Consider the following 72089-nt stretch of genomic DNA (forward strand, 5'->3'; position numbering starts at 1 on the left):
GCCCTGCTGCCTCCACCTCCGTCTCCTGCCCTCCTGACGCTTCTTGGGACCACGTCCCCAGAAATGACATCAGATCCTTGCTGCAGGGTCAGCTTCTTGGGGAACCCAAACTGAGACAGACACATTTAATCACCTGACTTCTAACAAAGCACCCGTCATGCGATCGTGTGCTTGTGCCTGAAATGCGGTGAAAACAAGCTGAACCATCACCTGACATGTTTCAGGTGTGAAATCCAGACTCTGATCCTCTAATGAGCCCCGCGATGCCCCAGGGCAAAGGGCTCGTCTACTTTCTTAAATGAGCTCAGCTCAGTGGCCGTTAGCAGGGCACCCCTGTCCTGAGTGAGGCTGGCCCACCTGCAAGCCCAAGGCCCCTGTTAATCAGACAAAGGATGTGCAAGCAAATAAAACATTTTAATTAAGGCTTCATTGGTAAGCCAGATGGGCCAACCATGATCTAATCCAAAGAACCTTGTATCCTCACCCTTGTAGCCTCTGTTCTAAAACATCCAAGCACGTGTCTACAGGGGCCTAGAGGCACCTCCTCCCAGTTAGCTCAGGCACTGGAGGATCCCTTCTCTCCCAGTTTCTTCTTGTTTGCCTTCGTCTTTTCAATCATGGTCTCCACAATGACAGCAGTCTCTTCGTACGTCTGGATGCTCTCGGTGGAAAACTTCTCTATGGATTCCATCACCTCCACCTTCTCATAGGCCAGCTTCCTGGGAGGGCTTCTCGCCAGCCGGCTGCCGCTCCGAGCCCCATGCCCCTCGGACCCACCCAGAATGACCTGAGGCCCTTGAGACCGGGGTGTAGACGGCCCCTCCGGACCAGGCGCCACCATGGGACAGGGCCCTCTGGCCCCCTCCTCCTTCTGGTCATCCTGTTTCCCCTGAAGCCCCTTCAGTTCTTTGGCATTTTTCTCATCCCCTTTGTCTGCAGGGTGCGGGGTGGGGGGGTGTCCATCTTCTTTCTCCTGCAGGGGCCCCTCTTCCTCCTTCAGACCTTCTCCTTTCCCCTCAGGGGGCTCCCCTTCCTTCTTCACACCATCTCCTTTCCCTTCAGGGGGCCCCCCTTCTTCCTTCACACCGTCTTCTTTCCCCTCAGGGGGCCCCCCTTCCTCCTTCACACCGTCTCCTTTCCCCTCAGGTGGCCCCCCTTCCTCCTTCACACTGTCTCCTTTCCCCTCAGGGGGCTCTCCTTTCCCCTCAGGGGGCCCCCCTTCCTCCTTCAGACCATCTTCTTTCTCCTGGGGGGGCCCCTGTCCCTCCTCCAGAGGGGGCTCAGGCTGCTGGGGAGAGGGTTCCACGCCACTGTCAGGAGGCACAGAGTCGTCCCCCTTAGACACCACCACGCCCCCTTTGGCTGGGACAGAGAAGACACAGAAGCCAGGATCCACGAAACTGCCATCTCCGGAGACCATCACGTACCGCCCTTTGGTGTACAGGTCGGCGGGGGGCTCGGGTTCTTTGGGGCCTTTCACCTTCTCCTTGATCATCTTGCCTAGTTTCTCAAAGGCTTTGCTTATCTTGCCTCCATCTGGGACATCCTCCGGAGCCCCTTCCTGGGTCGGGGGACTTGCTTCTTCATCTCCTGGTTCAAGCTTAGACTCGCCCTCTTCTTTGATTACCACCCGCCCCGGCTTCATGTCCTCTGGACCTCTCAGCAGTGTCTCTTCCAGAATTTCATCTGCTCTGTCTTTTGCTACCATCTCCTTTTTCCTCGGAAGGTTCTTGGGGAGGCCTTTGAGTCTTGGTTTCGCCGCAGTTATATCCTGCACAGCCCTGGTGAGATCTTTGAAAAAAGAAAAAAGGAGGTGGGTGCAATGAGTAAAGGCCAATGAAAGAGGAAGAAAAAGTATTTGTTGAAAAATACATGCCTAGCACTGAGGTGGGGTTTCCTGGTTGGCTGGTTGGCAACAGGTAGGATACATGGCCCACACTGAGGACCCAGCCCTGCCGGCCGCTGTGTGACTTTGGGACAAGTCACTTGGCCCCTCCAGGTTTGCAGAGCAGAGGGGAGGCCCCCACAGTTCCCTTCATACTGGGTACAACTTACTGAGATCCGTGTTTCTCCTGCAATAACATTCTGTGGGAGCAGGGCCTCTGCCCCACCCCAGCACCCTCACCTCGAGGTCACAGGGGACACTTGGATCCAGACCAGACCAGGAAATCCAGTCCAGGGAGTCACTGTCACCTCAGGCTTCCCCAAAGGAGCAACTCAGAGTCAACCCACCTTCCTCTGATGGGTTTGGAATAGCCTCCAGGCACACCCTTGTCCCCCTGCACCCCAAACCAGATAAACACCGCAACTCCTTGCTCACCACCCCCTTCCTCCTGTGGAACAAGAGGAAACGATGCCCTTAAACCCAGAATGGGAATCCCCTGGGCCAGAGGCCACATTCACTGCTTCAGACCAGCCAAGAGGAGAAACTTAAAGTTTCAGAAAACACAAAGTTTCACCCTGTCTCATCCAAAAGGCAGGCTTTTAGTTCCAGGTGGCACTGGTGGTAAAAAAAAAAAAAAAAAAAAAAAAACCCCGGCTGCTGTTGCAGGAGACATAAGAGACACAAGTTCGATCCCTGGGTCAGAAGGATTCCCCTGGAGGAGGGCAGGGCAACCCACTCCAATATTCTTGCCTGGAAAATCCCACGGACAGAGGAGGCTGGCAGGGTAGAGTCCATGGTGTCGCAAAAGAGTCAGACATGTCTGAAGTGACTTAGCACACACACGTACATCTGAAAGGCTTTCGAGATTTACTAACACAGTGATTTTTTAACTTTTTAACCCCAAAGTCTTCTCCAGCTACCCTCCTCCCTTTGTTAACCAGAGGACTTGGGTTCACAGAGCCAGGGCATCCCACAGAGGTGACCCTCAATGACAGAGCAGAGTGAGCAGGCATGGCGGTGCAGGTCATGAAGCCACGGGGGAGGGACACAAGGGGGACAGGTCAAAGCAGGTGGCCAGAAGCAGGTGCAGAATGGGGTGCTTGTAAAACCAGTTGCTGAATTTCAGAGCCTGCTGTTCAAAACTGTGAAGAATTTCCAGACTGCGACAGTAAAGCATCAAGCCCAGCACCCTGCACACAGCTACGGGCCCCTGGAGCCAGCCTGGGTGTCTGGGGACCCCTGCCCCTTCTCCCATCTCCACAAAGCCCTCTGAGCTTTCTGAGACCCTGGGATTTGACGGCACTGGAAGCCAGGCTTTCCTTCCTCCGGGCACCGTTCTGTTCGGTCCTGACTGGGGAGACTGAGCCATGAGTGGACATCTCACAAGTGCGGGAAACCGCCGCAAAGGACCAAGTGTTGAAGGCAGAAGCTCCACTGCCCACCAAGCTCTTCCTGCTCAGCTTTGAATGGAAGAGAAAACGAACAAAAGTTGAGCATCTACTCTGCTCCTGATGCTAGATTAAGCACCTTTGCTTAAAAGAGTTCATTTCACTGGGGGAGGGGGAGGGTGGATAGATACATTTCATTATCTACTTCTCGCCAAAGTAAATGTTAATTGCAATTTTCCTCCCCAGTTAAATGCCTCATGCTCATGGATGGTGGCCTCTCGTGTGGCCTGACTTTCTCCTTGTAAACTTTTAGACTCAGTTACTCGGCACCAGTGGGAGGACATCAGCAGAACGAGGAAGGACCCCACATAAAAGCACTGAATTTCCAGCTGGATCGGAAGGGAGCATGAATGTTACATTTGGAGACAAAGTCGCTTAATTTTTTCCATTTTCCTAGGACAGAAAAGTAGAACAAGCCAGAGTTGGGGACTCACCTTTCCCACCGTGCCGAGGGCTGAGGGAGACCCCATGGCTCGCAGTGTACAGGGTGATTGGAGTTTCAATGAAGGCAGAGCTCAGCCTGACAGGAAGAACCAGAAAGAGAGAGGTCACCATCGTTAAGTCATCAAGGCAAACAGAATGGGGTTGTGGGGTAAGAGGGAGGCTCTAGTGTCCAGCAAAAATGAACAAGGCTTCCTCTAGATCCAACAGCTCAAGAATCACAAATGTACTCACACATTGCATGATGATGGGAAAGTCATGTCATAAACTGTGAAACACACATAAAAAATGGTAAGGTATAAATGACTGATAATCTAAATATGCCACTTTTCTGTTGAACAGGAGTTCTCTGTGTTTTCGGGTTTTTTGTAAATAAGAGAGGGTTTCCCAGGTGACTCAGTGGTAAAGAATCCACCTGGCAATACAGGAGCCGCAAAAGACATAAGTTTGATCCCTGGATGGGAAAGATCCCCTGCAGGAGGCAATGGCTACCCACTCCAGTATTCCTGCCTGGAGAATTTCATGGACAGGGGAGCCTGGTGGGTTACAGACCTTAGGGTCTCAAAAGAGTCAGACACGATTGAGCATGCACACCACCCCTAAAATAAGAGAATGGCCAGCCCAGGATAAATTATTTAGGGCAACCAGCATATGATTCTCCAACTTGTTTTTTAAAGAATAGTTTCTATAACCAGAGATAGCAGGAAGATAAAAGCAATTGAGACAAAATGTAAACAGCTAGTGAATCTAAGAGGATTCAGAATTTCCTTGCTCTGTGCCTGCAACACTTCTATCAGTGTGAAATCATATCAAAATTAAGAGTTCTATATAAACACACAAAAGAGGTACCCAGTTACCTTTTGATGAAGTCCTGCCTCCAAAACAAAACTTTTCACAAAGACATTTAAATACCAGTTCAAGACATTTTGTATATGTGTGCATGAAGCATTCACTGTGACATAAATATAATTGAGTTCAGCACAATACATTGACCGGAACTAGAGAAAACAAAAGAAAATCTTCCTTTTCCTGCAACACATTAGAGCACTCATATGCCAAGACAGAGCCCCAGAGAGAGGACAGAAGTGTCCCTGGGGGAACGCCTGGGTGTTTCTCTTTTATCTCAATCTAAACCCCCCAAACACACTCACACTGCATGATGATGGGAAGGTCAATCATAAACTGTGAAACACACATAAAAAAATGGTAAGGTAGAAATTGCTGATAATCTAAATATGCCACTTCTTTGTTGAACAGGAGTTCTCTTTGTTTTGGGGGCTTTTTAAAATAAGAGAGGGCTTCCCAGGTGGCTCAGTGATAAAGAACCTGCCTGCCAATACAAGAGCCACAGGAGATGTAAGTCCAATCCCTGGGTTGGTGGAAAGATCCTCTGGAGAAGGCAGGGGCTACCCACTCCAGTATTTCTGCCTAGAGAATCCCATGGACAGAGGAGCCTGGTGGGCTAGGCTGAACTGAAGAATCTCCACTTAATAGAGAAGCAGAGTCCTTACACTGGGAGGCTGGCCTCAATCCATTCTCCACACATCTAGGGCTATAGGTACACAGGTGGATACAGTCATATATGTAGGCATGGGTACAGATAGGAATAATGGAGACACCATTGTAGATGTGTATGTACACAGAGACAATGCAGGTGCCAATGGTTTATACATGTATGTGAAGACGATGGAGGTGTAGACAGTTTATGCATGTACATAAAAATAATGGCGATGTAAACAGTTTATACATGTACATAAAGATGACAGAGACATGGACAGTTTATGCATGTACATAAAGACAATGGAGGTGTAGACAGTTTATGCTGCTGCTGCTGCTAAGTCGCTTCAGTCATGTTCGACTCTGTGCGACCCCACAGACAGCAGCCCACCAGGCTCCTCTGTCCCTGGGATTCTCCAGGCAAGAATACTGGAGTGGGTTGCCATTTCCTTCTCCAATGCATGAAAGTGAAAAGTGAAAGTGAAGTCGCTCAGTCGTGTCCGACTCTTAGCAACCCCATGGACTGGAGCCTACCAGGGTTAGGGTTAGGGTTAGGACGTGTACATAAAAACGATGGAGATGTCGATAGCTTATATATGTACATAAAAATGATAGACATGTATACAGTTTATACATGTACATAAAGATGATGGAGATGTAGACAGATGAAAACCATGGAGGTATAGGGTTAGTAGAAGGAAAGAAATCTTAAAAATTAGGGCATAAATAAATGTAAAAGAAACAAAAGAGACCATAACAAAAATCAACAAAGCCAAAAGCTGGTTCTTCAAGAAGATAAATAAACTTGACAAACCATTAGCCAGACTCATCAAGAAACCAAGGGAGAAGAATCAAATCAACAAAATTAGAAATGAAAATGGAGAGATCACAACAGACAACACAGAAATACAAAGGATCATAAGAGACTACTATCAGCAATTATATGCCAATAAAATGGACAACTTGGAAGACATGGACAAATTCTTAGAAAAGTACAACTTTCCAAAACTGAACCAGGAAGGAATAGAAAATCTTAACAGACCCATCACAAGCACGGAAATTGAAACTGTAATCAGAAATCTTCCAGCAAACAAAAGCCCAGAGCCAGATGGCTTCACAGCTGAATTCTACCAAAAATTTAGAGAAGAGCTAACACCTACTATCCTACTCAAACTCTTCCAGAAAATTGCAGAGGAAGGTAAACTTCCAAACTCATTCTATGAGGGCACCATCACCCTAATACCAAAACCATACAAAGATGCCACAGAAAAAGAAAACTACAGGCCAATATCACTGATGAACATAGATGCACAAATCTTTAACACAATTCTAGCAAACAGAATCCAACAACATATTAAAAAGATCATACATCATGACCAAGTGGGCTTTATCCCATGGATGCAAGGATTCTTCAACATCTGCAAATCAATCAAAGTAATACACCACATTAACAAATTGAAAAATAAAAGCCATATGATTATCTCAATAGATGCAGAGGAAGCCTTTCGACAAAATTCAACATCCATTTATGATAAAAACCCTCCAGAAAGCAAGAATAGAAGGAACATACCTCAACATAATAAAAGCTATATATGACAAACCCACAGCAAACATTATCCTCAATGGTGAAAAATTGAAAGCATTTCCTCTAAAGTCAGGAACAAGACAAGGGTGCCCACTCTCACCACTACTATTCAACATAGTTTTGGAAGTTTTGGCCACAGCAATCAGAGCAGAAAATGAAATAAAGGGAATCCACATTGGAAAAGAAGAAGTAAAACTCTCACTGTTTGCAGACGACTTGATCCTCTACATATAAAACCCTAAAGACTCCACCAGAAAATTACTAGAGCTAATCAATGAACATAGTAAAGTTGTAGGATATAAAATCAACACACAGAAATCCCTTGCATTCCTATATACTAAGAATGAGAAAACAGAGAAATTAAGGAAACAATTCCATTCACCATTGCAACGAAAAGAATAAAATACTTAGGAATAAATCTATCTAAAGAAACAAAAGACCTATATATAGAAAACTATAAAACACTGGTGAAAGAAATCAGAGGACACAAATAGATGGAGAAATATACTGTGTTCATGGATTGGAAGAATCAATATAGTGAAAATGAGTATACTACCCAAAGCAATCTATAGATTCAATGCAATCCCTATCAAGCTACCAATGGTATTTTTCACAGAACTAGAACAAATAATTTCACAATTTTTATGGAAATACAAAAAACATCGAATAGTCAAAGCAATCTTGAGAAAGAAGAATGGAACTGGAGGAATCAACCCACCTGACTTCAGGCTCTACTACGAAGCCACAGTCATCAAGACAGTATGGTACTGGCACAAAGACAGAAATATAGATCAATGGAACAAAATAGAAAGCCCAGAGATAAATCCATGCACCTATGGACACCTTATCTTTGAAAAGGGAGGCAAGAATATACAATGGAGAAAAGACAATGTCTTTAACAAGTGGTGCTGGGAAAACTGGTCAACCACTTGTAAAAGAATGAAACTAGAACAGTTTCTAACACCATACACAAAAATAAACTCAAAATGGATTAAAGATCCAAACATAAGCCCAGAAACTATAAAACTCCTAGAGAAGAACCTAGGCAAAACACTCTCCGACATATATCACAGCAGGATCCTCTATGACCCACCTCCCAGAATATTGGAAATAAAAGCAAAAATAAACAAACGGGACCTAATTAAAATTAAAAGCTTCTGCACAACAAAGGAAACTATAAGCAAGGTGAAAAGACAGCCTTCAGAATGGGAGAAAATAATAGCAAATGAAGCAACTGACAAACAACGAATCTCAAAAATATACAAGCAACTCCTACAGCTCAACTCCAGAAAAATAAAAGACCCAATCAAAAAATGGGCAAAGAACTAAACAGACATTTCTCCAAAGAAGACATACAGATGGCTAACAAACACATGGAAAGATGCTCAACATCACTCATTATCAGAGAAATGCAAATCAAAACCACAATGAGGTACCATTTCACGCCAGTCAGAATGGCTGCTTTCCAAAGTCTACAAGCAATCAATGCTGGAGAGGGTGTGGAGAAAAGGGAACTCTCTTACACCGTTGGTGGGAATGCAAACTAGTACAGCCACTATGGAGAACAGTGTGGAGATTCCTCAAAAAATTGGAAATAGAACTGCCATATGACCCAGCAATCCCACTGCTGGGCATACACACCAAGGAAACCAGAATTGAAAGACACACATGTACCCCAGTGTTCATCGCAGCACTGTTTATAATAGCCAGGACATGGAAGCAACCTAGATGTCCATCAGCAGACGAATGGATAAGAAAGCTGTGGGTACATATACACAATGGAATATTACTCAGCCATTAAAAAGAATACATTTGAATCAGTTCTAATGAAGTGAATGAAACTGGAGCCTATTATACAGAGTGAAATAAGCCAAAAAGAAAAACACCAATACAGTATACTAACGCATATATATGGAATTTAGAAAGATGGTAACAATAACCCTGTATGAGATACAGCAAAAGAGACACAGATGTATAGAACAGTCTTTCGGACTCTGTGGGAGAGGGCAAGGGTGGGATGATTTGGGAGAATGACACTGAAACATGTATATTATCATATGTGAAACAAATTGCCAGTCCAGGTTCGATGCATGATACAGGGTGCTCGGGGCTGGTGCACTGGGATGACCCAGAGGGATGGGATGGGGAGGGAGGTGGGAGGGTGGTTTAGGATGGGGAACACATGTACACCCATGGTGGATTCATGTTAATGTATGGCAAAATCAATACAATATTGTAAAGTAAAAAAAAAAAGAAAACCATGGAGGTATAGACAGTTTATACATGTAAGTAAAGACAATGGAGATGTAGACACTTTATGCATGTACATAAAGACGATAGAGATTTACATACTTATGTGGAGATGAGGTGCAGGCTTAGGTGATAAAGATGTAACTATAACCATAGATAATGTAGACACAGGTGTATGTAGATACAGATGTAAGTGATATAGACATGGATACAGATGATGTAGATGTGGGTGGAAGTAGAGATGCAGATGACATAGAGGTAAGTGCAGGTGTAAATGTAGGTGATGCAGGCATCAGCATAAATAACAGAAGTGCTGAAGATGACGCAGGCACAGAAAATGCAGATGTGGGGTAGACATACATGTAGATGATCCAGACAGATGTAGATGGCAGAGTAGGTGTCAGATGTCGATACAGATGATGTAGGAGTAGGTGATGTAGAGGCAGGAGTAGGTGTAGATGATACAGATGTAGGTTAGGTGATGTGGGTGTAGCTACAGATGACGTAGAGAACGCAGGCGTAGTGTAGATGTACACATACAGACGCTGTGGACACAGATGTGGACATAAGTATACCTGTAGGTGCAGACACGGTCACATAGATGAACACGGAGGAAACAGAGAGTAGCTGATGCAGGTGTAGATGTGAATGAGGCTGAGACAGAGACAGAGACACTTGCCAGCAGACTTCACATCCCAATCCATCGTGCAGAGGAGACCAGACAGCCTGTTGGTAGCCACAGTACTGGCGGGCTAGGTGCTCAGAGTCACCATGGCAGCAGCAGTAATAACACCAACCGCTCTGAGCACTGGTCCAATTCCAGGTACTGTGCAGGCATCTCGCCTGTAGCATCTCAATAACCATACCTGGTCATCCTTTCAGCTAAGACATTCCTGTCACCAGAAGCCTGTGGAGCTAAAAGGCACCTTGACATCCAAACACTCCCACAGTCATCTTCATCACCTCTCCCCTCCCCCCACCATCACTCATGCCAGAGCCCACATCTCTGTTGCAAACCCATTCATCCTCTGCCTCCCCCACTAGCATTCCAGCCCCATGAGGTCCTGGATTTGGGGGTCCCTTTCTGGTGGCTCAGACGGTAAATAATCTGCCTGCAATGGGTCGGGAAGATCCCCTGGAAAACAGAATGGCTACCCACTCCAGTATGCTTGCCTGGAGAATCCCATGGACAGAGGAACCTGGCAGGCTACAGTCCAGGGCGGGTCACAAAGAGTCGGACACGACTGAGCAACTAACACTCACTTTCCTGACACATTCCCTACAGCCTGGAACTTGCACATGGAAAAACGTGGAACAAGTAAGTGTTTCTGTGCCCATGGGCTCTGCCCACCCTGACCCCACCTGTTGCCTTCATTCTCGATGATGCGATGATACCGGTCCAACTCGTTCCTCAGGGTCTGCTGGACGACCACCAGCTGCCGGCAGTCATAGGATGATCTCTCCAGGCTCCTCTCTGCCTCTTCAATCTCCTTCCGCAGGGTGTCTATCTGCTCGTTGTAGAGCTGAATCTCATCATCATAACACTCGTGGGCGTCTCTGATGGCTTGTTCCAGGGCCGCAGTCTGCGGGCAGAGACAATAGTCACAAGAAAACCCAGCCACCCTCTCCCTGCAGACACAGACACAGCAGGGGAGAATCCGGACAGGGTACCCAGTTGTATTTGTTTTGTTGGTTTGTTTCTCTGTCCGCAGAGAATCTTAAAGCCACAGAAGGATGTGACAACTGAACCCCTTCCCCTGATGCTTGTATCAGCACCCCAGGAAATCAGCCTGTAGCGGAGCCCCCGACCCAAGGCAGTAGGAAGATGAGAAACTCAGAAAATAAAAACTGCCATCCCTGGACTAACATGTACAACTCTGAGTACATTCTTCGTACTTTACTGAGTTAGCATGAAAAAGTAGTAAAAAGAAGAACATGGACTAAATAGATAAGATGCTATAATAATAAAAAGGGGTGGATCTCCTTGATCTTATTCAATCACTACGGCACTTTAATTTTCTCCTGATTTCTGACCAGTAGAGTTACATATATGTTTTGATAGCTAAAATGTGTGTGTTTGTGTGCGCTGGCACTTATGTAAAATAACTTCAGAGAAACGCTATTTATATATTAAAGCAGGACAAGTCAAAATTAAGGTAGGAAAATGAAGAGAGGTTCCTCGTCTTCACTTTTAGAGCTATGACAACCCACAAGCAGCCACAAGCTTCTTACTTATTTATAAGCAAACTTATTTACAAGCTCAGTACAAGCTTGTTTTCCCACAGAGAAAAGATATAACAGGCGTAGCCAGTCCTCAAAAGCAAAATAAAACATGTAGACTGAAACCCACTTCATCTGCAAGAGCACTTGTCAAACTTCAACACACATATGAACCACCCCAAGGATACAGTTTTTCTCAGATTCTGACTCAGTAGCTCCAGTGGGACTGGAGGGGCCGGGTTTCTAAGTGGCTCCTCCACAATGCCCGTGGCTGTGGCTCTGGTCTCCGGGCCACATTCTTTGAGTCGTGGGGAACTAAGCAAAAGTCTGAATCTATCCTCATGTATGTGCATCACAGGATGCCTGACACATGCAGCTTAATGAACACACTGGACAACATGGAGGGTGATTGTTCCTGAGAGCCTGACCCTTCGCTATGTACAGATAAGGTCATGAGAAACAGAGATGGGCAGGAATTGTCCCAGCCTCGAGGAGGCTGAGGAGACAGGACACCTGAATGCAGGCAGGACCCAGGATCAGGCAACCTGTGAACAGGGTAAGGGGTGAGATTTCAGGCAAGTCTCTTACCAGTCTGGTCTGCTCACCAATGTCCTAGTTTCAACCTTGGTGCTTTGCTATTTGGATGTTGACTTTGGGGGAATTGAATGAAGAGTATGGGAAAACTCTGAGCTATTTTCACAGCATCAGAGAAGTCTAAAATTATTTCAAAATAAACAAAGAGAGTTTGGCCAGGTTTCTGTTCCTCATTTAAAACTGCCTCCATTCAGGAAACAATCTAGATGTCCATCAACAGATGAATGGATAAAGAAGCTGTGGTACATATATACAATGGAATATTACTCAGCCATAAAAAGGAACGCATTTGAGTCAGTTCTAATGAGGTGGATGAACCTACAGCCTATTATAGAGTGAAGTAAGTCAGAAACAGAAAACAAACATCATATACTAATGCACATATATGGAATCTAGAAAGATGGTTACTGATGAACCTCTTTGCAGGGCAGCAATGGAGATGCAGACGTAGAGAACAGACTTGTGGTCAAGGAGCAGGGAAGAAGAGGGAAAGAGTAGCATGGAAACATACACATTACCATATGTAAAGTAGATCACCAGTGGGAATTTGCTGCATGACTCGAAATAGCAACCCACTCCAGTACTCTTGCCTGGAAAACCCCATGGATGGAGGAGCCTGGTAGGCTATAGTTCATGGGGTCCCTAAGAGTCAGACACGACTAAGCGACTTCACTTCACTTCAGACCTCAAACCAGCACTCTGTGACAACCTAGAGGGATGGGATGGGGTAGGAGGTGGGAGGGAGGTTCAAGAGGGAGGGGACATATGTGTACCTATGGCTGATTCATGCTGATATTTGGCAGAAACCAACACAATACTGTAAAGTAATTATCCTTCAATTAAAAATAAATAAATTTTAAAAAATAAACAAAATTGTCTCCATTCAAACAGTCTCCTAGGACATCAAACACCAAGGCACAGCCTCTGACTCCTGGTGTGGCCACACCCTCTTAACCATAGCAGCGTCTACACGCTCCAGGAAAGGCTTCCATGAAGGGATTCAAAGGACCCCTCCAGACCTGAATCTCAGAGACAAGAAGCCATCCAGGAGTGGGTGAATCCCCATGTAAGACTCTCCGTTTCCATGGAGCGGTCCTGAGAACAAAGCCTGCAGGTCACAAACCGGTGTGGCTGGGCTCCATTCACCCCAGAGTCAGCTGGGCAGTAGGGAAACATGAGAGCTGGACACACTTTCATCAAAGCTCACCCTTCTACCACATGAATAGGAAAGAGATGTGACCGCAGCACCCATGTGTTAAAGCTCAATAATTGAAACCTCCTCCATCAGAAGGAGGGGTGCTCAGAAAGAAACAGTAAAAGCCCGCCTTTCGGCAGCTCAAAGGGGGCTAACGAGATGTCTCTGAGGGGACTGACTTCCATGTGGGCTTCAGACACCGTCTAGCACCAGACTGATCGTAGGAGAAAGAGACCCTCCTTCCTGGAGCCACAGTCCAGGTTGGCCACAGGGTCAAGCACAGGGTGTCATAGAACCCACGGAGAGGCCCAGGGTGCTGGGGAGGTGGGGGGAGGGGGGGAGGGGGCGGGGCATCACGGAAGGCTTCCAGGAGGAGGTAAGTCCAGTCCTGGGCACTGCAGAAGCAAAGGGACTTGCAGAAAGAGGCGTGAGAAGCAGAGAGGCGGGCGCCAGGTCTGCAGGGGTGGTCAGGAGAGGAGAGGGGAAGAGAGCTGCCCACTGACAGCCCCGGGTCACTTCGAGAACAGTAGTCAAGCTGATACAGGGGGCAGAGGCAGGTGGCAGGCGTGGGCCTCAAAGCAGCCTGAACTTCACTGTGAGCTAGGTAACTGGGCATTTCTGCCTGGACCATTTGGATCGACCAGCTGATATTCATCTCCCCACTTGGCTGCAGGCAGGAGCCCAGCCAAGCTCTGCTTGGTGTTCCCGGACCTCACATGGGGCTCGCCAGAAACATCTGAATAAAAGACAAGTGTTCTAGCTCAGTTGTGGGGCTTGGCTTTGCACACACAGTCCTCAGGGATCCTGAGCTACGCCTCATGTGAGCCCCGTCTGGAGGGGTGACCTCCTGCCTCAGTCCTCTTAGGCCCCTGGACTCCTTTGGGTTCAAGGTCATTTCAAAAAGGAAAAAGAAATCATATCCTTCCAAGATTACATGCCATCTTACCAAAACCTGCCACCAGATGGTGCTAAGGTACTTTCACAAAAAATGACGTCTGGGCAACACACTCGTAAAACTCTGCATTTTTTCACTTCCTGTCACAAAAACTCAACTGATGCAACTTAGAGAATTTAGAGAGCCTGTCCTTTCTCGGGCACCTGGAATAAGTACCATCTCATACATCACGTTCAGGGATCTCATGCGTGGTCCACGTTCAGGGATCTCATGCGTGGTCCACGTTCAATCTCAAAAGCAGGGGCCCCCAGCTCCAATCGTGGGTGCTGTTGCGGGCAACCTGCAGACCAGTGTTCTCAAAGCTGGCAGAGCCACCTGGGGGGCTTGTTGAAGGAGATGCTGGCACCTCGCCAGTGTCCCTGATTCCACAGGTCTGGGGCGAGCCTGTGAATGCCCTAACCATAGGCAGAGCCAAGGAGTGCTGCCCCACAACATCCCCACCACATCCCCAGTCCTAGCCCTGGCCCCACTGAGGGGCTACGATGACTGGTCTCCCTGGGAACGTACAGCTTAGCTACTCCATCCGAAAGTCATGGCAACATTTTAAAATTAGCAAAAAGCCAGCTGTAAATATCTCGTGAATCAGGCTGCGGAAGGCCCAGGCCAGGAACATGAGTGGCCCAGATGTAGAACATCCTGACCCAGCATGGGATTCGCACCCCCGCCTCCCCCCGCCTCCCCCCCACAAATTAGTGACCTCCAAGTGTGGTTCCTGGGCTAGCAAGCAGCACCTGGACTTCAGAAAGGTAGGTTCTTGGGCCACAACCCAGACCTACTGAGTCAGAAACTCTCAGGTGGGTCCAGACATGTGTGTGTTTTAATTTGAGCTAATCAGGCAGACTTTTGGCCCCAGTGACCTTTACCCCTTAGCTTCTGCCCAAGACTCTGTGGTGTTAGTTGGCAAAGGGACTTTGCAGATGTAAGCGAGGTTCTTAAGCAGTTTAGCTTAAAAAATAGAGAGACTATTCTAGATTATTCCTGATCACATGAGCCCTCAAGAGCAGAAATCAAAGAGAGTAGATGCATGAGAAAGAGTCAATGTCCCTGAAGATGGAGGAGGCCACCCACCAAGGAGAGTGGGCAGCATCTGGAATGACTACTGGCAGTAAAGAAACAGGATCCTTGTTCCCACAGGCACACAGAACAGAATTCTGCCAATGTGACTGGGCTTGTGTCCACTTCTCCAAATGCTTAGTCACACACACACATGTACACACACACACACACACACACAACTTATACACACATATATGCATACACATGTACACACATTCAAAAATATTCACACACATTATACACACATGTGCACACACACACACACACACACACACACACACCCTCCCTCTATCCTCTCAGAACCTCAGAGAACACTACATACTCATCAAGTCACCAAATCAACGTGCCTGGTCCTCAAGCCACAGTTTATCACCAGAGCAGGATGAGTTTTAAGGGGTCTCTGCAGCTGGGGTCTCTGCCTTGGGGACCATCTGCAGACCCCCATGTGCTTTCCGAAGCCCCTGAGTCACTGCACAGTGAGGGGTGTGTGGTGCGTGGGGCAGGAATAGAGATTCTGGACTCAGGTCATGAAATTTGGTAACACTGAGAACCCAAGAAAACCACCACACCCCACAGGGCTCCAACATGTGATTCTTCTGTCGGCATCGGTGGAGTTCAGTTCAGTTCAGTCGCTCAGTCATGTCTGACTCTGCGACCCCATGAATCACAGCACGCCAGGCCTCCCTGTCCATCACCAACTCCCAGAGTTGACCCAAACTCATATGCATCGAGTCGGTGATGCCATCCAGCCATCTCATCCTCTGTCATCCCCTTCTCCTCCTGCCCCTAATCCCTTCCAGCATCAGAGTCTTTTCCCATTGAGTCAACTCTTCACATGAGGTGGCCCAAGTATTGGAGTTTCAGCCTCAGCATCAGTCCTTCCAATGAACACCTAGGACTGGTCTCCTTTAGAATGGACTGGTTGGATCTCCTTGCAGTCCAAGGGACTCTCAAGAATCTTCTCCAATACCACAGTTCAAAAGCATCAATTCTTCAGCACTCAGCTTTCTTCACAGTCCAACTCTCATATCCATACATGACCACAGGAAAAACCATAGCCTTGACTAGATGGACCTTTGTTGGCAAAGTAATCTCAGCTTTTTAATATGTTATCTAGGTTGGTCATAACTTTTCTTCCAAGGAGTAAACATCTTTTAATTTCATGGCTGCAATCACCATCTGCAGTGATTTTGGAGCCCCCCAAAATAAAGGCTGACACTGTTTCCACTGTTTCCCCATCTATTTCCCATGAAGTGATGGGACCAGATGCCATGATCTTCGTTTTCTGAATGTTGAGCTTTAAGCCAACTTTTTCACTTTCCTCTTTCCCTTTCATCAAGAGGCTTTTTAGTTCCTCTTCACTTTCTCCCATAAGGGTGGTGTCATCTGCATATCTGAGGTTACTGATATTTCTCCCGGCAATCTTGATTCCAGCTTGTGCTCTTCCGGCCCAGTGTTTCTCATGATGTACTCTGCATATAAGTTAAATAAGCAGGGTGACAATATACAGCCTTGACGTACTCTTTTTCCTATTTGGAACCAGTCTGTTGTTCCATGTCCAGTTCTAACTGTTGCTTCCTGACCTGCATACAGGTTTCTCAAGAGGCAGGTCAGGTGGTCTGGGATTCCCATCTCTTTCAGAATTTTCCACAGTTTATTGTGATCCACACGGTCAAAGGCTTTGGCATAGTCAATAAAGCAGAAATAGATGTTTTTCTGGAACTCTCTTGCTTTTTCGATGATCCAGCGGATGTTGGCAATTTGATCTCTGGTTCCTCTGCCTTTTCTAAAACCAGCTTGAACATCTGGAATTTCACGGTTCACATATTGCTGAAGCCTGGCTTGGAGAATTTTGAGCATTACTTTACTAGGGTGTGCTGCTGCTGCTCCTAAGTCGCTTCAGTCGTGTCCGACTCTGTGCGACCCCATAGACGGCAGCCCACCAGGCTTCCCCGTCCCTGGGATTCTCCAGGCAAGAACACTGGAGTGGGTTGCCATTTCCTTCTCCAATGCATGAAAAGTGAAAAGTGAAAGTGAAGTCGCTCAGTCGTGTTCAACTCTTAGCGACCCCATGGACTGTAGCCTACCAGGCTTCTCCATCCATGGGATTTTCCAGGCAAGAGTACTGGAGTAGGGTGCCATTGCCTTGTCCATTACTAGGGTGTGAGATGAGTGCAATTGTGCTGTAATTTGAGCAGTCTTTGGCATTGCCTTTCTTTGGGATTGGAATGAAAACTGACCTTTTCCAGTCCTGTGGCCACTGCTGAGTTTTCCAAATTTGCTGGCATATTGAGTGCAGCACTTTCACAGCATCATCTTTCAGGTGGAGTAGAGACAGAGTAACATATAACGTTTAATGGTATACGTAGAGGTGCAGATTTTTTAAATTCTTGTTCTCTTGTCCTTTACATGTACTTGTCAAACCGAACATCAATTTACTTTTGGATTTGGGAAATGTGGTCAAACAGGAAGGAGCGTGTTCTAACCCAATGTCCCCATCAGAACAGCCAGATACATGGAACCACAGAAAGAAACTGAAGGAATCACGGAGGTGCCCCGCAAAGCCTGTGAACCACAAAAGAAGCCTGTAGAAATAGGACCGAGCTTTTCTGGTGAGTTCAGTTTGCAAATTAAGCTTCACCAAGAACAGAAAAGGGGTGGGGTGAAAATGCAAAGTTTCCACTAACAAATTCTGAGCAGGAGCAAATGCAGAAACAGCCCCTCTCTCCAGTCTCCCCTCTGACTGGAATCTGCAGTCAGATTCCAGAGGAGAGAGTTCAGGTCAGAAGCAGGAAGCACAGATTCAAACGAGTGGAGGATTAAAATCCCCAATCTGTGACCATTTCTTATTTTTTACAACAATTTTAAACTGGGAAAAATGGGTTGGTTATGCACAGGTGGGAGCTTACCCTTGGTGGGGGAGGGGGCCTGAGGGAACCTCTCGGAAGCCAGAAATTAGTGGGATCTATTGTCCCTGCTTCCCTGGTGGCTCAGACAGTAAAAGTGTCTGCTTGCAATGCGGGAGACCCGGGTTTGATCCCTGGGTCAGGAAGATCCCCTGGAGAAGGAAATGGCAACCCACTCCAGTACTCTTGCCTGGAAAATTCCATGGATGGAGGAACCTCGTTGGCTACAGTCCATGGGGTCGCAAAGAGTCGTACACAAGTAAGCAACTTCACTTTCACTTTCTCTGTCCCCTCTGGCGCAGGCCCTTTCCAGTCTGAGCAGGAAGGGCAGTGCCCTGGGCAGCCCTCCGTCTATGCGGACAGCTGGTCACCCCCCTAGGGACGCTGTCTGTCACTTGAGGGCTGGGCACACAGGTGTGCCAAATTTGTGAGAATGTACAGTAAGACAGGGCTTCCCTGGTGGCTCAGTGGTAAAGAATCCACGTGCAATGCAGGAGATGTGGGAAATTTGGGTTTGATCCCTGGGTCGGGACGATTCTCTGGAGGAGGGCATGGCAACCCACTCCAGTACAGAGGAGCCTGGCAGGCTATATAGCCCATGGGGTCACAAAGAGTTGGACACAACAGAGGGACTAAACAACAACAAAACAACACAGTGAGACAAACGTGCGCAAGTCTCTCGGGCACGTGACACCAGAATGAGCCTGCAGAGGGTGGGGCGCACCTGGGCCTGCAGCTCGGTTCTCTGGGCTTGCAGGAGGCAGATCATCTCCCTGCCGTCCTCCAGCTGGCACTGCAGGGCGGCGGCTTCCCGTTCTGTCAGGAGCTTCTCCTGTACAAAGAAGCCAGACTCAGCATCACACACTTGTCATGGGAGGAAACAGGTAGAGGAGCGGAGAGGCCTCCTGTGTTCTGCACATTCACATCCCCCTAACCCCGCCCTCAGATTCACAGGCTGAGGCCCTGACCCCCTCCCGCCATGGGAAGGCATCTAGGCTGGGACTTTGGCAGGAAGGGAGGTGGAGATGAGGTCACTAGAGTGGGGCCCCCATGGTGGGATTAGTGCCCTTACAAGCAAAGAAGGAGGCACCAGGATCTAAATGTGCTTTGCAAAGTGCACATGAATCCCTGAGCATCCTGCTGAAATGGGGATTGTGACTCAGTGGGTCTGCTGGGGGGTCTGGCTGGAGATTCTGCATTTTTCTCAAGTTCCCAAGTGATGCTGAGGGTCTCTGACAATCACTGACGCCATCAAACTAAGTCTAAATGGTTCTACATTCCTACAACTCAGACAAATGGGGCTACAAGGAAACAAACTATTATGATTTTATAAGTGTGCTCTGATACAAAACACCTTTGAATTAAAGGGGAAAATGTTTGCAAAATACAATAAAGCGTCTGGAAAGAAATCTCTGACAAAGAAAATTATGTTTTAGGAAAAGCTGTGTTTTAGAGCAGTTCACTTGTGACTTCCCAGGTGGCACTTGTGGTAAAGAACCCACCTGCCGACGCAGGAGACGTAAAGAGATGTGGGTTTGATCCCTGGGTTGGGAAGATCCCCTGGAGGAGGATATGGCACCCTACTCCAGTATTCTTACCTGCAGAACCCCGTGGACAGAGGAGCCTAGTGGGCTACAGTCCATAGGGTCACACAGAGTTGGACACAACTAAAGCAGCTAAACACACACGCACACAGTTCACTTGGGGTCATTGGTGAGCAATGTGGACAAGAATATCCCCATCAAGGCCAAAAGAAGTAACCCTTCTGCCTCTCAGATGTTACTTGGCAGGATTCAACTATGTTCCAAAAGCAAATTTGGGGATTTCTTTAGCTTTGATATAAAAAGTTAGGTTCAAATAAACATAAAGCAGTCAGCTACCCTTGCCCACTGGTTCTGCAGGGTGTGGGCTTGAGCAGACTTCTATCCTAAGTCATCTCTGCAGAAAAACACAGAATCTCATCAGCTGAACAGTCCACAAAACCCTGACCTCAGCGTAACACTTCTCCAGAGAAAGTCCACATGACATTTCTGTTTTAATCTGTATCCTTCTCAGTCTATTTCTACACATATCGTATCGTGCATCACAAAATCCCATAAACCACAGGAGGAAAAAATATAGGTCAACATCCTGTTGAACTGTTAAAGAGCTGAGTGAGGAAGGAATCTGGAACATTATACTGGGAATACAGTTTTACACCCAAATTCCAAAACAGCTTCAACCATCTCTAACCGGTCCTGACAGTTTTCATGCCCCAGACTTGCCTCCTCATTAGTAGAGCCTGACCTGAAAAACAGAGTCACTCACTATCTTCAATTTTCTGGATTCAAAATTATGGTCAAATTGATAAGGGGAATAAGAAAACAAACAACCCAATAATATATAGATATAGATATATATGCAAAAGACTTGGGTCTTGGTCCAACACAGAAGATACGTGAATCATAGATACATGGATGGCAGATAAGCATCCATATGTCTTGACTGAAAAGATACTCAACAAGGAATTCCCTGGTGGTCCAGTGGTTGGGACTCTGTGCTTTCACTGCTGAGGGTTCGATCCCTTTCGGGAACTAAGATTCCTGCAAACCATGTGGTGTGGCTTAAAAAAAAAATGCTCATAACAAGATACACAACACATTTATTAGAACAGCAAACAGCAAAACCAAAATAAAAGCCCAACATCCCAGGGCAGACAAGAAAGCAAAGCAACAGAAGCTCCCATCTGTGGCTGGGGGCGGGGATGCAGTGATGCTACAGAGCTTGGGAGATAGTCTGGTAGTTTCTTATAAGCTAAACAAGGAAGAGAGAACAAATACCTAGGAAGACGGTCAGCAGCAGAGTTTATGTCCTCAAATGTCTAGATACCCTTGTTCACTTACAGACTGAGAGCAAAAGAGTAAACTTGAATATGAATGCTCAGGTTGGGTTGGGGGCCCCAGACAGTCCAACCTGATGACTCTCCCTGGGCCTCTGGGCACCAGCCCTGGGGCTGCAGGACCAATGCCCACGTGTGGCCACCCTGCTGCTGCGGCTCCTGCTCTTACCTCCCGCATCCCACTCGTTATGGCAGCTGCCTGCGGGGTGGTCTGGATGATCTGCTGCAGGATGGTGACATAGGTCTGAATCTCCAGAAGATTCTGTCAGGGAAGGAAAGAGTTCTCATTAAAACCTGAACTGCCTGAGTTTCTCCCTCCGGGCTAATGTGACCCTCGGGATATCAGACAGTGACCTGCTCGGAGGGCGCCTGATGCCTCCTTTTATCTACACAAAAGCTGTCCTCTGCCGCCTGGAGCAGGTCCTGAGGCAGAGACACAGACACTGAAGCTGGAGGGAGGCCAGGTCCCTGGAGAGGTCAGCCCTCAGGTCTGCTGTGCTCAGGTGACACAGCTGGGCAGAAAGGAGTGTCTGGCACTTGCATTTTCAAGATGCACAAGCTCAGAGAGGTTAGACCACTGGCCTTAGGTTACATAGCTCCGGGACTGGACTTTCCCAGAACACCAAGCACCCCCACCCCACCGCAGCATGAGGCTACGAGAAGCCGGTAGGGCTGTGGGCAGAACACAGCAGTACCTGAGAGAAGGCTCTTGCTATTGCTGTTTAGTCGCTAAGTCATGTCCGACTCTCTGCAACCCTGTGGACTGTAGCCCACCAGGCTCCTCTGCCCATGGGATTTCCCAGGCGAGAACGCTGGAGTGGGTTGCCATTTCCTTCTCCAGGGGGCTCCTGCGGGCCACATGTTCCCTCAGAGGCAGCAGTGAAAATTTACAGTTTTTGCATTTTCTCCATTTTCTGATCTGAACCAGTTTTGCCTAATCAAGACGGATTCACGTGCAATCACTCTGTGGAGTGTAATGTCTCCCATAGATACTGGCTCCCACCCCATCCCCTGACACACACACCCCAAAACCACCCCCCCACCCCCGCACGTCTGGTTCACTAAGCACTGTCCAGCCCAGTTCACCTGGGCAGCCCACTGCAGCCATCTCATTTTTCAGCCACGAGAGCCCCGGACTGGTTTCCGGTGGGAAAGGGCTGCAAGAGGGGTTGTGGTTACCTTTTTGTACCTGTCCTTGGCTGCACTGATGTCATCCTGCAGAAACTGGGCTTCAATCTGAAGACGCAGGTTACGTAGCAGGGCTTCATCTGCCTCCTGCAACAAGAGGGTCACAATTCCGATTTGGAGAGGCCATGGGGTGGGTGTGAAATCTGAACACACAGACCACTGGGGGTCTGGTTAACAGGCAGACTGCTGTTTGGTAGGTCTGGGACGGCGTCCGGGATTCTGCATTTCTAGCAGAGCATTGGGTTAGCCCACTGGACCTGGTCTACCACAATAGCTCTCAGGCAGGGGTGATTCTGCCCCCCTCCCCCGGGGACATTTGGCACAATCTGGACATACTTTTAATTGTCACCATTTGGGAGGTGGAGTGCTACTACCGGCATCGAGTGGGTAGGGGTCACAGATGCTGCTAAACATCTCACAATACATAGGACAACCTCACACAACAAATAAACCTCCAGTCCCTAATGCCAATAGTGCCAGGGCTGAGAAGCCTTGATCTAGAAAATTCAGGGAGAAACAGTATGCTTGCATGCCAATAACCTTAAAATTGCTTCCCTGATGGCTCCCGTGGTAAAAATCTACCTGCAGTGCACAAGATGCAGGTTCCGTCCCTGGGTGGGGAAGATCTTGTGCAGGAGGAAATGGCAACCCACTTCAGTATTCTTGCCTGGAAAATTTCATGGAGAGAGGAGCCTGGTGGGCTACAGTCCATGTCCGGCTCTCACAAAGAGCTGGACATGACTAAGAGACTAACACAGTTTCGAATTATGGTGCTGGAGAAGCCTCTTGAGAGTCCCTTGGACAACAATCAAACCAATCAATCTTAAAGGAAATCAACCCTGAATATTCATTGGAAGGACTGATGCTGAAGCTCCAAAGCTTTGGCCACCTAATGTGAGGAGCCAAATCATTGGAAAAGACCCTTATGCTGGGAAAGATTGAGGACAGGAGGAGAAGGGGGCGACAAAGGATGGGATGGTGGGACAGCGTCACTGAATCAATGGACATGAATTTCAGTAAACTCCAGGAGATAGTAAAGGACAGAGAGGCCTGGTGTGCTGAAGTCCATGGGGTCGCAAAGAGTCAGACAGGACTTAGCAACTGAACAATGATAACACATACACAACCTTAAAATCTGACACATCTGTATTTGTTCTAGAGCCTCTCATCAGTGAGTTGAGTTTCTAAGACTAAGAAACAGGTTTCCCTTAACACTGAAACCTTTACTTTAGAATGAAGCTAGAGCCCTATTTTATACCATTCAAAAACGAACTCAAAATGGGTTAGCTGCTACTGCTGCTAAGTCGCTTCAGTCATGTCTGACTCTGTGCAACCCCATAGACGGGGGCCCACCAGGCTCCCCTGTCCCTGGGATTCTCCAGGCAAGAATACTGGAATGGGTTGCCATTTCCTTCTCCAACGCATGAAACTGAAAAGTGAAAGTGAAGTCGCTCAGTCGTGTCTGACTAGCGACCCCATGGACGGCAGCCTACCAGGCTCCTCCATCCATGGGATTTTCCAGGCAAGAGTACTAGAGTGGGGAAATGGGTTAGAGACTTAAATAATTTTATACTGAAACAAAACTCCAAGAAGAAACAGGAAAAAACCTCCCTGGCATGGGTGTTGGCAATGAATTTTTGGACGTGACACTTAAAGCACAAGCAACAAAATAAAAAATTGGCAAGTAAGACTATTTCTTGCTGCTGTTTAGTCGTTCAGTCATGTGGCATCTTTTGCCACCCCACAGATTGTAGCCCACCAGGCTTCTCTATCCATGGGATTTCCCAGGCAAGAATACTTGAGTGGATTGCAATCTTCTTTTCCAGGGGATCTTCCCAACCCAGGGACCAAATCCACATCTTCAGCGTCTCCTGCACTGCAGACGGTTTCTTTACCACTGAGCCACTGGGGAAGCCCAAGCAAGACTATATCAAACTCAAAAGCTGTGCATAGCAAAAGAAACCATTGATGAAGTCAAAAGACAAACTATCGAGTAGGAAACCTTAATTTTAATAGTTTTCTCCCGAGGACTGTTGACACTTATCTTGGGACCACCCATCTTCAATACAAAATGCATTTTTTAGCATGAATGCTGAGGTGAAGAGTGTTTGCTCCTTTAAAGTTGGAAATGACACAACAGAAGGTTGAATGTTCTTACCAAACTTTTTGATAATTCACCAACTTTTATCTCATCAATCTTCCTTTGACCAACCAAACAGGTGTGAAGAAGTATTTGTGCTCTTAATAAGAAAGTAATATGATGTGTGGAATTGACTTAAATGCTTCAACAATTCAGTGATATGTTACAGGGCCAAGGACCTTGTTCCTCTCCCAAGACACCTCTGCCTTGCATTTCTACCAATACCTGAGGCCTTGCTAAGTGCATTTTTACTGACTTCCTAATGACTTATTAAAAAGCACTATGAATGTTAGCAACAGGCTCTCATCCATACAGGTAGAATGTGGTCTGCTAAAATATTTAAGATATTCTCCACCCCTGCATGAACAGAGTTAAGACAGTCAAGGTATGTGGACAGGACAAGATATTCTGAGACACTTGCCCTCCTGGTACTAATAGGGGTTAGGGTCATCATGCTGAATTGTCCCTGGGAGAGCACAGCATTACTGATGGTCTCACGCAGACGCTCCAGGGAAGGTGGAAGGCCCCTTGGAGGTCCTGGTGAATGGGCTTCTAAATTACTCAGAATTGTCACATAGCCTGAGGAAGCCTCTTCAACAGAGAAATGCTGAAGGAAAGGAAGCCTGGTGTCTTCCCAGCAGTGGAAAAGGGCTGAGGAGCCAGAAAGATTCCAGGTAATCTACAGACCCCAAGGGAAAAAGAGTCAGGCCTCAGGAAGGATAGAAACCAGGGCAATCCCAACAAAGCAAGTAGCAGCGGGCTGTGGCCTGGACACCAGGATGACCAGCTCCAAAGGCACTTATCTCTGCCCCTCAGGAGCAACATCTCTGAGAGAGAGCTATGATTGGCCCACATGATCACGTGACTGTATCTTGCTGACAGTCCTACCAGGACCACACTGACAGGAAGGAAGGTCCAAGGGCTCAGGAGTGCAGCCCTGCCCACTTCAGGCACAGTGGTTCCTGGTGGAAGCGCCTCTCAGCTCCAAGGAGCGGGCCCTGCTTAGTAGGAACAGCTAGCCCTGGGGCCAGAGGTGGGGCAGTGCTGGGTGCAGACGTGTGAGGCAGCACTTTGGGATGTTTTCCTACCTGCCCCATCCCTCGACCCCTCAAGACTGCTGAGGATGGGGTGGGATAGGGAATTCTCAAACATCTGAAACTGTCACCAAAAATTCATCCACAACTGATACACAATTACTGGACTGAAGACCTTTTGTGTTATGCCTTACAAAGGGCTATCCTTTTGTAAAAGTTTTAGAAATAGAAGGGACCCTAGAGGCCATGGGTCCTCAGACATTTTGTAGCCACATCCTGCAAACAAAACATCTCAGGGAAGCCAACATATAGAAGCAAAGCAGAGATGTGTTTCCTAAGGGACATGATGGTTGGGCGGAGGCGGGCGCAGATAGGAACCCTGACTGTCCAGCAACCCTCCTCCATCAGATGCCCTTCAAGCAAATCCACGGACCTTAAGGGCTCTGCCTAAGACAGCTCAGAAATGATAGAGTCTCAACTTACAGACAGGGAGACATGGAGCCAGTGGGTCATTCAGCTGATTAACAGAAGTTAACAGGAGCTAACAGGCCTGGGGTCTGTCCTGGACTTCTCCCTACTAGTCAGGAGTTGAACGCTGAGTCCTGACCCCACCCTGCAAGGTGCCTTCTGCTCTTCCCTGACCTTCCTCTCAGGGTCAAGCCCAATAACCCCTTAGGTCCCATCAGCCAACTTTTTAAACTGCTGAGAATGATAACAAAAGGCCAGCCCACATTTGCCCTTAAAAGAGAGATTAATCAGATGCCCTGCAAGCACATTCTCTCGCTTTGAAGACAATCATCTGATAAACTGCCCGGAAAAACTCCCAAAGGTGAGTCGCTGCTGCTGGAATGTGCAGCTGCTGGTAGAGGGGGGTAGAATTCTTTTGGAAGTGTTTTCTTTTGTTTGCACCAGAATTCAGAAATGTGTGGACGCTTGTGTTTTTATTATGCTTTTGGATGCTGTCAGCTGCAGTTTCAAAAGCTCCACCAGCAGAAAAGCGTCTAGATTTTTCCAAATCAAGACTCTGAGCCAAAAGTCTAATTTTAGAAAATGCTCCAACCCTGATACTGTGTTTTACATCTAGTTGAGTGGTTCGCAAAGTGTGGTTCCTGGACCACACTATCTGGAAATGATTTGAAAAATGAAAGATCTGGTGGATCCCACACCTATTGGATCAGAATTTCTGGGGTGAAAGGACGAGGAAACTGTTTTAACACACCCTCCACGTGTTGCTGATGCTAGATCCACTGGTCTAGACCATCTTTCTTCAGGGGGGCTTCTCGAGTAGCTCAAATGGTAAAGACTCTGCCCACAATTCGAGAGACCTGGATTCGATCCCTGGGTCGGGAAGATCCCCTGGAGGAGGGCATGGCAACCCACTCCAGGATTCTTCCCTGGAGAATCCCTTGGACAGAGGACCTGGCAGGCTACAGTCCACTGAGTTGCAAAGAGTTGGACACAACTGAGCGACTAACACTTTCACTTTTGAGACCATGTTTTAGAAAGGGACTGGAGAAACTAACTGGAGTCCAACATACCCTTGAAAAATCAACCTTGCTAACTCAGCCACAGAGATGCTGGAAATCCATTAAAAACTTCAACTGTCTGTCAGTTCAGTCGCTCAGTCGTGTCGACTCTTTGCGACCCCATGAATCGCAGCACGCCAGGCCTCCCTGTCCACCAACTCCCAGAGTTTACCCAAACTCATATGCATCGAGTCAGTGATGCCATCCAGCCATCTTATCCTCTGTCGTCCCCCGTTCTCCTCCTGCCCTCAATCCCTCCCAGCATCAGGGTCTTTTCCAATGAGTCAACTCTTCACATGAGGTGGCCAAAGTATTGAAGTTTCAGCCTCAGCATCAGTCCTTCCAATGAACACCCAGCACTAATCTCCTTTAGGATGGACTAGTTGGATCTCCCTGCAGTCCAAGGGACTCTCAAGAGTCTTCTCCAACACCACAGTTCAAAAGCATCAATTCTTCAGTGCTCAGCCTTCTTCACAGTCCAACTCTCACATCCATACATGACCACTGGAAAAACCGTAGCCTTGACTAGACGGACCTTTATTGGCAAAGTAATATCTCTGCTTTTTAATATGCTATCTAGGTTGGTCATAACTTTCCTTCCAAGGAGTAAGCATCTTTTAATTTCATGACTACAATCACCATCTACAGTGAATTTGGAGCCCCCCAAAATAAAGTCTGACACTGTTTCCACTGTTTTCCCATCTATTTCCCATGAAGTGATGGGACCAGATGCCATGATCTTAGTTTTCTGAATGTTGAGCTTCAACTGTCTGTATCTACACCCAAACCAGTCCAACTAAAAAAATTTAAAAAAACAAAAAAACCAGCTGCTGGGACTTCCCTGGAGGTCCAGAGGTTAGGACTCCACGCTGCCACACTTCCAATGCAGGGGGCACAGGTTCAACCCCTGTGAGAACTAAGGGGAACTAAGATCCCACGTGCTCCCAGATTGGGCCAAAACAAAAAAAAAAACAAAACCAACTTCCTGCCTTCCACCACCAGCCTCCTCCAAAACTCTGCTTCCCAGATCCTTCTCCTCTTCTCCAGAAGTTCATCCCCAGCCTCAGAGGAATTCTTGTACGTACGAAGGCTTGTAGGCCTGAAAGCAAAAGTGCTTTCACCTCTTAAACTCCCTCACCTCTTGCTCTTTTCCAAACATGTTTAAGATTCACGACTCACACAGAAAAACACACATGGCAGCTTTAGGTATTTCTTTACCCTGTTTTCAAGTGAAAGCCTTCAGCTAGAACTTACAGCATTTTAAGATTCTGGGAATTTTTTTTTTTTAAAGAGAAATCTTGAAGTCTACACCTTACCATTTATATATGTAAAACAATGAGTCCTAGAGATTAGCCAAACCCAACTATTTAAAAATCATCAGGTCAGTTCTAGTAACTTCTAATGGAGCATAGCCTATACAAATACTGAAACCCTATGCTGTACACCTAAAACTAACATAATATTGAAAATCAACTATTACTTCATTAAAAAGTTAAAAATAAAAAACAAAACAATTAAATGCTAATGGAAAAAATAAAGGAAGACCCTGTCCATACCTACCAAGAGTGAATGGGGGGCTCTGAGTCATTTAGATTCAGTGAGGGTGAGCTCCTGCCCTGACAGAGAGGTGATATCCCACCTCTTTTTTTGGGTAAAAAACCCAAAATCCTCAAGGCTGTTCCAAGGTTCCGAGAGCTGATGCAGGGACCTCTCCATTCACTGCATTTGCATCCTGTGTTCGTGATTTCTGACATATCCAAATCTACTATTCACCCTGTATTCTTTTCCAATTGATTCATGTTTATTGACATGTATTTAAAAAGAAATTTTTTTTAATTTCTTAAATTTTTTAAATTTTTAAAGAATTTTTTTTTATAGTTTTAAAACTATTTTTTGATCCAGCCCTGTCAAATCACTTTACAGATAATTTTCTCATTTTGGCATCAAGGTTGTTGATGTTATAAATACATCTTTCCATTACCTTAATTATTTCTAACATTTCTTTTTTTTTATTTTATTTTATTTAACTTTACAATATTGTATTGGTTTTGCCATATATCAAAATGAATCTGCCACAGGTATACATGTGTTCCCCATCCTGAACCCTCCTCCCTCTTCCCTCCCCATACCATCCCTCTGGGTCGTCCCAGTGCTCCAGCCCCAAGCATCCAGTATCGTGCATCGAACCTGGACTGGGGACTCGTTTCATATATGATATTATACATATTTCAATGCCATTTTTAAAGAATTTTTTTTATGTCATCCGCTATAGACAAAAGGTAGTCACAAAAATAAATTCACAGCAATTCCAAAGCTATCCCTCTACACACTCCCACTCCCCTGGGGTTACAAAGCCACATCTGGAGAGAACTAAGCTGGTGTCCATCGTATCAGGTGACCTACAGTAACAACTGTAGCAGGCAGGTCACATCTACGATTGTGTCACTGAACCTTCACCAGCCATGCAGACAAACACCTGCTCTTGAGGTGGGAACCGGCATTGTTCCCATTTTCCAGATGGAGAAACTGAGGTGCTGAGAGAGGAAGCCACTCACAGTGGAGTGAGGAGTCCTAGTAGCAGGTCACCCTCCTGCTCTGGACGGCACAGCTCTTGCGGGGAGCAGGGTCTCCCCTGCACCCGGGAACAGCCATGCTGAAGCCTGTGTGGCCCCCGCCCACCCTACCGCCTGGTTCCATCCTCCCACGGAACCTTCATAACATCCCCACTGGACTCAGATCCCAACCGTCCACACGCTATGTCACAGAATGAAGCGAGGAAAAGGGTGGAATGCCTTTCCCTTATTTTCCATTTTCTATTTCTTATTTGTCTACTGGGAATACGCACTGCTTTTGTAATAGCAGAAAAATCGAAGGTTTGAGCTTGTTTTTAAGTCGCATCACTTGCCACCAAAGGTTAAACGGACTAAGTTCTGTCTCTTGCTTCTTTGAGGAAGGCCCAGGATGACACTCTGCAGGGCAGGCGACAACCTCAGTGCCATGTCCAGAGGGGGCCCTACCTACGGTGAGGACAATTACAAAGCAGAGCGAGCCGTTCGGGGCGCGGGGAAAGGGCTGAAAAGTGCGTAAAGCTGATGGCGGTCAGCTTTCTCTGTTCCCAGAGGCCTCGGTCTGTGGACACAACAGTAGCCCCACCTGGGAGCCTGGAATTTCTGCCAAAAACAATGGGGATGAGCCATGGGTGTCAGTCGAACTGCTGAGTGAAGTCGAAGGCTAATAAGGCCCAAATCAACTCAGACTTCCAACCCAGCTCAGCACACAGCCAGTCACTGAACTGTGTGCACAGGACCCCTCTGCAGGACACCCTTCCTGCCAACTCTGGGCTCACGACTGGGTGCCCACCTGCCCAATTGGCCTGAGACCGTCCAGTTTCTATCAATCGACATGTGTGATTACTAAAATTTCCTTCACTCAGTGTCCTGACTTGGACAACATGTCAGACATTCACACATGGACAGACACAGAAGAATCACACAGTGGGTGATATCCACGAAGCAACACGCAGTATCCCAAGTGTAGTTCTGACCCTCCCACCAACTGGCAGAATAGTCCTGGACAACAGAGATCGGACAAAGCCAGGGGACTAGTAACCAACACTGAGCAAACCCTGACAGTCTGAAGTCCCTGCCTGGAGTTCCATGTGGAGAAGAACCTTTTTTTAATTTATTTTATTAAAATGCAGTTGATTTACAATGTTTTGTTAATTTCTGCTGCATAGCAAAGTGACTCAGTTATATACACATAAATATGTTCTTTTTCATATTCTTTTCCATTATGGTTTATCCCAGGATATTGAATATAGTTCCCTGAGCTCTACAGCAGGACCTGTTAATTTCTGCTACATAGCAAAGTGACTCAGTTATACACACATAAATGTGTTCTTTTTCATATTCTTTTCCATGATGGTTTATCCCAGGATATTGAATATAGTTCTCTGTGCTCTACAGCAGGACCTTATTGCTTATCCAGTCTCTATACAATAGTTTGTATCTGCTAATCCCAACCTCCCACTCCATCCCACCACCACGCTCCTTCTCCCTGACAAGCACAAGTCTCTATATTTGTGAGTGTGTTTCTATTGTATAGATATGTTCCTTTGTGTCATAGTTCAGGTTCCACATATAGTGATATCATATGATATTCGTCTTTCTCTTTCTGACTTACGTGATTAGTACAGTAATCTGTAGGTCCATCCATGTTGCTGCAAATGGCATTATTTAATTATTTTTTATAACTGAGTAATATTCCATGGTATATATGTGTGAATGTGAAAGTTGCTCAGTTGTGTCTTAGGGATCCCATGGACTATACAGTCCATGGAATTCTCCAGGCCAGAATACTGGAGTGGGTAGCCTTTCCCTTCTCCAGGGGATTTTCCCAACCCAGGGATCAAACCCAGGTCTCTCGCACTGCAGGCAGATTCTTTTCCAGCTGAGCCACCAGGGAAGCAGCTTCTTTATCCATCTGCTTTATTCATTCATCTGTTGATGGCTATTCAGGTTGTTTCCAAGTCTTGGCTACTGTGAACAGTGCTGCTATGTACATAGGGGTGCATGTATCTTTTCAAATTATGGTTTTGTCCGGATTATGGTTTTGCCCAGGAGTGAGATTGCTGGATCATATGGCAACCATTTGGAGAAGACTCTTAAGGCCACATCTGGGTGCAACAGGGAAGGGTGACAGATTTTATCAGCAATGAGGTTATGGGTGGGGAAGAGGAGAAGGTGAAAGCAGCCAGGTACCCTGAATAAGCAGCCCTTCAACTCATCAGTCCCCGTAGGTCCTTCCTTCTGACATTTGAGCTCCAAAATGATCAGAAAAGGACCATGCTCAGACCTATTGGCCACGGATAACCTCTGCAGTCCAAGATCACTCTGCTATCTGGTAGTCGAGCTCTCCTGGCTACAGCAGAAAGATCCAGTCAGTTAGGAAATGCTGGAGGATCCAGAAAAGGAAACTGCCCCGGCAGAGAACAGTTCCCCCTAAGCTCCGGTACCTCCCTCACGGAGACAGTTCATACTTCGAGAGTGAGGAGTTTGAGGGGAAAAGGAAATTTCGTCCTCTGTTCTCGTGGGACTTTCCCCGGGGAGGAATCTTCTCAAGACTCTTAGCCAACAGGATACGGTAGCACTGATCCAAGTAACTACTGCCTGGAGCAAGTCCTCTCCCAAGTTTGGTGCAAACCACAGCCAGCCTCTGTGACACTGACATCCTGATGGCCGAACAAAGCAATGAGCTTCATTGTCTAGAGATCTCTCACAAGCTCGTGTAGCTTGTGGGATAGGAGTGCATGGGGGTGTGTGCACTCACTCACAAAGATTTCATTGAAGTTACAAAGCCATGAAGGACGGCAGCAGACAGACACAGAGAACAGACTTGTTGCCAAGTTGTGGGGGGAGGGGAGGGATGGATTGGGAGGCTGGGATTCGCAAATGCAAATTATTATACGTAGGAAGGATAAACAACAAGGTCCTACTGTACAGCTCATAAAACCATCAGTTCAGTTCAGTTCAGTCGCGCAGTCATGTCTGACTCTTTGCAACCCCATGGACTGCAGCATGCCAGGCCTCCCTGTCCATCACCAACTCCCGGAGATTACCCAAACTCATGTCCATTGAATCGGTGATGCCATCCAACCATCTCATCCTCATCCTTAAAACTGTAATGGGAAAGAAGATGAAAAAGAATGTACATATATGTATAACTGAGTCACTTTGCTGTACAGCAGAAATTAACATTGTAAATCAACGGTACTTCAATAAAACTTTTTTAAAAAGGAGAGTGACCCCAAAAGACATGGAGGAGTCTCGAAAGAACACAAAAAGGAGGCGTGTGGAACAACAATCGTTCAGCCGCTTAGCTCAATCCCACCATGCTATGCTATGCTATGCTATGCTAAGTCACTTCAGTCGTGTCCGACTCTGTGCGACCCCATAGACGGCAGCCCACCAGGCTTCCCCGTCCCTGGGATTCTCCAGGCAAGAACACTGGAGTGGGTTGCCATTTCCTTCTCCAGTGCATGAAAGTGAAAAGTGAAAGTGAAGTCGATCAGTCGTGTCCAACCCTCAGCGACCCCATGGACTGCAGCCTTCCAGGCTCCTCCATCCATGGGATTTTCCAGGCAAGAGTACTGGAGTGGGGTGCCAATCCCACCATGAATCTACTCAAACCCCAGGTCGGGTTCTGCTTACCTTGTTGAGTCGTTCCAGCATCTCCTTCAGCAGCAGTTGACACTCACACTCATTTTCATACCTGCAGATGGGACACAGAAGGCAGAGTGGGACATTCAGTCAGCCTGAGTCCTGCGCCCTTTCTTTATGGGAAGCAGGAGCTGATGCTGTCTTTCGGAGCCCACTCACCCTTTCCCAACCTTCTCCATGGTATACATAGGGGGCGCCATACATGGAGACCCAGCCCCAAGCCCCCAGCACCCCCTCCTAGCCACCCAAGGATGCAGGAATCAGACCTTAGCACAGCTGTCACCCTAGGATCGCAGTTACAATCCTGGGGGCTGCCCTAAGGTTCTGCCTCAAACACCACTGCCCTGACCTCACCTGGCTATCCTATACTATTGTATTCATCCACCTGAGACAGCTTTTCTGGACTGTGTCCTTTGATCCTTACAAAACCCTGGAAGAGAGCAGCTGCTGTTACCCCTATGTGAAAGATGGGGAAACTGAGGTTGAGAAACTGGCCCGAGGCCCCTGTAGATGCTCTGGGCGCTTCACTCACAGCCTCAGCATCTGTCAGAATCGTTCTGCACACCCAGAGCCTCCCCTGGGCTGGGGGGCAGGGCAGACTGGACAGGTCAAAGAGCCAGTCAGCCTGGAAGCAGCCTGCAAGCTCCGGAGTGGGGACACACACGTCCCGGCTCCCTCCCTCCCAGATGGGACCACAGACAAGGGCTCTCCACCCCACAGGTGGGCGCCAGTGGTCACAAAGGGTAACTTGCCGGATGAGGCACCACTTGGTCTTTCCCTGCCTCCCTCACTTCCCCACTCCCCAACTGCTGCTCCCTGACACCATCCCCCAAATAAACAACTTTCTCAGGCTCAGCTCCTGGAGGACTTCACACATAGAGGGGTGAGTCAGGATTCAGATGTGAGCCTGCCACATCTACCACACTGCCTGGGTAGAGCGGGGACACCACCAAAGTTATAAGCATGCACAAGATTAAGAAAGCAGCCAGTGCTAGGAGCACGTGTATTTTTTTTCTCCTAGTCTGCTTCTTCCCTGGAGTCCTAAAAAAAAAAAAAAAAAAAAAAAGCTAAAGATCAAGGAAGCAGAGAAACACCAGAAATCATTCTGATCAGAACAAGGTTCCCTCTAGGGGGAATTTCATCCCCTGAAGAAAAAGAGAAAGCCCCTTCCGCAATGACCCCCACCTCACTTCCTGTAAGCTGTCCCCAGTATCCATCCTAATAGGAGATAGGAAGCCATGTTTGGAAGCCACAGGGCTGCCTAGAATAAAGACTACATTTCCCAGCCTTCCTTGCAGCTCAGTGTGGCCATGTGACTCAATCCTGACCAATGGGAAGCAAGCATGCCTGTGGCCACTTGAAGATATCTGTGGTAAGAGATGGTGTAGGTATGTCCTTCTACATCCCTTCCTCCATCTTGTCCCTTGAAACACCAATGCTGCCTTCTTGAAGGCCACACACAGCCTTGTGGGCCTTGATTACCCTAGGGTGCCATACTAAACTGCTAGCCCAGACCTTACACAAGAAAGAAACAATCTTCCACTTGGAATAAGCCAATGTTAACTTGGAATTTATTTGTAGTTGAAACTAATCCTACTCAGCACTTAGCCCAACCTACAAAGCCTGGCTTTCTGTATCCCTGCACACCCATGCCACAGGTTCAAGTTAGGACTTTACACTGACAGGTGCTGGGAAACTGCAGCTCAAAATCAAAAGTCCTGACCTCAGGGAAGAACACTGTTCTCAGTGTCCCCATTTCCAGAGCCATCCAAGAAGCTCAGCTGTAACCAGTAAGCAAAATATATGTGCATAAGTTTTTCTTTTCACACCAGGATGTCACATTTAGCAGTTTGTTTTCTGTGTGGCTCTAATGAAGCCAGAAATGATTTTTTTTTAAATAGTTAATTCCCTTTAAAAATAAAACTGTTAACAAAATTTAATTTTCTTACTGCTTTTTCCTGCTAGAAACATCCAAGAATTTCTATACCTTAAAAACATATTTAGGGATTTCCCTGGTGGTCCAGTGATTAAGACTCCACACCTTCAGTGCAGGGGACCCAGGTTTGATCCTTTGTGGGGGAACTAAGATCCCACATGCTGCACACAGCCAAATACTTTTTAAAAAATAATTTTTAAAATGTTTAAAACATACTTAATAAACAAGATATTAACCTAGTTTCATGCTGTAGACAAGTCTAGGTATTATATTAAAGACGGGTGATCTCATTATAAAGAATTCATGGTAAGAATTCATAATATATTCATATATTCATAGAAGTGAATATAGAAGTGAATTCATAAGGTGGAAAAAACCACTTTGGCTTCAATCGTCTGACTGACAGAATTAATTTTAGCTTTCAGCAATTTGGATAATTGACTCATCATTGTATTTTGTATGCATCATTGTATTTATAGTATTTTGGTAGTTTTGTTTTATAGTTTTTATTTTATTTAGCCTTTCTTTGATGTGCTAAAGACCTGATTTTGAAATTATACAACTATCCAGGTAAAGAATATGCCTAACAAGGCTGCATATACCTTCCTGTTTCTGCATTAATTTCACCTATTTCTGGCTAGTCATCACCACACCTCTGGAATTAAACCAAACTCAGTGTATGTCCCCAGTGTACTACAGATGTGTATAATTTTTACAATGATTTTCTAATCTCACTACCCAATTTTAATTATCAAAACTTCTCTAAGGGGGCACTGGGAGGGAATAAACTAATGAGAATTATCAAATAAATCAGAGAGCCTGAGGGGCCTGCTCCATGATGGACACACAACCCAGAATCAAGTAAAATCAGGAAAACTCAACACAGCCACCCTCCATTGAGGGCTCCCAGGAGTCATGCTTGCCCAGTCAAATCACAGCCGACTGTGACCCAAGGACTGTGGCCTAGGTAAAGGCCATCTGGGGATCTGGGGTATCCAGATGACCCATGGAGCTGCCTTGTGTCATTCACCAACATTCACCTCCATTGCTTTAGGTAACATGAACTTTATATGAGTGAAGGCCTCACTCCACAGGCGTCCAAGGAAGGTTTCTCTCCAAGACACAGCATTCTGAAAAGGGTGTGAGCCTCCAGGCGAAAAACCCAAGTTCAAGTCCTGCCACCCACAGGCCCTCTGCAAACCTCAGTTTTCCCTTGAAGAGCTATAGGGATTTTCAGGTGCCTTCTTCCAGGATCAAAACCAGAAACAGGGACTTTCCTGGCAGTCCAATGGTTAAGACTCTACACTTCCACTGCAGGGGCCAAAGGTTCAGTCCCTGGTTAGGGAATTAAGATCCTGCATGCCACACAGCACAGCTAAAAAGAAAGAAAACCAGAAACAGCAGGACTGATGGAATGAATGCTTATGATCAGATAAACAGGCTCGATATACAATGCTGAATAACCTGTTCACATCTGGGGCTGAGAATATGTAATACAAACACAGAGCACATTTGAAGAAAACTCTCCAGCTACCCTAGACCAGAGATCCTCAAACCTGGCTGTTCACTGAAATTACCAGTGGAGCTCATTAAATATGGAAATCCTGGGCTCCACTTGAGGTCTCAGATCAGGTCTACCTCTGAATTTTTTTCATTAATTTATATAATTTTTAAACATATAAATCTCTTACATGGTCAGAGAATTTTTTAAATGACATCAGAAAACGTTAAGTTAAAATTCTCCCTCTACCTCTGTTCATCCTCTCTTATCCTCATAGGTAAGCAGTGTTGTTAGGTTTCTGTGTGTGTGCTTGTGTCCTTTTGCAAGCAAAAAATCTCTATGCCTCCCCCTGTCTTTTTAAGATAGATAATAATAACACACTATTTTTTTTTACAATTGCATAGAATTCCATTGCATGAATGAAGCACAATTTCATAACCTGACTCCTATTAACAGGCATTCAGGTTCCAAGTCTTAGTTACTGAGATCATGCTGCAGGGAATATCCTTGTGGACATGTCCTTTGACACCTGCTTGAGTATCAGAGGGAACTGCCCAGTGGCGCTAGTGGTAAAGAACCCACCTACCAAATGCAGAAAACATTAAGAAATGCTGCGGGCTCGATCCCTAGGTCAGGAAGATTCCCCAGAGAAGGAAATGGCAACCCACTCCAGTATTCTTGCCTGGAGGATTCCATGGACAGAGGAGCCTGGTGGGCTACAGTCCATAGGGTCATAGAGAGTCAGACTACACTGAAGTGACTTAGCACACGCACACACAGAATATCCGAGGATAAATTCCCTGAAGCACCCAGCTGAGTCAAAGTGCACACTCATTTATAACCTGGAAAAATGTTGACAAATTGCTGAGCATCTTTTTTTTTTTTTTTTTTAACAGCTTTTAGGGTGATTTTAAAGCATTATTCATTCTATCAAAAGGGGGCACATTGCCCAGGACCAGGACTTTTGAAACTTCAATGTTTAACTTAAATGCTGAATCACCTGGGGGGGTCTTGTTAAAGTGCAGTCAGATCCAGGAGCTCTGGGGGGGGGGCCCCAAGAGTCTCCTTTTTTAACAAGCTCCTGGGTGATGGGAAACTGCTGGTCCATGGATCGCACTTTGAGTAGCCAGACCCTAGAGGACACAGGTTGAAACAATGTCCAGGTGTCAGCTGTGATACAGTGAAGACAGTTAGACTTTGCATGTTCAAGACCTGAATTCCAATCCTGATGCAGCAGTCACCAGCTGAGTGACCTTTCCCCTAAATCAATACATTGTCTGAATCCCAGTCTGTGAAATGGGTGCAATACCCTCTATAACAGGATGAGCCTGGAGCATTAATAAACATCCATCATGGGGTGGCAAAGAGTTAGCCTCGACTTAGCAACGAACAACAACAATCTCAAAAACACTATGCAGAGCAGAAGGAGCCAGACACATAGAATATGTCTAGAAGATTCCATTTTTTGTGAAATTCTAGAACAGGCAATAGTAATCTATAGTGACAGAAATCAGAACCCTGGGCGCCTCCGTTGAGGGGACTGGGGAGGGGGAACCAAAGACTGGGAAAGGGCAAAAAGGAACTTTTTGGGTAGAGGAAATATCTTGTTTTAGTAGTTAAATGGGTACCTACGTTTCTCAACTCATTACACGATGCTCTTGAATGTGTGCATTTTATTGCATGTAATTATATCTAGATATTAAGATAGGTTTAAAAAGTAAATTACACCATTTCATGTGACACGGCATCACAACGGAAGCTAGCCCTAGCTCAGGAAAACGCACCACGTGCGTGCCTCCGCGGAGATAAAGTCACCGGTCGCCCGGAGATCAGAGACTGCCCTCCCAGCCCAGTGGCCGCGCGCTCCCGGCCCGCGCCGCCTGTCACCCTAGAGGCACCGCTTACTTGCTCCGGAACTCGTCGAGCGCGCGCTGCGCCTCTGCGCCCTGGCGCTCCAGCCGGGTGCGCTCGGCCGCCAGGTCCCGGGCGCGCTGGCGGTTGCCGTCGACGTGGCGGGCCAGGGCATCCTCGGGGCCGGCCAGCTCGTCCAGGCGCTGGAAGGCGTCCAGCTGCCTCCGGAGGACGGCATGGCGCTGCTCGAGCGCCCGGGCCCGCTGGACGTGAGCGGCCACGCGCTCGCCGAGCCCCTGCAGCGCCGCCAGGTTCGGCGCGGCCGCCCGGGCCTCCGCCAGGCGGTCCGGCTCTGCGGCGCGCGGCGCCTCCTCGGCGCGCTCGTACTGCTCCTTGCGGGTTTGGAACACGTAGCTGCGCCGGTACATGGCTCCTCCGCGGGCGGGCGCACGGCTGGGTCCCGGAGGCACCTAGCCGAGCCAGCAGTCCGCTAAATAAACATCGGAGGCCCAGGGTGCGCAGCTGGGACGTTCCAGAGCGTGTCAGCTGTCTCTCCACGCGGCGCCCAGCCTCGGGAAGAACAAAAGAGCGGCGGGGCCCGCTTTTGTGCGCTGGCTTAGCGGCCCATAGAGCTCTGAGGGTTGGAAGGTTACCCAGCGCCATGAGGGTTTTGTTCCGGGATTGTCGAGCCCGTTGCTTTTGAGTAAATGGAGGGTCAGGAGGACAAAAGAAGCATACCTTTCTTCTGACTTGTTTCCACTGTGGAATTGCGAAGAAAGCCCAAGGGGGGCTTGTTAACCTTGGTCTAGCTGGAGAGCTCAAGGACCCCTGGCTTTGTCTCTTCTCTCTCTTTCTGTCAAGCTCTCAATTCTAGAGCTTTTTAACAATACCTTTTTCTTTTCTGATTACTTAAGCAGCTACTTTTCGTAATTACACCATGGCATTAAAGACCCCTCTTTAAGTGGTTCTTAACCTTGGATGCAATATCAAATGGCACTTCTCAATAAATTGTGCGGTGTGTCGCAAGATCTTACTGATACTTGTACGTGTTTGTAAGGAATCTCTTCTTTGCACAGTAACTCAGAAAACCTTGCACAGTTGTTACTATTAATACTATCCTGAGGCTCATGGATTCTGACAGCCTTTCTGAAGTAGGAGATGCAAGCCGAGCTCCATCCGGACATTGGCATAATAGATTCTTCCAACCAAAGAAAAAATTCTTACAGCCTAAAGATTTGATAAATTGGCCAACTCTAAATTAGATATATAAAGGAATTTGTGTCACTATGTTTCATTTTAATTTATATTATGGAAATAATAAAGCTAGGCTTTGACAAATTTAAAAGTGAATTATGGGTGTTGAAAGAAATGAATAGCATTTGATGAGACTGTTCCTAGATAGAAATATTTTGTCCTATCTCCAATTTAACAAATCATTATCAAAAGCCTGTTTTCATAAAAAGATTAGCAGTACCATATAATTAACAACTCTGTTGATTGTATATAGTATACTACAAATTAAAGTCATAGTTAACAAAGATGAAGAAAATTACACAGATCTTTGTTGGGTTTCTCGGAATTTATTTTTTCTCCAGAAAGACTAGGACATGGATTCAGTCTAGGATGAATCTATGTAAGGGCCAAAGTTGTGCTGGTAGTGTAGTTATTCTATTTTCTTGTGTTAAGTCATTTAAAAATAGATTTTATGATCAAATCAAGGAGAACCAATGCTTATTAATATTTTATATAGTATGGCACACATATACCATGCTGATGCCATAGCAAATTGGTTTCAGGCTTCCTAGAGAGCAAAACCAACATAGAACAAGAGTTGATTTATATAAAAAAAAATCATTCCTTCCTTTTGACATCATGTGTCAGGTATTTCAACAAAACACGCTGACACCCCCCCCACCCCAAGCTAAGTAGCAGATGAAAAGTCATTTTTTGTCCGATGCTTAGTTTGCAGGTCAGCTGCAGAGTTTTTGTGCAAACTTCAGGTCTTCTGATCCACCAGGGCAGCTCTGCTCCCAGTGGAACTGCTCTTCCCGGAACTCACAGTGACAGAAGGATGGGAGCCAGCGCAGATACACAGACCACTCCAAGCCTTTGTTGGCTTTATGTCCACTAACATCCTTTAGTGAAACCAAAGCACAGGGGGACTTTCCTGATGGTCTAGTGGCTAAGACTCTGCACTCCCAATGCAGGGGGCCCATGTTTGATCCCTGGTCAGATTGAAGACAGGAGAAGAAAGGGACGACAGAGGACAAAATGGTTGGATGGCATCACCAACTCGAGGGACATGAGTTTGAGCAAGCTCCAGGAGTTGGTGCTGGACAGGGAACCCTGGTGTGCTGTAGTCCATGGGGTTGCAAAGAGTCAGATACGACTGAGCAGCTGAACTGAACTGAACTGAACTGAACAGGGAACTAGATCCCACGTGCCACTGTCGTAGCGATGTGTTCTGGGAAACAAACTCACTCAGAAGGACAATGTATATAGTGGACTGCAGTTTATTACACCAGCGTGCCCAAGGCAGAGTCTCTTCTTAGCAAGGACCCTGACCAGTTTTTTGTGAAAACTTTATATACCCTACCACGTGCACAAACCCACCTCCCCAGATTTCCTGACAATCAAAGTTAACCCATAATTCATATGCCTAGGTAGTTAACAGTGGACAATTATCAATAGGCCTGTGGTCATACCCCAATAAGCATAATAGAATGTATGATTCTATTTGGTTACACAGATAATTAGGGTATTCTTTTAGCGATGTCGACGTTCTAGGAATCAGCGAACCGAAATGGATGGGAATGGGTGAATTTAACTCAGATGACCATTATATCTACTACTGTGGGCAGGAATCCCTCAGAAGAAATGGAGTAGCCATCATGGTCAACAGAAGAGTCTTAAATGCAGTACTTGAATGCAATCTCAAAAATGACAGAATGACCTCTGTTTGTTTCCAAGGCAAACCATTCAATATCAAGGTAATCCAAGTCTATGCCCCAACCAGTAACGCTGAAGAAGCTGAAGTTGAACGGTTCTATGAAAACCTACAAGACCTTTTAGAACTAACACCCAAAAAAGATGTCCTTTTCATTATAAGGGACTGGAATGCAAAAGTAGGAAGTTAAGAAACACCTGGAGTAACAGGCAAATTTGGCCTTGGAATACGGAATGAAGCAGGGCAAAGACTAATAGAGTTTTGCCAAGAAAATGCACTGGTCATAACGAACACCCTCTTCCAACAACACAAGAGAAGACTCTATACATGGACATTACCAGATGGTCAATACTGAAATCAGATTGATTATATTCTTTGCAGCCAAAGATGGAGAAGCTCTATACAGTCAGCAAAAACAAGACCAGGAGCTGACTGTGGCTCAGACCATGAACTCCTTATTGCCAAATTCAGACTTAAATTGAAGAAAGTAGGGAAAACCACTAGACCATTCAGGTATGACCTAAATCAAATCCCTTATGATTATACTGTGGAAGTGAGAAATAGATTTAAGGGCCTAGATCTGATAGATAGAGTGCCTGATGAACTATGGACGGAGGTTCGTGACATTGTACAGGAGACAGGGATCAAGACCATCCCCATGGAAAAGAAATGCAAAAAAGCAAAATGGCTGTCTGGGGAGGCCTTACAAATAGCTGTGAAAAGAAGAGAAGCGAAAAGCTAAGGAGAAAAGGAAAGATATAAACATCTGAATGCAGAGTTCCAAAGAATAGCAAGAAGAGATAAGAAAGCCTTCCTCAGCGATCAATGCAAAGAAATAGAGGAAAACAACAGAATGGAAAAGACTAGAGATCTCTTCAAGAAAACCAGAGATACCAAAGGAACATTTCATGCAAAGATGGGCTTGATAAAGGACAGAAATGGTATGGACCTAACAGAAGCAGAAGATATTAAGAAGAGATGGCAAGAATACACAGAAGAACTGTACAAAAAAGAGCTTCATGACCCAGATAATCACGATGGTGTGATCACTGACCTAGAGCCAGACATCCTGGAATGTGAAGTCAAGTGAGCCTTAGAAAGAAAGCATCACTATGAACAAAGCTAGTGGAGGTGATAGAATTCCAGTTGAGCTATTCCAAATCCTGAAAGATGATGCTGTGAAAGTGCTGCACTCAATATGCCAGCAAATTTGGAAAACTCAGCAGTGGCCACAGGACTGGAAAAGGTCAGTTTTCATTCCAATCCCAAAGAAAGGCAATGCCAAAGAATGCTCAAACTACCGCACAATTGCACTCATCTCACATGCTACTCAAGTAATGCTCAAAATTCTCCAAGCCAGGCTTCAGCAATACATGAACCGTGAACTTCCTGATGTTCAAGCTGGTTTTAGAAAAGGCAGAGGAACCAGAGATCAAATTGCCAACATCCGCTGGATCATCGAAAAAGCAAGAGAGTTCCAGTAAAACATCTATTTCTGCTTTATTGACTATGCCAAAGCCTTTGACCGTGTGGATCACAATAAACTGTGGAAAATTCTGAAAGAGATGGGAATACCAGATCACCTGACCTGCCTCTTGAGAAACCTATATGCAGGTCAGGAAGCAACGGTTAGAACTGGACAAGGAACAACAGACTGGTTCCAAATAGGAAAAGGAGTATGTCAAGGCTGTATATCGTCACCCTGCTTATTTAACTTATATGCAGAGTACATCATGAGAAACGCTGGGCTGGAAGAAACACAAGCTGGAATCAAGAGTGCCAGGAGAAATATCAATAACCTCAGATATGCAGATGACACCACCCTTATGGCAGAAGTGAAGAGGAACTAAAAAGCCTCTTGATGAAAGTGAAAGAGGAGAGTGGAAAAGTTGGCTTAAAGCTCAACATTCAGAAAACGAAGATCATGGCATCTGGTCCCACCACTTCATGGGAAATAGATGGGGAAACAGTGGAAACAGTGTCAGACTTTATTTTGGGGGGCTCCAAAATCACTGCAGATGGTGACTGCAGCCATGAAAGTAAAAGACGCTTACTTCTTGGAAGGAAAGTTATGACCAACCTAGATAGCATATTCTAAAGCAGAGACTTTTTTTGCCAACAAAGGTTGTCTAGTCAAGGCTATGATTTTTCCTGTGGTCATGTATGGATGTGAGAGTTGGACTGTGAAGAAGGCTGAGCACCGAAGAATTGATGCTTTTGAACTGTGGTGTTGGAGAAGACTCTTGAGAGTCCCTTGGACTGCAAGGACATCCAATCAGTCCATTCTGAAGATCAGCCCTGGGATTTCTTTGGAAGGAATGATGTTAAAGCTGAAACTCCAGTACTTTGGCCACCTCATGCGAAGAGTTGACTCATTGGAAAAGACTCTGATGTTGGGAGGGATTGGGGGCAGGAGGAGAAGGGGACAACAGAGGATGAGATGGCTGGATGGCATTGCCGACTCCATGGACGTGAGTCTGAGTGGACTCCAGGGGTTGGTGATGGACAGGGAGGCCTGGCGTGCTGCGATTCGTGGAGTCGAAAAGAGTCAGACACGACTGAGCGACTAATCTATCTGACCTGATCTTCAGCGATGGAGAGCCCTGGTTCTCTTCCTTCTGAGGGCCCAGTTTTCCAGTTGGTATGTTGTTTCCAAAGATACTGGGCATATAGCTCAAAGTCCACAGTCTGGCCCAAGATGGAGTCCTGCTTTCAAGATAGAGCCTGTTCTCTTTCCTCCTTCATTCCCCCTTCTTGATGCTCTTAACTCATAGTATGAGCATCATTCATAGGGATATATTGCACCCTGGCTCTCCGACTGCCAATTTGGGAGAACACCACCAACCTTTGGGTTACAAAGTTCATAATACATTGTAAGATGTTGGGTCCACAAAGCAGAACTATCAAGGCAACTATAACAATGTTCCACCAATCACCCCTCACACAAGATAGTACCGAGGTCCAGAAAGGAATGTTTTTATTTGACATTGCTTTTACCTGGTTTTTCATGTCATCTATGAAGTGACTTAGCAGTAGCAGCAAACCAGCTGATACATTGCTGGAGAAGGCAATGGCACTCCACTCCAGTACTCTTGCCTGGAAAATTCCATGGGCGGAGGAGCCTGATAGGCTGCAGTCCATGGGGTCGCTAAGAGTCAGACATGACTGAGCGACTTCACTTTCACTTTTCACTTTCATGCATTGGAGAAGGAAATGGCAACCTACTCCAGTGTTCTTGCCTGGAGAATCCCAGGGACAGGGGAGCCTGCTGGGCTGCCGTCTATGGGGTCGCACAGAGTCAGATACTACTGAAGTGACTTAGCATTAGCAGCAAAGCAGCTGATACATTGCCAGATAAATCAAGAATATATACACAACATTCAGCCTTAATTATAGCACAGGTACCTCCTTGAGCAGCTGTAAGCATGTCCAAAACCATTCTGTTTTGAATTACCGCTTTTGTTACTTCTATGAAACTGGTGTTTACATAATATGTAACCCATGACCCAAGCCTATTGACTGTAGATCTGGCTTACACCGAGAGAACAGGGAGAGACTATGATTGACAAGAGAAAGGAAAGTCTCTTTTTGTTGTCCCAGAAAAGAGTAGAGTGGTTTAAAATCTCCTTGGCAGAGCGGTGACACCTGCCAGGAATGTCCATCCATCACAGACAGAGGCACAGCCCCACAACAGGCCCCCTTTGGGGCCTCCCATATACAACTTCATCCACAGAATAGCCAGGGAACCACGGGGTTATCCTGAGTCTGAGCAGAGCCGTTGGAAGCAAGTCCACCCAGGAGCAGTCAGTCTCTATGATCCATTTGGAGAGTGTCTCTTTAAGTGTCTAGTTGGTTCGTTCTACCATCCCAAAACTCTGGGGCCTATAGGCAGTGTGCAGTTTCCATTTGATGCTTAAAGTTTTGCTTACTTGTACTAAATCAGCTACAAAATCTGGGCCATTGTCTGATCCAAAGCTGGTAGGAAATCCAAATCTGGGAACTATTTCCCTAAGCAGGCACCAGGCTACTTCTGATGCTTTTTCAGTCCGGGTAGGAAAAATTTCTACCATTCTGAGAACGTACATACCATGACAAGCAGGTAATGGTAGTGTCGGTGAGGTTTCATTTCAGTGAAGTCTGCTTCCAGGTGTTCAAAGGGAAGCGTGCCTTTCAGCTGAATCCCTGGAGGCTTCTGTCTATGCCGAGAGGCAGCATTACCCTGTGAGCAGGCAGTGCAGTTCTGAGATTCTGTCCTGCCTAGGGAAGAGAGGCGGGGAACCAAGAAATATTTTCGAATTAGCTCTTCCAGTTTATCATGGCCTAGGTGGGATGCTTGGTGTGTTTGGCTTACCAGAGTGGGTGCCAGCTCCTCCGGTACCAATAATTTGCCACTTGGAAATTCCTACCATCCCTTTTCAGTCTTGATGGCCCCTTCCACTTTGGCTAGTTGGTTTTGGGCTTCAGTGTATTTTGGAGACGCCAGAGTTAGCTCAGGCAGCTCTGCCAATACGAGAGCTTTAATAGGGGCTTCACTTGTCACCTCCAAGCCCTCAGCTGCTTGTTTAGTGGTCTTATCTGCCAGTTTGTTTCCCCGAGCCTAGGGAAACATCCTCTTTTTGATGTCCTCGGCGGTGTATGACTGCAACCCTTGCTGGTTCCCAGACAGCATCTAATAGGGTCAGAATTTCTTCTTTACTTTTAATGACCTTTCTGTTGGCTGTCAGAAGACCTCTCTCTTTCTGTAAAGCCCCATGTACATGTAAAGTAGCAAAAGCATACCTGGAGTCTGTGTAAATGTTTGTCTTCTTGCCTTTTGACAGCTGGAGGGCCCAGATTAGAGCATATAGTTTGCCCCATTGAGCAGACCAGTGTGATGGCAGAGAGCTAACCTCACCGATGGTTTCTTCCATGACTACTGCATATCTCGACAGTCATTGTCCTTGTTTCACCAGGCTGGTGCCATTGCTGTACATGACCCAATGTGGGTCTGGGATTGGCTGGTCTCTTAAGTCAGGTCTGCTGGCATAAACTTCTAGGATTTCCTTGCAATCATGTGAGGGCCAGGGCTTCCCTCATAGCTCAGTTGGTAAAGAATCTGCCTGCAATGCAGGAGACCCGGGTTCGATTCCTGGGTTGGGCACATCCCCTGGAGAAGGAAATGGCAACCCACTCCAGTATTCTTGCCTGGAGAATCCCATGGACAGAGCCTGGCAGGCTACAGTCCATGGGGTCGCAAGAGTCGGACACGACTTAGCGACTAAGCTGCTGCTACTACTACATGTGAGGGCCCACCTTCTCCCACAGGAAGGAGAGTGGCTGGATTCAGGGCCTGACAAGGCTCAATAGCAACACGGGGGTTCTCACATAACAGTCCCTGGTATTGAGTAATCCGGGATGTCGACAGCCATTTATGGGGGTCCCCTCGCAGGAGAGTATTGACCTCATGCATGACTTTTATGATCAAATCTTGGCCCAAAGTCAGCTTGGTTGCCTTCTGGACCAGTAAGGCAACCACAGCAACTGCCCATAAGCATCCTGGCCACCCAATGGCAACATTGTCCAGCTGTTTCAAGAGATAAGCCACAGGTCTGTCCCATGTCCCCATAGTCTGGGACAACAGTCCCATAGCTACCTTGTCCTTTTCAGTCATGTAAAGAGTAAATGGCTTAGCAAGGTCTGGCAGGCCCAAGGTGGGTGCTGACATAATTGTAGTGGGTTTGAGTTCTATTACCACTGGGACTTGTTTTGCAAGCCTGGGAGGGTTGTCTTCCACCCAGACCTGAGGGAATTGTTGAGTTAACTCTCTCTCTCAACGGTTCAGCCCATCCGGTTTCCCTTCCAGGAGATGGTGTAACCTCCATTCATCTTGGGGGTTACTGAGAGTAAGAGTAAATAAGTGGTGAAGCCCACTCAAAAAGTGGGTCTTTCATGGGGGGGAAAGGTCACTTGTGCCCCCAATTTAGACAGCAAGTCTCTTCCCAACAAAGGTACTGAGCATTTAGGGATGTATAAAAATTCATGAGTCACTTGGTGTCCCCCCATCTGACATTTTCGGGGTAGACTTGAAACACAAAGTCTGCATTTATCACCATCTGAGACCCAGCAGCCTCTGGATCTATTGGCATATAAAGTACACAGGCCTCGCACAGTCTTTCATAGAACTCAGAGGGTGATTCACTTTCCCTTTGAATCACTTTGACGGGTTTTGCCCTATTTATAGGTTTTTGGCCCCCCTCTTGAGACCTTGTAAAACAGCTGCCTGATCTCTCCAGGCGGCCCCTCCCTTCCTCTGTGTTACAGTCCCAGCTGGGCCTCTAATCGGGGGTGGCTAGCTCTGCCCACTGCTGCGGGTTTGCAGTACCCTCGGGTGCCACTTCTCTTAACCATTTTCTGGCCTCGGGATCCTGTGTCTGTTCTCAGTGATGAAGAGGGAGACTAGTAGTTGGATTATGTCATCCCATGTAGGGCTGCTGCTGCTAAGTCGCTTCAGTCGTGTCCGACTCTGTGCGACCCCATAGACGGCAGCCCACCAGGCTCCTCCATCCCTGGGATTCTCCAGGCAAGAACACTGGAGTGGGTTGCCATTTCCTTCTCCAATGCATGAAAGTGAAAAGTGAAAGTGAAGTCGCTCAGTCATGTCCGACTCCTAGCGACCCCATGGACTGCAGCCCACCAGGCCCCTCCGTCCATGGGATTTTCCAGCCAAAAGTACTGGAGTGGGTTGCCATTGCCTTCTCCGCATGCAGGGCAGTGGGTTCGAAAAATAGTCTCCATTAGCCTAATCTGGTAATAATAGGCTACAGGGGGCTGATGGTAGTGGCCGTCTGCCCCCTGAACCGGAGGCTGCTGTAACTCTCTGAGGGGCATTTGTAGCGGGGCCCTTTCCTCTGGCTCCTTAGCAGAGCGCAGCCTCTGTTTGATTCTGGTGTCTCCTTTCCCCTTCCTGTCAGTACTCACTGGGAGAGGCGGGTATAGCTTGGGCGGTTCGGCTGAAGCTGGATCCTGAAAGTGTTGGCCAGAGGCTTCTGCACTGGGATCAGAGCCTGCCAAGGTGGTGGCTCTACGACCTCTGGGAGAGAACTTCACCTGGCCCTGGATTGGGCGTTAAGGCAGCCTCCAGTCCTAGTGGAGCAGTGGGCAGCTGGCATGTCATCATCCAGTATGGCGGGGGCATGGGGGGCGGGGGGGCAGGTCATCCTCATCCAAATCCTTCCAGATCCCAGAGGGAGAAAGGGAATCGGCCCGTCTTCACCGTCAGCATGGCCAAACCAGAACACCACACGGTTCAAGACTGTTTCTCCCTAAAGTCCGTTCTGCCTTGATGGGCTTGATCAGGTGCGGATGAAAACACAGAGGGGTTAAATATCCCATGTCCCAGGCCGTCTCCAGAAAGGCCAATTCATACTCACTTATGTATCCCCTTCCTTCTAGCCTGACAATTATGAGGGGGTCAAGAATTTCACAGCAGACAGGACACCTCCTGGTGGAGGGAAGAATATGAGCACACAAGGACCAAGTTTCTTCTCCTAAAAAATCCCCTCGCGATTGCTTGGTAATAATTTTCCCTAAGACAGCATAGACACACCTCCTAAATGACCTTCACAAATTTCCTCCCTAAACCCTAACATGCTCGTCGACCTGTGTAACAAGCAATCGCTGCCTGCCTATTCCAGGCTCCTGTGGGTCTGTGCCCCTTCTAGTCCCTCCCAGGCAGGTGATCAGGCCCCCTCTTCCACTCTGCCAGGTAGGTTCCTCCTCACCTGAGTGCTAAGTTCCCCTGCTGCCGGCCACTACCTGCTAACATGAAAGGTCCAGACGTTGAGAAGCAAAATCCTTCCAGAAGGGCGAGGCGCCTTCCCCCCTCTAGAAGATTCAAGTCGGAGTAGTCCCAAATGGGACTTGTCTCCTCAAAGTGAGGAGTTTCCTGGCCAATGCACCAAATGTTGTAGCCACACGTTCCAGGAAACAAACTCATTTAAAAGGACAATGCATATAGTGAGTGCAGTCTATTACACCAGTGGGCCCAAGGTAGAGTCTCCTCTTAGCCAAGGACCCTGACCGGTTTTTGCGAAAACGTTATATACCCTAAGTGTACGTGCACAAACCCACCTCCCCAAATTCCCTGACAATCAAAGTTAACCCGTGATTCATATGCCTTAAGCTTAGGTAACAGTGGACAATTATCAATAGGCCTGTGGTCATACCCCAATAAGCATAATAGAATGTATGATTCTATCCGGTTACACAGATAATTAGGGTATTCTTTTACAATGGGCTTCCCTGGTGGCTCAGAGGTTAAAGGGTCTGCCTGCAATGCGGGAGACCCGGGTTCAATCCCTTGGTTGGGAAGATACCCTGGAGAAGGCAATGGCACCCCACTCCAGTATTCTTGCCTGGAGAATCCCATCGACAGAGGAGCCTGGTGGGCTACAGTCCACGGGGTTGCAAAGAGTCAGACAGACTGAACGACTTCACTTTCTTCCGGGGGCCTGGTTTTCCAGTTGGTATGTCGTTTCCATAGATACTGGGCATATAGCTCAAAGTCCACAGTCCAGCTCAAGATGGAGTCCCGCTTTCAAGATAGAGCCTGTTCTGCTTCCTCCTTCACCACAACTAAGGGTTTGCATGCTGCAACTAAGACCCGGTACAAGTCAAATAAACAAATAAAAATAAATGAAAGGTTTTCCTGGTGGCTCAGTGTTAAAGAATCTGCCTGTCAAGGCAGTGGACACCGGTTCGATCCCTGGCCTGGGAAGATCCCACATGTCTCGGAGCATTCAAGCCCATGTCCCAGGACTACTGAGCCTGTGCTCTAGAGGCCGGAAGCTACAGCTACTGAGCCCACGTGTTGCAACTACTGAAGCCCACATGCCCTAGAGCCCGTGCTCCGCAACAATGAGAAGCCCTCAAAGAAGAGTAGCCCCTGCTCATCACAACTATAGAAAGCCCTCACAGCAACAAAGACTCAGCACAGCCAAAAATCAGTAAATAAATGAATATTAAACAAAGCAAAGTACCCAGCCACAGTCAAGGGGCAAGGAAGAGACATGGCCCACCCAAGGGCACTTCAAGGGTGTGGTGTGTGACTCTATCACAACAGAATGAAGCGTTGGGACCAGCCACCCAGTCTGTCCCCCATGGAGAGCCCTTTGGGAAAAATACAAACTTCCAGAAACATAACAACAGAAAAAATATTAATTCTGTTTAATCCAGTGGAACACTTAGAAAATATCTACTCACAAAGCATCACCTGGAAGTTAAATATTGGACAAGGTCAAGTCCTTACCCTTAAAGGGCAGGAGACAAATTCCTACTTAACAAATGAAGATACAAAGAAATCTGGGATAAGTTCAAAAACAGAGATGGTAACAAAGCACTGTGGTTGCATCAGGGCAGCAGCAGTGAGCGGTGGGTGGGCAGGTAGGCAAGTTAGAATTCCAGATGAAATAGCATAAACGAGGTGTGTACTCTGAGTTCCCTGAACTTGTAGCTAAACCGGGGCAGGCGTGGCAAGAGGAGTCCCACAAAGGAAGGCTCAAAGGCTCCACATGAGTGACCCTGGAACATGGGCATTACCTCCATTCCTTTCACCAAGCCCCACCAAAAATGAGAGTAAGGAATCTTTTGAGATTAAAGTTTCACAAAAATAAGAAAGAAAAGATGACAGTGGACAAGTTCCGTCAACAGATTTTCAGAAGGCTGACCAGGGACAGATTCCGGGAGACTGATGTGGTGCTGTGGAGAAAGCTGAAACCCAACTGTCTCCGGGACTGTCTCCGGGGGTGGGAGAAGAAAGCTGGTTCACGCAAGAGGATCTCAGAAAATTTTAGGAATCGTACGTAGCAGATACAGGAGAAGATGGAGGTGAAGGGTAGTGTTTGCCAGTCCAAGTTCGTACTCCTTGCCACATGACAGGTCAATAACTGGAGAGATGAGTTGTCAGGGCAAGGAACAGAGACTGAGAAGATGGTGGACTTGTGTCCCAAAGAACCATCTTCTTTGAGTTAGAATTCAGGCCATTTTTATACTAAGAAGGGAGGGGGGTGTGGCTGGTTGTTGCAGACTTCTTGGTGCAGGAATCCTTTGTTCCAGCAGCTGTCCAGGTACATCTGGTCACAATGTTCCTATAAACCTCCAATAAGACAAGTGTTATTCTCTATTCTGCAACTTTTTATCTCTATACAAATGGAAAAGTGTTACCCCTTTAAAGGTCAGAGCTCTGAGAAAGGACTTTCAAGTACATTCCAGACTATAGGCAGCACGCTTTGACAGAAGGTGCAGACCCCGGAGAAGTTAGCACAGGCGACAGGGCACGATGGTTACGGCTAGAGGAACAGACCCAACATGGAATCAGGTTTGTTCATCTCTGTCACAGTAGAGCTGAAACACAAGAGGGTTGCCTGAGAGTCTGCACGGGAGCAGTTAGCATTTCAGATCTCACACTCTATCCTGCACAGCCAGGCAACCAACCAATCTTCATCATGACAGGAGACCTGAAAGTTACTCCAGGTAAATTTGAACAAGAGATGTCTTGACTTCAAGGTGGCTGGGCATAGCCAAGGGCAGGACGGTGGCCAGATGAAGCAGCTGTGGGTGGTAGGAGCTCAGCCAGCAAACCCATCTGGCCCCAGTATGGTAAAGGGGAATAGTCACTTACAGAACAAGGGTCACTGTGCCTCCCAGTTCACCTGAGACCATCCACATTTACCCCCTCTATCACAGTGTGAGTATAGGTGGCTCCCTCTTTCACTCCCAAGAGTATTTCGGTTTGTCTGAGGACACAGCATCTCATCCCAGCCTTGAATGCATCCGTTTCAGTTCAGCCGCTCAGTTGTGTCCAACTCTTTGCAACCCCATGGACTGCAGCACGCCAGGCTTCCCTGTCCATCACCAACTCCCGGCACCTACTCAAACTCATGTCCATCACATTGGTGATGCCATCCAACTATTTCATCCTCTGTCGTCCCCCTCTCCTCCTGCCTTCAATCTTTCCCAGCATCAGGGTCTTTTCCAAGAGTCGGTTCTTCGCATCAGGCAGCCAAGGTATTGGAGTTTCAGCTTCAGCGTCAGTCCTTCCAATGCCTAAATCTAATCATATAAAAACATCCAGACAAACCCCAAATAAGAAATGTTATTAATAAAAATAGACGGGAACAATATTTTTTTAAATGTTAATATCATAAAAAATGAAGAGAGACATGGAAACGTTCCAGGTTAAAGGAGACATGACATCCAAATGCATAGTGATCCTAGACTGGATTCTGTACTGAGGAGAGAAGACGCTGTAGGGTCACCTCTAGGTCCACTGGCAAAACTGGAAGATGGACAATAGATTAGAACTGAATCAATATTGAATTTACTGAAGTTTATGACTACTCCACAGACAAGTAAAATAATGTCTGTATTCTTAGAAAATATCCTCTGAACAATTTGGGGGTAAAATGCATGATGTGTGCAACTTACCCTCAAATGATGGTTTAAAAATTACTTGTATACATGTACACATAAACATAAATATTGACACATATAGACGGACTTGCCTGGAAGTCCAATGGGACCCAGGTTCCATCCCTGGTCCAGGAACTAGATCCCATATTCTGCAACTAAGAGTTCACATGCCACAACTAAAACTCACACACACCACAGCTAAGACCCAGCACAGCCTAATTAACTAATCAAATGTATGAAAAGAGAAAGGAAGTGGGGCATAATAGCAACAATAGTAAGCTGATAACTATTAGTAAAGGTAATAATAGTAACGAATTAGTTACTATTCTAATAGTAACTAATAGTAACTAATAATAGTATTAATTAGTATTGTTACTAATAATAGTAACAATGAATCTGGATAAAAGGTGTATGGGTGTTGTTTGTACTATTCTTGCAGTTTTTCTTAGGCTGAGATGATTTTCAAAACCCTTTGGGAAAACTGTGATCACCTTATACATGAAGCACTTTGCAATGCAGACATCTGAAAAAGATTCCTTGCTTCACTCTATAGCTGTGTAGCTACGAAAAAAGCAAAGAGAGGGAGGGGGACAGAGAAGAAGTAGTTTAGTCAACTGGGCAAAAACAATAGGAGAAAATGGTCTGTAACCATTGACCAATTTTAATCATGGGGAAATATGTGATGACATCAGTGAAATGTTTATAACAAACATGAACGGGAGGAGATAAAACAAAAAGCCACATGCATGGTGATTTCAGTCATATAAAAATATATATAATTAGAAATTAGTTTAATCTACCAGGCTTTATGTTCATCACATCTTTTTATTGCCATGTTAACTTGCTTCAATACATGATATTTTAAAAAAAATTTGATTAACTTGTTTATCCACTGAACAAATACAAAAACTAGGCAGAGATGGTTTGTCTTTTAGTCAGTTTCATACCCTATAGAGTTTTAAACCTTCCCTTTCAGTTAAGATACATTCTGAGTTTGCTCCGGGCTTTTTATAAACATAAAGGGTAGAGGGGGGTTCCCTGCCGTCTGACAGTTGTGTGGCCTTGAATGATTCCTTTAACCCATTTTCTAAATTGATAGATCTGAGCTAAGGTGTCTGTATGAGCTTCCTGCTTGTTATGGGCTGACTTGTGTCCTCTAAGATTCATATGTTGAAGTCCTCACCCTCTGGTTCCTCAGAATGTGACTGTATTTTGGAAACAGGGCCTTTGAAGAGGTAACTCGGGGGAAATGAGGTCATGTGGGTGGGCCCTGATGAAATATGACTGGTGTCCTGATAAGAGGAGGAGATTAGGACACAAACAGGAAAAGTGAAAGTCGCTCAGTCGTGTCTGACTCTTTGTGACCCCATGGACGATACGGTCCATGGAATTCTCCAGGCCAGAATACTGGAGTGGGCAGCCATCCCCTTCTCCAGGGGATCTTCCCAAGCCAGGGATTGAACCCAGGTCTCCCGCATTGCAGGCAGATTCTGTACCAGCTGAGCCACCAGGGAAGCCCAGACAGGAACAGAGGGTGAACACCTCGTGAAGATACAAGGAGAAAAACAGCCATCTACAAGCCAAGGAAAGAGGCCTCAGAAGAAACCACCCTGCTGACACCTTGATCTCAGACTTCTAACCTGCAGAACTGTGAGAAAATGAATTACTATTGTTGGAGCCCCAGGTCTGCGGGACTTTGTAATGGCAGCCCTGATCGTCTAAGAGGCTGCGGGAGCATTCCGATTCTATACGGTCTCCTTTGATAGTCTATCCTTTCCCAGGACATAGAGATGTGTGCCACAAGAGGGCCACGCTGCCCTGAGAGTGGACACCTGCCTCCTGGCCCCTAGGGCAATTGCAGTCAGCAGCGGGTGGCGGTGGGGGGAGGCTGGGTGCACAGATGCACAGCTTGAAGCCGTGCCACCAAACTGGAACAACAGGTCCTGCAGGAGAGGCTCTTACTGAGTAAAGTGGCCAACAACTCCAGAGTGAAAGGGCAAACCTCTGACTCCCAGGCCCTGCTCCTTAAACCGACCTCCCCATCAGCTGTAGAGCAAGCTCGGCTGCCATATAAGTGATGTGTCACCGTGAAGGGGGACAACGGAGGGAGAAAGACACTCAAAAGCAAGGCTCTCTCTCTAACTGCACATGCACTGTGGATGCTACAGGCTTTCGGGAAAGTGAAGCTGCAGGTTCTCTCACTGTCAAAGCCAGGAGGGCACTAAGCATCTATCTGCTTTCCTTCGGGTTCAGTACAGACACTGAAGCAAATATCCAGTGTGCTGATACGTGTATTCCTTGCGGTTTTGGATTGATGGGACCGAAAAAGTATGACAACTAGATTCAGTGCATGAACTTGAATGGGATTCTAGACCAGAAAAAACAAAAACGCTACCATGAAACATTACTGTGACGTTTGATGAAATTCAAGTATGGAAAAATGGAATAGATAGTAACAGTATGTGTTAAACTGCCTAATTTTGATAATCATTCAATGGCGTATGAGAAAAGGACCTTGTTCTCAGTAAATACATGCTGGTTTAAGGAATAATTAGGCACAATATCTAATTTACTGGCAGTGTTTCAGAAAACAAATAATATATACGTGTATATATGATACAGGAGGGCATGGCAACCCATTCCAGTATTCTTGTCTGGAGAATCCTCTTGGACAGAGGAGCCTGGCCAGGTACAATCCATGGGGTCACAAAGAGTCGGACGTCACTGAGTGACTGAGCACAATATATGATACACACATATAAATCAATTCATAGAATAGTAAAACAAATGGAGAAAAATGTAAATAATTGGTGGATTTAGGTAAGGGGTATAGTAGGAGTACCCTGTACTATTTCTGCAACTTTTCTGTAAGTTTGAAATCATAAAAAAAAGAGAGAGAGAGAGAGAGAAAGCTGCCCTCCAAAATCCCAAACACCTCTGGAAAATGTGTGCTGAGAGTAGATGCTTCATAATGATAGCAAGAAAATGCAAAAATGCTCCTTTGATTCACCAGGATTTCATGGTAGGAGTTTAACACACAAATGACGAAGGGGTTTTGAAATATACCTAAGCTCACCTTCCCTGAGCACCAGACGATGGGGCACAACCATGGAACGTGGTCGAGACCTTGTCACACCTACTTATGTGTCATCACTCTGGTTATGCATGAGAAGTGGTCGTATCCTTGACCCCAGGGATGCAGCAATGAGTCATTGTCCCAACAGGCAGCATTCTCAGGACCAAGTTTGGAGATGTCTCTTTCACAGTTATAATTTCTTGTGGATTTCAATCCAGCCATGCTGTTCATATTTCTGCTCTGTACTTCAAGATATCATTAAATGATATCTTAAATGAAATCACTACTGCCACATTCAAGTTGGGTCAGGGTACATCTGAACCACCCTCTTCTCTTCTAGGAATAGATTGTCCAGTGGTTTGATGTATCATCAAGCCACAGTTGGCCAAATGGCGTGCTCACTGTGCCCTAAAAGGAAGCTGTTCCAGACCCCGATTCACACCACTTAGGAAATGGATCCTAAGGAATTAGACACAAACATCCATGAAGGCATTTCTATTAGGAATACACAGCCACAGATTTAAGCCTACATCTGGTGTATCCATTGTTTCTACGGGTCCATACTGCTTTCTTACGGAAAACAAGAGGAACTGATTGAGCTATTTTACAAGAGATGTCTTATCTTCCAAAGTGTACCAGCTTACCTTTGATCTGAAATCAGGAGGGATGCTATTCCAAGTTATATCTTTACTTATTACTCTTATAAACTTTTAATTTTTTGGCCATACACACGGCCTGTGGGACCTTCAGTTCCCTTAACCAGGGGTGGAACCCATACCCCCTCCAGTGGCCTCACAGTGTCTTAACCACTGGACCACTAGGGAAGTCCCAGCAATGTTCTTTTTCAATATATGATTCATTTTTTCCATTTTTCCTATTGATGGTGGTCTCCAGGATGAATCCAGTTTCAGTCAACAGCCAGTGCTTTAGTCATTGGTTATACTGGAGACAAAGTGGGCTCCTTATCACTTTGAAGGCTGTTAGGCCTCCAAATTGGAGAACAGTTCCCTTTAAGGAAAACTTTAACTACCTCAGAATTTCTTTGTCCAGGTGAAATATGCTTTCATCCATCCTGCAAAAGTGTTCACAAACACTAAGAAGCATCTGAAGTTTTCCGCAGCCCCTCTGCTTGCCAGTCCTCGGTGGGGCAGGTTCCTCTCTAGGACTGAGTTCCCGAGGGGCTAAGGGGTGTCTAGAACAGGTTTTGGATTGTTTTTTTAGCACAAATCACACAATTCTGAGTGACTCGCTGGATGGTTCTTTGCAGATTAGGGCCCATTATATGCTTTGGAATCCTTGGTAAGGTGGCATCTCTCCCGTCATGGGTTTTATTATGAAGGTGCCTCCGGAGAGCATCTAAGCCTCAGGGATCAAAACAATTCCTTCTGCACTGTATTTCCAGCCCGGTGAGGTGTGATCAAGAGTGAATTCCTTTTTTCAACCCCTCCCTTGTCCTTTCCTGAGTACACTGGCTGGGATTTTGACAGAGCTGGGAAAGACGTGACCCTCTCATGTTGTGATGACTGCCTTCTTTGCAGCGTGGTCAGCTAACTGCTTGCCTTTTATTGTATGAGTTTCGCCTCTTTGGTGTCCTGGGAGGGACATTACGGCCACTTGTGAGGGCTTATGGGCTGCCTCTGACAGTGACAGGATTTCAGCAGTGTGATTTGTGTCCTTAGTATTTGAAGTGAGGAAGCCCCTCTCTTTTCCGATTGCCTCATGTACATATACTGCAAAGAATGCAGAGCGAGGGTCTGTATATATGCTCACCCACTTCCCTTCAGCAGCAGAGACGGTTCTTGTTAGAGCAATGACATCTGCCTTCTGGGCTGAGCTCCCTGGGGACAGGTTTCACTTCAACACTCCTCTCTGGGGTATTTCTGTGTACCCAGCGCATCACCTGCCTCGTCTGTGAAGCTGCTCCCATTAGTGAACACCTCCAACTCCGGGTCAGCCCAGGGTTGGTCTGTTAAGTCTGGTCTGCTGGAGGACACCAGCTCTGTGTTGTGTGGCTCCCATCAGGAGCAATGTGGCTGGATTCAGGGCTGAAGAGACCTGCTGTCTTACACTGGGATTGTCTAAAGAGAACGGCTTGGTACTTTCCCATTCTCCCGGAGGTCAGCCAATAGCCCTCTTTTCATTTCAGTAAAGAAAAGACCTGGTGAGGGACGTACATAGTGAGGAGCTGTCCCAGGGTAAATTTCTCAGCTTCCTGAAGTCTGTCACAAGTAGCAACTACAGCTTGAAGGCAAAGGGACCACCCCTTACCAGGATGATCTAGCTACTTTGAGAAGTAGGTGACAGGCTGAGGGATGTCTCCCAGAACCTGAACTAACACCCGACACTTACCCGTGTCTTTCACAGATTTTCTTCAGATGTGGTAGTCCAAAAGCGTGGGCTGAGATTAACTTTGTTTTTATTGTTTCAAAGGCTCTCTTGTACTCTTCAGCCCCAGTAAGGGGTTTGTGTCCTCTATGTGAATGGGGAAATGTTATACATTGGCAGATTGGAGTTTTGAGAATGGGCTCTTGGGTATATTCCAGGCTACAGTCAATATTCTTTTACCAAAAGTGCAGAGCCCACAAGACTAAGCCCCAACAGTAGAGAACAAACCTCAGAGCTGAAGGAACTGATCCAATATGGAGTCAGGTCTGTTCTTCTTTTTCACAATAGATTTGGCCCAAATCCAGAGAACGACTGATTGCAACCATGTGACTTGTTGGTTCATCTGGATAAGGCTCTGAGTGATGTGGGTGTTCCTGCTGCTCCACCCTCTGCTTCCTGCTCCCCGGTTGATTTCGGCTGACTCCCACCACTTCATTAATTTCAAACTTGTGTCATCTGGCTTTCCTTCTCACCCTATAGATACCATCCTTTTCTTCATTTGTCTACATCCCTTGGTTTGGATACCAATACGTTCCTTTGCATCTCTTACACCTCAGCTCGTGCATATTAATTCATGAACATGGATGTCAAGACAGGTCTCCACACCCGAGCCCCCACGGCTGAGCCGAGATACCTTCTGGCTAAGGCTCCACCTCTCTCTCTACCATCCTGGCTACCAGCAGCTCTTTGAGGGCGGAGCCAATGATATTAATGCTGTTCATTCTCCAAAGACCGTCACTGCCAGAGGATTGTCCCAGAGACCCACCTTCCACGCTTCTCCAGGCTGCTCTAAACCCCAAAGGGCTGGGCCTCCGGGGTTGCATCGCCTATCTTCCATGTCCTCTGATTTCTTGTGCAGTTTGGCAAACAGGAGTCACCAGCAGGAGGTCAGGGAGACCCCTTTCCTACCTCCCTCTTCTTCAAGCATGACCCCTACCTGTTCCTGCCAGTTCCTGGGTCCCTCACCATGCTTGGTGGATTGATACACTTAACCCCGCCCAGAACCCTAGAAGTTGTCCCTTGATTAAATCCTCTCTAGCTAGACTGTTTGTGTCATTATTTCCTGCTAGATACAGAAGAACCCTGATGGTTATCTCATTCATCAACTAGTAGGGCTTCTGATTCAGAGTAGGTATCTGATAAAAACCAATTAAAGAGCAAATGAATCTTAGATAGAAACTGGACATGAAAGACACATTTTTTGAATGTTGGGAGGTTCGTGTTGAAACCTTAAAATGGGAAAGCTGAGTATTGCTGGGTATTCAACGATGAAGCACGAAGCTCTGACCAACAGCTGGACCTGAGGCCTGGCCCTTTCACCCCACATTTGCTGATGGGGCTGTTTCAAAGTCAGATTTAGTAGCGGCTCTCCCCTGTGATGGTTCTGTTCAAACTTTCATCTTTAGAGGAAATACACAAGGACAAAACAAAAATACATTACTTGTGGAAGAAAACAGTGCACCAGTCAGCAGAACGACTGCAGTTACAAGACACATTCAAAGGAAAAATTAATTCCTTGGAAAAGAGCTTTCTATTTTAAGAGGATGAAAAAAAGAAGAGACGTCCTCAAGTGATACATAATGAAGACACTTCCCAGGCTCCTCCAAGGCTGTGGCTTTTCAGATGTAAACATGAAACAAAACCCATCACCAAGGGTGGCATCCAGGCCACATTCCGGTTGCTTATTTTGTTCTGCGGTCAGTCTCTGCTGAACACGGCAGTTTAAACTCCAGCCACAGAGCTGCCGGCTGCCCTGGTCTCTAACATGCCTTGGACTGTCCTCGATGACCCTAACTTGGGTCGCAGTCCTCCCAGGGCACATTGCTTTTTTCCAGGCAACCTGAGTTTAGGGGTAACACACACATAGTGGACCTGAAGATGCCACTTTGCCAGGATTTGCTACGTGAAGTCGAGGGACCTCTAAGACCAATTCCAGGGCACCTCAGAGCTAACAAGCCAGTGGTCCCAAGCATGCATTTGAGGCTGCTTCTTAAGAGCTAATAAGACCCAACTGTTAGGTTTTCAGGAATTTGAGGAGTGGGGGGACACCTCATTAGTAGCTTAAAATTAGCCAGATGGGAATGTCTACACCACAGTGTGGAACCCTATACCAAGGTCACGGGTGTAAAGCCTTGTATCAAGGCCATAGATGTAGAGCCCTGTACCAAGGTCAACTCTGGACTGAGCCCCATAGCAACTGTTGCCATGAATCCCTTCCCGTCTATATCAGTCAGCTCCTTGATTCCATCTTAGATAAAAATACCCATCTTATTACCACCTATAGCATCCTAACCAGTCATCTAATGCCACCCTTCCAGCAGGAATTTTGTCTTGAGGCTGTAAAAATTGGTTACCAACCCATAAAAGTCGTTGGCTCTCACTTGAGCCAGCCCACTGTACTAACAGCATCTCTCGCTCTAATAAACTCTATTCTGAAATATTCTGTGTCTGGAAATTCTTTTCCAACCCACTCACAGACCATGATGCACAGGAACTGACAAACACCATAAAGACACTCAGGGCACATGCCCCTTGAAAGTCAGGTGCTCAACATTTACTCTATCACATTACCTGTGAAATAATACAGACCCAGCTCTCCAGTCGGAGAAGGCAATGGCACCCCACTCCAGTACTCTTGCCTGGAAAATCCCATGGATGGAGGAGCCTAGAAGGCTGCAGTCCATGGGGTCGCTGAGGGTCGGACACAACTGAGCGACTTCATTTTCACTTTTCACTTTCATGCATTGGAGAAGGAAATGGCAACCCACTCCAGTGTTCTTGCCTGGAGAATCCCAGGGATGGGGCAGCCTGGTGGGCTGCCATCTATGGGGTCACACAGAGTTGGACACGATTGAAGCGACTTAGCAGCAGCAGCAGCAGCAGCAGCTCTCCAGTGGCAGAAATTCATGGGGAGAAATTTTTAATGTCCTTTCTTCTGGCTCTGCCAACTCAAAGAGAATCAGTCTTCCCAAGTATGTAAAGTGGTACCCTAACTTGAAATGCCCAGTTTAAGAAACAATTAGACTATATAGCCTGAGAAAATGGTTTGTTTTCATGTCAAGTTGGCTCAAGAAGTTTCTGAAAATTAATTTACAATAAATTGCCTTATAGAGTTAAAACAGCTTCCAAAATGTTCTGGGGCCATTTAAAAAACTGGGGGAGTCAGCCAGTAAATTAAAGTATAGCTCTATAAAGGAAGAAAAAAGATTAATCTCAAAAATAATGCAGGCCCAGCTGGAGGAATCAGTCTCTATTTTAGTGGAATGGTAGACAGCGATCCTTAGCTAATCTCAGGCCTTTTTTTCCCCCTGAAATAATGGCTGACCATTGGCTCTGTTGTTTTTGGCCAGATTTTCTACCCAAACAAGAATTTTGCAGCTGCAATGACCTAACTTGGGAAACAGTTTGATAACATTTTCTAGAAAACACACAACATTTGTTTTACTCTTTCTGAAGACCAACAGAGGGACTGAGAAGACAGCATAGTATTTTGCCTTGAAACAAAGAAAAACGTTAATAAGATCAGTGGCTGGAAGAATATTTCAGTTCAAATAAAGGTCATCCGAAGCCTGTGAAACGTTGTCTTTCAAACCAGTAATGAACATGTCTCACACAACCAGCTAACATCCTGGGTCCTTTCAATTGGTTATTAGGGCATAAATGGAAACCCTTATCATATGATAAATTGTAAGCTTGGTAGCTAGCTTCGACAAAAACAGCAGGAATGGTGATTCGCTAAAAAAACAGACTTATGTTTTAGAAAAACCAGGAGAAAAGTTATTGTTGTGGTTGGGGGTAAAAAAAAGGCAACTTGCAGTGACTCAGATTTCAGTTGGATGGTAAGAGAGTGTAAAAACAAAAACTGTATCAGCTCATCTCTCAGCAAAATGCCCTCCCAAAGCTGATTGAATACTCACTCCAGCTTCATCCCTAAGCTGGAGATGATATTAGCTCCCAAAAGACGTTGTTAGGGTTAAGTGATGTGCTTACAATTGTTACTGTTTAGTGGCTAGGTCATGCCCAACTCTTTGCAACCCACATGGACTGCAGCCTTCCAGGCTTCTCTGTTCATGGGATTCCCCAGGCAAGAATACTGGAGTGGGTTGCCATTTCCTCCTCCAGGAGATCTTCCCAACCCAGGGATCGAACCTGTATCTCCTGTATTGCAGGTAGATTCTTTACCACTGACCCACTAGGGAAGCCCTTTTGTGCTTACAATGGTAAGTTCTTAATAAATATTAGCCATTATTGTTTGCATGTAGCCGACTTACTTTAAGCATTTGTCTTGGCTTGGAGTCCCCCAAAAGCAGACCCTGAGGCAAGGATTCAAATACAAGTATCATTGTCATTCTGCGTGCGGGCTCCACCAACCGCAAATTAAAAATATTTAGGGGAAAAATTGGAAGGAATTCCCTGGTGGTCCAAGTGGTTAAGATTTTGTGCTTTCACTATTGCGGGGGGTTGGCTCAATCCCTGCTTAGGGAACTAAGATCCTGCAAGCCTTGCCACATATATCATGAAAAATTATATATAATTTATACAGAAAAATTTTACATACATATGAAAAAAATTCCAGAAAGTTCCAAAGAGCAAATCTTGAATTTGTCCACATTCAGGCAACTATTTACACAGCATTTATATTGTATTTACCACTATTTACATAGCATTCTATTAGCTATTATAAGTAATCTGGGGATGATAGAGAATGTAAGAGAGAATGTGCATAGCTTGTACGCAAATACGACACCATTTTATAGAGACTTGAGTGTTTGGGGAAGGGGGTCCTGGAACTGACCCCCCATGTATATTGAGGGGTGACTGTAGTGTACTGGGTAGAGGGTCCTGAGGCACCAGTAGATGCTTCTGAAGAAGGGGGATAGAGAGAGAAGGCAGCAAGTTACGGGGATGTTCCCACAATGACCACGGAGGACAACTGGAGCTCCGTGTGACTGTGTGCTCCAGGAGACTGAGCAGGACCCCCAGAAAGACACCCCACCGAGGGGTGAGGGGGGCTGCGTTCTTACCCACCAACTCCCTATCTCTGGTTGAAGGCTGATCCCAAGGGCAGCCTTCAGGTTTAGAGGAACAAGTTTAGGGACACGGCGAGGTGGCGCGGGGTGGGGGGAGGTGGTTGGGCCTGGCAGAGCTTCTAGAATCCGCATCCTTGTTTTCTGATCATTAAATGAGTTCCTCTACATACTCAGTGGGTCGACCCTATAGTCATAATAATGCAACAAAACAACTGTGTTCAATCTCTGCTGGTTTTAATGGAGATATTAAGATAGGAAATAAATTATGTAACTTAAAAACATGTATCCTGGAGAAGGAAATGGCAACCCACTCCGGTATTCCTGTCTGGAGAATCCCATGGATAGAGGAGCCTGATAGGCTACAGTGCATGGGGTCGCAAAGAGTCAGACACGACTGAGCGACTTCACTTTCACTTTCAAAAACATGTATAAGTTTCCATCAAGTCAATACAGCATCGAGAATAATATGTGAAGTTTAAACTTCAACTCTGCCTTGAATTGCTTAACATTACCTCAATACTTATCACCTGAAGCTAGAAAGTGTGGCTAATATTTTTTCACATTGCTGGGGAAATGCTAAATTTTCATGAAAAAGGGAAAAAAAAAAATCCCTCTTTCCCCCCCAAATCACCAAACTTTAACAGATGCAATAACATGCTTTCCCAGTAACTGAAACCACTCAAGTTTTTAGGAAAAATAACATATTAAGTTCCCAGGACTTCCCTGGTGGTCTAGTGGTTAAGACTTTGCCTTCCAATGCAGGGGGTGAGGGTTCAATCCCTGTTCAGGGAGTTAGGATCCTACATGCCTCTGGGGGCCAAAAAAAACAAAACATAAAACAGAGGTAATTTTGCAACAAATTCAATAAAGACTTTAAAAATGGTCCACATCAAAAAGTCTTAAAAAAAAACCACAAAACTTTCCCATGCATCCAGAAAAAGATTCAGATACTAGAGTGATATTAACACTTATGAACTCCATTCCTAAACTGAGAAATTTATGTTACATAATCTGATCATTTGTGTCTTTTTCATGTGAAAAGAGGAAAGTAGTTGACATTTCCAAAATAAATAACTGCCTCAGAGAAAAAGAATGAATGATTTGGCCACATAAAATACACTCTTTTGTGCTACAAAAAACCCAAAAAACACCCAAACAAAAAACCTAACGGCAACAACCCCAAAACAATGTTAGAGGCTAATCAAAAACAGGGGGAAAGTTTGCATAGTAGATAAATGACAAAGTATTATATAAAGATTACAAATCAATCGAAAAGGACAAATATCTAATAGAAAAGTAGACGAAGATCAAAAGCAGTTGAGAATTTTTTCTGTTACAGAGTCTGACCATTTGTAATATTTTCAAATGAAAAGGAAAATCATATATAAATGGCCTAGGTTTCTAGAGGAAATAAGTATAGAGTTTGATATGGAATGTTAAAGTATAAGGAGGAAGGTGCATGGTCAAAAATATGAAAAGATGTTCAATCTCGTTATTCATCAAATATTGCAAATTTAAAACGAGAAAGTGGCACCTCCCAACAAATTGGTGAAGGTTAGAAAGATCATTGAGACTTACCTAACACTGAAGTGGGGCCAGGGACCCAGACATCATTACACTGTTCCTAGGAATGTAACATTTCTAGATGGCAAACTGACAACATGCTTCATATTTCTTTAGATAGCTCAGGAATTTCGACCGAGCAAATTCTACTCATAGGAATTCAGCCTAAGGAAATAATTGGACAAATGTCTGAACATATTCTCAACAGACGCTGTGTCAGTCAGGGCTTTCCAGAGAAACAGAACTAATATATATATATATATATATATATATATATATATATATATAGAGAGAGAGAGAGAGATCTATTTTAAGGAACTGGCTTATGCCATTGTGAGGGCTGGAAGGCTGGCAATTCATCTAAGAGTTGAAGTGCAGTCTTAAGTTTGAAATCCATCAAGGCAGGTCAGTAGGCTGGCAATTCAGGAAGAATTGCTACCGTTACAGCCTTGAGGCGAATTCCTTCTCCAGAAACCTCAGTTTTTGATGTTACAGCCTTTAGCTGATTGGATAAGGTCCATCCAAATCAGTAATCTGCTTTACTCAGAGCCAACTGATTATAAGTGTTAACCACATTATTTTATTATATGCTATATCTACAAAATACCTTCACATCTACACCTTGACAAGTATTGAACAAGCAACTGGGCACTGCAGCCGAGCCTCAGAGACACATAAAGTTAATCATAAAGATTGGTCAAGACTGACTTCACAGATTAATAGGAGTCAACAAAAGATGCTCTTAGTCCAACACCCCATTTCCCCTTCTTGTGTCTCCTCACTAACATTTGGGTGTTGACCACATGCCCTTACTTTTCTTTTTAATTTTTAATGGAGTATAGTTGACTTACAATGTTGTGTTATTAATAGTTTCAGGCATACAGTACAGCGAATCAGTTATACATGTACATTTATCTACTCTTTAGGTCATTACAGAGTATTGAGTAGAGTTCCCTGTGCTATACAGGAGGTCCTTATTAGTTATCTATTGTATATATAATAGTGTGTATATGTCAATCCAATCTCCCAGTTTCTCTCTCCGCCCTTACCCCCTGGTAACCGTAAGTTTGTTTTCTACATCTGCAACTCTATTTCTGCTTTGTAGATAAGTTCATTTGTACCCTTTTAATAGATTCCACAAAAAAGTGATATCACATGATATTTGTCTTTGTCTTCACTCAGTATGATAATTTCTAGGTTCATTCGTTTTGCTGTAAATGGTATAATTTCATTCTTTTTATGGCTGAGTAGTTTTCCATTGTCTATATGTGCCACATCTTCTTTATCCATTCCTCTGTCCATGGACATTTAGGTTGCTTCCATGAACCACTCTTTCTTAGGTCCAAGATACCATGTGCTTCTGGATTTCCCATTTCTTTACTCCTTCTTAGCCTCTTGAAGATATCCTCTTCAAATTCACATCTTTGAATTATTGGGGCTCTTGCATCCGGATACATGGAACAGGCACCCAACAATAGCTTAACCAAATACAGTGGGGTGTAGAGGCAGGCAGTTTAGGGCTGGCTTGCTGCTGCTGCTAAGTCGAATCAGTCGTGTCTGACTCTGTGTGACCCCATAGACGGCAGCCCACCAGGCTCCGCTGTCCCTGGGATTCTCCAGGCAAGAACACTGGAGTGGGTTGCCATTTCCTTCTCCAATGCATGAAAGTGAAGTCGCTCAGTCGTGTCCGACCCTTAGCAACCCCATGGACTGTAGCCTACCAGGCTCCTCCATCCATGGGATTTCCCAGGCAAGAGTACTGGAGTGGGGTGCCATTGCCTTCTCCAGGGCTGGCTTGGTGGACCCCAGTTCCTTCCCACTCTTATTCTGCTGACCTGGGTTTGTGGCTCTGGTGCCCATGCTCACAAGATACCTGCTGCTCTCTAGCAGTGTCTACACCCACAGGGTCTACACCAGCAGTGTCTCCCCACCAACTCTTTGGAATCAGATTCATTTATTTATTCAACAGGTGTTCTTCACAACCTATGATGTGCCAACACTCTCCTGGCACTGAGATGACAGAAGTGAAAAAATATATAATGATCTTTGTTCTTGGGGAGCTTATATTCAAATGACGGAAACAGAAAGTAAAGAAGATAAACAGGTGAAACCTGCCCTGTGTCATATGGTGGTGGGTAACATGGAGAAAAATAAAACCGGGAACTGCGCTTCTTACTGTGCATTTTCACCTGTCACACACAGGTTTAGGGGTGGGGTGGACCCAACATTTTTCAGGGAACCTATTTAGCCATATTGGGTCTCTTTTAGCCTTGCTCAATGGCACCCCACTCCAGTACTCTTGCCTGGAAAATCCCATGGATGGAGGAGCCTGGAAGACTGCAGTCCATGGGGTCGCTGAGGGTCGGACACGACTGAGCGACTTCACTTTCACTTTTCACTTTCATGCATTGGAGAAGGAAATGGCAACCCACTCCAGTGTTCTTGCCTGGAGAATCCCAGGGATGGGGGAGCCTGGTGGGCTGCCATCTATGGAGTCGCACAGAGTCGGACACGACTGAAGTGACTTAGCAGCTTAGCAGCTGAAGCCTTCAGTACTCTCTATTCTTTTTATATGTATATATTTTTATCTCTGAATTTATAAAAGTCCCCAAAGTGGGTAAAACCACTCTCAGTGACTGGTTTAGAAGGTGTGTTAAGAAATGGAGATGCTCAGAGCTCAACCTCATTGTTTTTTTTTTTGTTTGTTTGTTTTTTTCAACCTCATTGTTTAAGCAGCAAGACCCACCTCCCTACAATCCTCTGAAGGTTTTTACCTGAGTCCTTTCTGCTTCTCCAGAGCTCTTTCCCTTCACATGGACCTTGGACATAATTTCTTGGATGTGACTAGGGAAACTCCCAGGCAATTAGATCAGTATTAACCAGCTCTCACGGAGGTGTGCGGACATGCTTCTCATACAGTTTCCCCCTATTTTAAAAAAGGGATATAAAATTTGTTTTTTCTGTAGAATTAAATATTAAAATGGAAAAAAAAAACAACATTAAAAAGCAGAGGGGACAGGATGGCTGGGGTGTGTGTGGTAACTTCAGACAGGGTAGTCAGGGAAGGCCTCGCGGAGGAGGTGACATCTTAGCTGAGAACTGAGAGAAGTGATAGACAAGGATCAGGGCGTCTTCCCTGCACAGGGGTACTCGCTAATGATAGAATATGATGCTGGTCATGGCTTTGAAAAGTCATAGGAATGCAAAGCTATATCTATCGAAAGATCGGTTGTGTGTGTGTGTGTGGTTGTGTAAGTGTACAAACTAGAAGATACATTCCAAACCAATGTGAGAGCTTCATCTTGGTAAGGGGCAAAGAACTGCAGGAAAAAGAAATTGAAATTTTCTGTGTTTTTTTTTTTTTTAAATGAGAGAAACTACTCCAGGTAATTTGTATAATTAAATTTTTTTTTTTTTAAATCACCTTCTAAAATGACTGGCTTAAGGCAATGGGGCAATGAGTGGGGAACATTTTCTTTCTAATACATTTTCAGAACTAAAAAAGTAAGCCTGCATTTTTAAACAACCAGGAAAAAAAATGCAACAAGGTGATCTCTGACCTGTAATTATTTTTACTGTCCTTTGGCCCAGCCAGCAGATGACCAAGGGAAGCTCTTATCAGACTGCCTTCCTCCCACAATGTCTGGCTCTGTGCTGCCAGCATCACCATGGATAGCTACGGGCACTCCTGCCACAACCTCAAGGGTAGAAAGAGCTTCCCCCTAGCAGGTGACAATACTTATTAATATAAGATGATGGAGAAGCAAAGGGAGAAAGAATACAATGGGCTGGGCCTCCGGAAGGCAAAGTCCCAGATCTTCAGCACCCATACCCAGCCCGGGGCTCATCTGCCTGATAACCTGGTTCTCACAGTTTCCCTCCCTCCGGGAAACTGGAGATAAGCTTCCTGGACACCGGGGCAAAGGGTAGTCGGATGCAGTGTTTGGCTGCCCTCTTGCCATGGTCCAGGCTGGTCAATGGCTTCCCTACCAAAGCACAGATAAAGTCACTTTATCATGTCTCTGCCCTCTGACCTCCCTTACAAACCGCTCCAGGTTCTCTGTCCTGCAGGTCTGCATCAATCCCACCATGGTCTCCTCTTCCCAAGGAAGCCTTCGTGCTGACCTCGCAGATGGACAGAGACGTATTTTCAGATCTGTGGCCTTGTCCCGGGTCCCTGGCTCAGGACCCTCACACGCCTGACAGTCATTAGTCCATTTTCTCTGAGGCATGGAAATGTAGCCTGAGCTTTTTCTCACTGTTTTTAATTTTGGCAGCACCACATGGCTTCACTTTATTTCTTCATGCTATGGTATGCTAAGTCACTTCAGTGGTGTCCAACTCTGTGCGACCCCATAGACGGCAGCCCACCGGGCTCCCCGTCCCTGGGATTCTCCAGGCAAGAACATAGCACCTCCTTATTATGGATTTATGATGACTCCAGACTGTAAAGTGCATGTGTATGTGGAAAGCCAGTCCTGAATAACACTGTTGTTCTTGTTTTTAGTCTCTAAATTGTGTCTGACTCTTTGTGACCCCATGGACTGCAGCCCACCAGGCTCCTCTGTCCATGGGATTTCCCAGGCAAGTATACTGGAGTGGGTTGCCATTTTCTTCTCCGGGTATCTTCCCAACCCAGGGATCGAACCTGAGGCTCCTGCATGTCCTGCATTGCAGGCAGATTGTTTACCACTGAGCCACCAGAGAAGCCTCCCTGAGGAACACTACTAGTAAGTAAAGCTGCTCTGTTAATAAACTTACTTTGGTCCCATAGGATAAAGCAGCTGAAAGGAAGATTTAAGCTACTTATTACCAGGTTTTGGTAAGCTGTGACATCAGTCTTTGCACTGGGTATGAATATTTGTATACTTTCTTTAGAAAATATGGAGAAGGGAATTACTACCCACTCCAGTGTTCTTGTCTGAAGAATCCCATGGACAGAGGAGCCTGGTGGGCTTCAGTCCACGGGATCGCACAGAGTCCGACACAACTGAGGGACTAACACTGTAGAAGATCAAATCAGCTGATGGAAGTTACATAATGCTGACTTTGTTTCACGAGAAATGAAAATCCTACTCAGGAGTCCAACCATTATTTATGGCTCAGACTTTCTAAGTTTTCCCTGAAACAAGTTGGCATTCTGGATTCCCAACATTCTTCCCAGAATGCTTCGTTGCTTCTACACTGAGAGATGGAGGAATTTTTACTCAGGAAGGAAAATATTTTTCTTTTCTGAGAGGAAAATATTTCCAACTGTACCCGCATCAATTTTTATGTTTGGTAAAGTATTTTCATTTTATTAGTCAGAAACAGTCAGGCCTAAAGTACAAAACCAAAGGTATCTGAAATGGCTTCCTAGTCAGGAAGGTCTCGCAACAGCTCAGTTTTTGGACTCAGGAAAAACACACGAGGTTGTGGCTGGCCAGGAAGGCCACCTCACAAGAGGGCTGACTCTTTTTTTCTCTGAAAGCTTGGAAGTGGAGTCCCAGTTTATTTGTTGACTACACTGTTCTTGTTTCTTGTAACCATAGAGTCTGGTTTGGTTCAGTGTTTCTTCTGTCAAGGCTCCTGCCGAGCCAATATTTATCATTTTAGAAATTTCCGTGAGTCATAAAATAAACCTGAACTCCGCTGTACCTTCTATGGGTACTTCTTTGCTAGAATTATTTAAAATATAAGGAAGAAAAAAATGCTGGAATCCAACACAGCATTTACCAGACCACATACACACTTTCTTCTGCGTTGAGGGTCCTTCTCTGAGACGTCAAAGCCATTTAAGCTGTGCGGCCTGCTGCCTGGACCCTTCCTGCTCACCAGTTCAGAGCCCTGGCTGGAGAGTGCGGGGGGAGATGGGCGGGAGGGAAGGAGAGCAGGCTGGGGCTGGGAAACAGAGGAAGCTGAAGTTTGAAGCCAGGAAGTGACTCACTGGCTCACAGCACGAGAAATACAAATGAGCAAGTGATTCCTTCCAGCTCCAGCATGGAAAACCTTGCCAGGGGACCACCTCTCAATGACTGAGCCTGAATTTACTGACCAAAAAAATAAAAATAAACAAATGACTGTATGATGTGACATGTCAGCCTCTCACTGACATGGATGAGTACGTGACATTAATGCTATTTTCTCCCTTTGTGCCAATCAGCTCCCTCCCCCTAGGTGTGGCTGCCTGAGAGAAGCCCATGAGGCCACCACCTGGACAATTATAACAACTTGTTGATTTTGCTGTAAAAATAGGCCCTGTGTCAAGAGCCCAAGGCCGAGTTTCTCAACCAAAATTCAAGGGTCTGCCTTAGTAACACCAGAACAGGATATACTCTACAAATGGCTGATACTGCACCAGACGCTCAATAAATCTTCTGTTTAGTGTAGGCATCACATTTTTGAGCTGAAGAAATTAAACTAATCAATACCTTGTTTGCAGGTGAGGACAAGGCAGCCCGGAGAGGGGCACTGTGCAAGGGGTTACACAGCCAGTCACAGCTGGAGCTGGCCACAATGGTATCAAACACCGCACTGAGAGACTGATGGCAGAAATACCGGTGTCTTACAGTAAAAGACCCTCGAATGTCACATCACAACTACGGTCCCTCAGCTGTTTCCCGTATGGGAGCTGTCATAGAGCCTGCCGCAAGCTCCTCATTGGGCAGACCTGGGTATCTTTGGCTGAATTATCAGCTGGCATCCTTCTTCCCATCCCCAAAGGAAGGGAAAACTAGGAAGCACAGCAAAGCATCCCCTCGGTGGGGGGGAAATCACATTTATATCTATCTAGGTATCTTGGTCTGTGGAGTCTAACATTTTGGTAGAAAGGCTTTGTGTTTTTTCCTTCCAAACATCAATCTCTGAGCGTCCCCTCTGGACTCGTGTTCCCCAACCTCAGTAAGAAATCATGTTGGGAACAAATGCTTTCTTCGTCTCTCTCTGGATGCCTTTGCTCATTAAGCTCCAGTAACATCTCCCTGCTATGATCTGCCTCATCAGTGGGAGTTTGAGAATTCCCAAGAGATCCTGGGTGGCGTTTATCTTGGCATCGATCTGTTCGCACTCGTGATCTCCTTGTGGCAGGGCCCATGACTTATTCATCTTCTTGTTCCTGGTGGCAACATGGCCACAGCTGGCAAAGAGTAGGATCCCAGTTGTCAAATCTAACTGAAAAAAATGCAAAGTGGTGTCCTGCTGTGAATGCAATGTTTTGCCTCCAAACACAAACTTTCATTTTTTAACACCTCTTTTTCATGAGAAATTCAGGTGGTGAAAACAGATGGGATGGTGCAAACATCCTTTCAAAAGGCCGGCTGCTAGGACTCCTACTTGGTTGGTGTGCATTAGGCTGAAC

General features: G+C 46.0%; 1 protein-coding gene across 2 annotated transcripts; it reads right to left on the bottom strand.

Annotated features, from left to right (window-relative positions):
• Positions 1-395: 395 nt before the first annotated feature.
• On the bottom strand, positions 396-39104 carry BFSP1 (beaded filament structural protein 1). Of its 2 annotated transcripts, none has more exons than XM_061436305.1 (8): positions 38359-39104; positions 33008-33068; positions 22090-22185; positions 21080-21172; positions 18757-18864; positions 10469-10689; positions 3768-3853; positions 396-1791 (listed from the first exon to the last, which is right to left on the bottom strand). In XM_061436305.1, exons 1-8 carry the CDS (start codon positions 38730-38732, stop codon positions 557-559), a joined length of 2274 nt encoding a protein of 757 aa, XP_061292289.1. In that variant the 5' UTR covers positions 38733-39104; the 3' UTR covers positions 396-556. The 2 variants fall into 2 exon arrangements, with proteins under 2 accessions (XP_061292289.1, XP_061292291.1); XM_061436307.1 differs by lacking the exon at positions 38359-39104 and adding an exon at positions 34202-34299.
• Between the last annotated feature and the right edge of the window lie 32985 nt (positions 39105-72089).

The sequence above is a fragment of the Bos javanicus genome, chromosome 13 (genome assembly GCF_032452875.1).
Source record: "Bos javanicus breed banteng chromosome 13, ARS-OSU_banteng_1.0, whole genome shotgun sequence".
NCBI classification, from domain to species: Eukaryota; Metazoa; Chordata; class Mammalia; order Artiodactyla; family Bovidae; genus Bos; species Bos javanicus.

Excerpts from the sequence above, each read along its gene's own strand:
- BFSP1 (XM_061436305.1), bottom strand. The coding sequence starts at position 38,732 with ATGTACCGGCGCAGCTACGTGTTCCAAACCCGCAAGGAGCAGTACGAG. Across the intron at positions 33,069-38,358 it reads CTCGACGAGTTCCGGAGCAA|GTATGAAAATGAGTGTGAGT; the intron begins GTAAGCGGTGCC and ends TCCCATCTGCAG. Across the intron at positions 10,690-18,756 it reads GAACCGAGCTGCAGGCCCAG|ACTGCGGCCCTGGAACAAGC; the intron begins GTGCGCCCCACC and ends CTCTGCCCGCAG.